This window comes from Medicago truncatula, chromosome 6, assembly GCF_003473485.1.
Source record: "Medicago truncatula cultivar Jemalong A17 chromosome 6, MtrunA17r5.0-ANR, whole genome shotgun sequence".
NCBI lineage: Eukaryota > Viridiplantae > Streptophyta > Magnoliopsida > Fabales > Fabaceae > Medicago > Medicago truncatula.
This window is the reverse complement of record NC_053047.1, coordinates 7,113,931-7,186,019: the sequence shown is the minus strand read 5'-3', so window position 1 is coordinate 7,186,019 and position 72,089 is coordinate 7,113,931. Positions and strand designations below refer to the sequence as shown.

Genomic DNA, 72,089 nt, shown 5'->3' with positions numbered 1-72,089 from the left:
CTTGTATTGAAGAAAATGTATACTCCCTCCCACTCAAGTTTTGAGCTATTAGAGGTGCTGGAGGAGCAAGTTTTGGAGTCATAATTTCATGGAAGATTAAACTTATTAAAGTTCCATAAAGTATGACAGTGTTGAATTTGCCAAAAACATTGGATCAAAATGCAACAAAGCTTGCTAAGGGTAAATTCATGTAAAAATTGATTACGCATACTAGTTGTACAAGAAGTAACAGGAAGTTGCAAATGAAAATACAATTGATTTGAGCAAGACCAATAACTAGTCCTCCTTGAAACACAGTAACACCCCAAACTACTGTCAAGCTATTCGTGTGCTCACAGATAAACATAGAAAAACAAACCAGCTGACTGTATTAGAGTGCCAATACCAAAAGAAAGAATTGAGCTACTCTTGTTTCTGAGGGAAGGTTAAAGAAAGTCGCATTTTTGAGGTGTAACATCGGCAAACCGTGAAGAAAGGAAGACAATCACATTTTTCATCGGAGGTAGAACTGAAACATCCCATGGTGTCGCCGGCCTTGGAAACCAAACTCAGGGAAAGTGGTGAGGGAATTTAGAAAGAAAAAACATGAAATACCTCAATAATTTCTTCACTAAATTCTGTGACTATGAAATTTGTGAGGGATTTCATTTTTTTCTATCACTGATTTCCCTCACTAATTTTGCTTTTACTGATAGTGTATTTTTTTCTCTTCAAATATATATGTGATGTGATACAGAAGAAAGTCAAAGGAAGAAAAAGGAGAGAGCAGTAAGGGGTGAAGAGAAAGGTAGGAGATAAAGAAGATTATAAGGGGTGTGAGTGTTTGGGAGCAAAAATGGAAGTGAGAAGAGCAATTTTATGTGGGAGATTGAGTCGAAATTGAAATTTTGGGCCCAACACTATTCTCTTATTAAGCCTAAATAGTTTAGAAAATCGCTCTTTTAGGATCCACTATTTGCTCTCACGCATCCTAAATTGATGGAAAAATCTTCAACGATAGTTAACTACCACTCACTGATCCATTGTAGTTAACTGGTATTCGCTGAGCCCCAATGGCAGTTAACTGACTTTTCTCATAGTTGCTTGAATTTAAAGAAATTTGATGAAGGTTGATTTGTTGAAGTTTGGAAGGAGAATGGTTTGTGTTTATGTGTTTTTCATCAAAGGGGAATTGTTATTTCTGGTCTGGAATGTTGGAGTTTAGTAACCGAAGTTAACTACCATAGACCAGTAAACGGTAGTTAATTGTCCATGGAGATATTTTTGTGAGTTTAAGGTACCTACAAGCAAACAATAGGTGGATAAAGAGCAATTTTCAACAGTTTATGCAGCGGTAGTCTTTTGTTGCAATCTCCATAACCTTGTTTTTGAAACAATCTTCATAAGCTTAATCACCAAAGAGAAAGAGTTTTTTTATATAGGAAGCTTAATCACCAATAGTATTTCCACGTGAAGAGTGAACTTCATGAATATATGTTGCAATAGACTTTCCTACCAATGAATCATAAACTTACAAGTCTTAGTTCATATTAGGTTTAGAATTTAGATTATTTTTCCGTGTGAAGAATAATAATATTAAAAAAAATCAATAGCAACATCAACAATATAATAATATGTTATTGTGTATAAGTGTGAGTTATATGTCCTACATCGGATAAAAAAGTAAAAGTTGAACACCTTATATGTAAGAGGATCCATAAACTCACTGCCTTAAGGTTTTGGATAAGAGTGTGGCGTCTCTCTTGCTAATGTGGTTGTTCTAGTCTCGATGTGGACGGTCTCCTTGACTTTCCAAATGACCTAACATAATAATATATTAATTACAATAAAATTGAGTAAATCCATATGAGTTAGCTTAGTGTTGTGGTGATAGAGCATGCAATTAGGATTTAACAAATAATTAGATACTTAGAAGTAAAATTATACGGTTAGTTTGTCTTTTTCTTTGAATTGTTTATAGTTTCGTCTTTAGTTTTTAGGCCCCTTAGATTATTATCCATTATCACCGTTAATATGGATTGTCTTTGAGACACTTTGCAAAGGAATCAAAATTAAACTAAAACATATTTTATTTTCTTTTGTTAGTTTGTTTTTCTCTTTCCTTTATAGCTTACAATTCCAAGTTCATATAGTTTTCAAGTTACTCTTAATGTAATTATTTAAATTGTAATTAGGGCAGACAATAAATCGAAGCAACTCGACAATAGTTTGAGACTCGATTCGATAATTAATTCGTTGAACTTGGTTAATGAACTAAATGAGCTGAACTTGAGCTGAAAATTAAGTTTGTTAAACAAATGAACTGAACTTGAACTTTATATAGTTCGACTCGGTTGGTTCATGAGTTGGCTCGATAATATTATATATATATATATATATTTATAAAGAACAGACATTAATATTAAAATACAACACATGTAATTTATTACAAACTTTCTATGATATTTTTGTATTTGTTTTTAGAGGAATTATTTTTTTATCAAAGAGAGGAGGAAGAATTATTTCTAATTTAATTAACAATTTAATAAAAGAGAGAAAGAATATCACCCAAAAAAAAGAACGAAAGAAACAATAAAAAGCAAATAACACACTTGTGCTAAACTTTGTCCCACATCGAGGAGTTTAGTAACAACATAGCAGCAGAAGAGTAGTTATAAAAGAGAATTGCATTTGAGAATCTATATGGATTGCACTATAGTAGTTACTACTACTTTTTTACTTAGTAGTCTTGAGACAAACATGGTCTATAGTTTTTTGTTTTAGTTCATTTTTGTATACTTTTTTAAATAAATTAAGAGATTAAAATATAAATTTTTGACAAAAACAAAAAAAAACTTTTGAATTATATTACTCGAGCAACGAATTGAACCTAACGAGCCGAACCGAACTGTTCGTGAACTTTAAACGAGTCGAACTCGAGTCGAGTTTCGAGCCGAGCAAATTCTTATCGAGTCGAGCCGAGCTCAGACAGGTTCGGTTCGACTCGACTCATTTCCAGTCCTAATTGTAATTATTTGAGCCTATATATCATGTAGACTTGACACCTTAAAGTGTGATCTTTTAAGGGATTTCAAGTTTGAATCTTCATGGTATCAATTTATGTTGGTTAGCTCACATAGAGCTTTACTCTGACTTTAAATGGATCTCCTTTAATCAACGATGATATTTATTCACCTGAATTAGTCGATCTTTGAGTTGTATATCGAGTTTTGAAGAGGAAGAAAAGGATATGATCTAGTACTACTTAAGAAAATGTTTTTAAAAAAGAGTCTAGTAATACTAGTATTCAATGCTATATTTGTTTCTCAATGATCTTTATAAGTAAAAACAAGTGGGACATAGATTATTGAAAAACTACAACCCTATTTTTCTAAAAGTATCATTTGACTAAAGCTTTCATGAGCTAACCTCCTTAAAGAAATAGAAATCCATAATAAGATAGAGAGAAAAATGAAGGAGAGTATCTAATTTGAAGCAAAAGACGATAAATGAAGAGTAAATAGAAAAAGAAGAGATGGTTAACAATTTGACAAGTATACTAGTTGTTCTACTTTATTTTACTCATATACTCCCGTTGTTCCTTTTTAAATGTTGTTTGAATATAGATTTAGAGTTTTTATTTAACTGTCGTTTTTATAGTTTAAGAGTACAATCTATTAATTATACCATTTCTCAATTAATCTTACTTTGTTTGATATGTATGTACGTTTGAATACGTTGGAAGATCAAGAGTAGCAAAGACTCTTAAAACATAATTTAAAAAGGAGAACACTTGACCACAAATTTCATGAATAGAATGCTTGATATTTTCAAAAATAATGGGATCAATTGGACCAAAACTAGAACTGAAGTCTTTCAACAAAGTGTGTAAGGGGTGAGCGACTGATGGAGGCAGAAGGACCAAATATCATCGCTCTCTATCTTACAAATAGGACATAAGTTAGATATTAAAAGATTGAGAAATGATATTTGTACAACCATTTTTGTATAATTTTTGTACTACTTCCTCTCTCATACTCACATTATCTTTTTATTATCTCTCTTCCTTTTTCTCTCTCCATCGTTTTTGACCAATGAAAAGAGAGCACAACAAGGTTGTCCCAAAAGTTGTAGCAAAAAAATTGTTCAAATATCATTACTCTAAAAGATTTCGAGACCTTATAACTGTTTTTGTGTGACAATTATTGTAAAAAAAATTGGACACGGGAAGAAACTTAGACTTGCCAAATCTAATTCTATCTGACTTCGCATAACAAAGAAGTTTGGGCACCCATCAATCGCAGGTAACCATCATTTTAATATATTTAGTTAAAAATTTATATCAACTAACCATATTCAACTATTCTAGAATCATATTGGTTGAAGTATATACCGACAGCTAGCGCCCACAGTTTTTGATTAGGGAGAAATTGAAACACAAACTATTTTCCTAAAAGCATGGAGGCTCGAACAAGTTCCTAGTAAGTAGTGGAGATATACTATGTCCTAATTGAGGGTCACAACAATTGTCTTACTTTACCCATTTTCTTTTCATCCTTATCTTATCCATCATTACTCTATTAACTAGTGGTTAATCTGATTATTTTATTCTCATCCATGTAATCTGTCCAAACATATATATGTACCCAATTAATCTATTACAACAACAACAACAACAAAAGGAAGAATTAGATTCGATTTGATAATTAAGATGGATACATGAATCTTTTTTAAATCATTTTCAGAAGATGATGTATGTATCATTGGGAGTTCATCAAATGATGGAGTTTAATTTTCCTTTATTAGAAAAATAATTTTTGAGGTTGAGAACGAATTAAAGAGGTTTGTGTGTGTCTGTCTATATATATCATCGTTATCAACCAACGATCACAATAATAAACGTTTACGACACATATTCACTTAAAATATTAAGATAATGTTTAATATTATATGAGTTATATTTATACTTATTATATATCAAATTTTTAATTCATTTCTAATCAATGTAAGACTAACCAACTCAAACTTGAATTCCAACAACATAAACGCTATACCTTAAGCTTTTTAGTGATATAATGTCTAATCACTTCATTGTTATTTTTTTAAGCTCAAATAAATTTCCCAAGGAGAGTTCCCTAATTCCATGATTCTTAATAATAAATTTATTAAAGACCTATATCTCATCATTGTTGTTTTTTTAGTCTCGGATAAATTTTCTTTCACCAAGAAAAATAATGATGCAACCTATATTTATACACAATTGACAATTACAGTAATTAATATTGTAAACAATATTGTTATTATTATCTCGATATCACAATTATAAGATTTATTTATTTAGTAGTATGAGTTTTTTTTTTTTTTTTTGAAGAATTTAGTAGTTTGAGTTAAAAATGTATATATTTAGATACATCAAGTACCATATTTTTTATTTAAAAAATGAATGTATTTTTTCTCTTTCATATGATCATATCATTTCATTTTCACATCAAAGTTGTCAACATCTTTTGTTAAAAGAGAAAAAACAAACCAGCATATTGTATTCATCATCTGATTAAATTAAACTTAAAGCTATATATATAATACGAAAGTTTGAGTAGTTACATTTTTCTTCCTTAAAATTCCCGGAGTTCTGGTGTGTATATGCAGTCTGCATGCAATGAAATTAATTAAACCAATTGGTACATATGCAATGCAATTAAATTAATTGATTCAATTGTACATTTTGTCTTTTCTCTTATTAAACAAAAAGTTAGCAGTTGGTTTCTGCAATACTAAATTACATTGAAGCAACAAACACACTACTAGAAAAATTATATAAGTTTGCTCTTAGATTCTCAGTCTATTATTTAAACATGTCAATGCGCCGTATAGTGACTAAATTCATGCACCCTTTAGTTCAATCAATAATTTAATGCATATAGCTAATTAAATATAACAAATGATATTTTTTTTTTAACAATCAAAAATAAAACTTATATTAACAAACTACGGACACCTCTAAGTATAAGATGTACTAAATAGGCCCCAAGTATTTACAAATATACAGAGTCAATAAAAAATTAGCGAAGTCCCAAACAAGCCAAATGACTTGACCACCACAAATGGAAACCAAAAACAAAAACAACATTATTAGCTTTTAGCCACCAAAGGGAGTACCGTTTTACTTTATCCAACAATTGATCAATGGAGCTACCTGTATTGTTAAACAACATTTGATTACGGTCAATCCAAATGATCCACACACTAAGCAACCAAACAAGCAGCAAAAAGGAGCACCTTGCTCGAACTCAACCTGCTGAATGAGAGAACTGAAGGAAATGATCTGATACAGTAATGGGGTCTGGGTCTGAGACACCAAGCCAATACCGCATCTTAAACCACAAAGTGCCACAAAAATCACAAGAAATAAATAAATGCTGAGAAGTCTCGATTGGGCCGCACCCTAACAAACAACCTGCAGCCGAATCTAAGAGGATACCGCGATGCATCAGGTTTGACCTTGTAGGCAACCTATCTTTTACCAACCTCTAAGCAAAAATTGAGACCTTAAGTGGAACATGTTTATGCCAAACTAGAGCATCTGCACCTTCCACTTGAGGAATGTCCTGAGTAGTCAGTAGATGATAAGCGCTACGAACTGTATAACCTGCATAATGATCCAGGTGTCATCTCCAAATGTCTTTCACATTAAACTGCAAAGAAACATTACGAAGTAAAATAATACACTTCCCTAGCATTTCCTCCTCTCACACCCACAGCCCCCCTTCTCCAACTCCAACCCGCTCCCCCAACCTCCCACCCAGCAGAAAACATGTATGCAACCGTACAAGATTTATCAACCGCAAGATCAAAAAGGTACCTAAAGCGCACACAAAACGGCACACATATAAAAAATGATATTAATAAAGTGATTTAACTCAAGTAGTTGTGAAAGGTTAATCTCAAACATGATTGAAGAAGAAAGCTTACAACAAAAAGAATTCATACGGAAGAAGAAGCTCATGAATAGACACTTCATTATTCACCAATCTAGTTTTAGAAATGAGATAGGACTGACACATATATACTATATCCATATACAATTGTTACTAGAGTTAGTTATTGATCTAGAAGTATAACTACTTAAACTTCATATAACATAAAGGTAGTTAGTTAGTTAGTTAGTTATATATCCAGTCAATTAGTGATGGAGTTAGAAAAAATATCTCGGATGAACCAACAGAATAAATTATAATATATTTTTTAGAATACGGAGAAACTGAAGAGGGAAGGAAACCTATGTGAGGGTGGATGTGTTTATATTTTTTCTTAAATACAAGTGGTATTTTAGTAACTTTCCTATTTATATTTTTACTTTTTTTTTAGGGGTGGGTCGTGGCCCACCTAAACCCACACAGTGCTCCGCCATTGCAGTCAATAACTTGTGGCATAAGCAACTCTCTAAACTTTCTTATTTCCATGAGTAATGGTAGTAGTAAACTTTAGTTAATAACAAATTGTTCAAAAGAATCTGAATTTGACTACTAGTTTAAACCTCAATGGTGCATTAGTTTTTTTGTATTATATTCTTGTCAATATATAGCTGATATCTCTCGAGGGACCAACAAGTAAAAACATCACAAGTGTGCTCCGCAAATCCTCTATTTATTGACTATCATTTATTTCTCTCAATCTTCCATGATTCCCGCAAAACATTGATTTCTCATTGGATTATTTGGCTTTGTATAACATGTACAAACAAAATGATCTGTAATATGCACTGCACAAGTACCTCTTTCATTATCGATTAATATGTCATATCATATCTCATTTGATTTAATGGTAAGGTTTATTAATCAAACGATAAAAATTGATTTATGTATGATGTAAGACTCGTCACACTTGTTTACGATATAATTGACCTGATTTATTTTTCATTCACCATCGGTTCGTGAATTTGATGTGTATAACAGTTCTCTTAGTTGAATATTTATTTTCAACAACTCTTAACCGTCTTGATCCTTGCATGTTTAGATTATTATTATTAGATTCCAATGTGGACCCCTAGTTGGATGAGCAAGCATAGGCTACTGGTCAAAACTAGGTAACTGCATACTCTAACCAAAATAGAGGAGATGTTCAATGTTACCAAAGGATGCTTAATTAGAATCTATACATCTAGAAAGAAAAGAATATCAAAATTTCTTCTTTCAAAAAAAGAATATCAAAATTTCTAGAGTCAATTTCATGGACCGTCCTACATGAAACTCATGTTTTTGCAGCAAATATTATTTTTGATAAGAAATTTCGGGGCAAAACTTTGGCAGCAACTCTTTTTTTGACTTGCAAGCAAAAGTAATTTTTTTTGCCCCGTAACTTTGCCTTAATCCAGACTTAGGATTCTGAATTTGAGGAACCTAATAAATAGTTCAGGAATAATTGATTTTACTTATAATGGTGATGAAAATTTAAAGACCTTGTCTTGCTTATAATACTAACCTAAGGGAGTAAAGGGAGTAATGTTCTTTATCTTAGCAATCTCCCCCTTTGGGCCAGTCCTGATGCTTGTGTGTCAATGACCAATTCTTGTGGAAAAAAGTTATTTAAATAACAATATTTAGCTCTAACATTTTGCAATTCAGAATGTGGGATCAACGTCGCATAGACGAGTAATTAAACCTCACACACTCACTATTATAGGGTCTCGAGGAGAACATTATATTCTTGGACTAGAAAGGTAATTTTATAGGTTCCTAAAAAAAATGTAATTTTATACGTAGGTGAGATGCGTATGATTATCCTATCTTGGGATTATTCTATTTTTGGCGACTATATCTTAGGATTTGATTTAAGAAGAAGAAAAGCAACAATGAATTGGAAACACGTGTATATTACAACATTAACTATACTAGCTAGTATTAGTATTTCGATGCATTCAATAAGACCCGATCAGTCAACACTTTCTTCGCCCAAACAAAAATAAATATTTAAAATGAGTGGTGCTTTAGTCAATTGCACACAGATTAAGAAATGAAATAAAATAGTCAAACATCATAGTAATTTTACTAAAATAACCTTACTTTATAAGAAAAAGACAAACTTAAAGTTGCTTTCATTTTGAAACAATTTTTTTTTGCTAAAGCAACACTTATTTTAAAACGGAAGAAGTAAATAAGAGAAATGCTAGCAACACTCTCTTTTGAGCACTCACTCATTTATTTGATGGGATCAGTTTATGTCTCACCACTTTATGTGAGTTTCATTTCCAAAGTGTAGGTCCTACATTGATTTTACTCAATAAAAGAATGAGTGCTTAAAAGAGAGTGTTGCTAGCATTTTTTAATAAATAAATACTCCGTAGTTGGGCACCAAACTATCAATTCCTTTCTTCTAGTGAAAAACTATCCACAACCATTTTGTGTCCGGCTCAAAATCGATAACATCCAAATTAAGCTCATGAATTCAATTAAGCGCCGAAAGAAATTCGAGAGTTTCACCAATATGCACCTCACACTTTTGTGCAAGACATTCAATTCTTGCAAGAATAAAAGCATTGTTCTCATCTCTAATACAAACTTCAATAATTACATGATTGTCACTAGATGGTAAAGCAACGCCAATTTACATTTCACTTGTTCATAAGTTGATTTTTTCCGAGTAAAAATAGTAGGTCGAGTCATCGCGCCTACATGTTATGGGAGGGTGCACAACCCATACACCTACAGAAAGTTGATGCTTCACTTAAAGTTGTCGTGGTACCGAATTATTGTTTCAAAGCTTTTCATTATGTTGATTCCAAATACAAATATTTAATCAAATATCTCAACAATATTTTCCTTGGGCAATACATCTTAATAATTATATAAAAGAAATAAAGCATACATTTGAATGTTATTTATCTTTAAATTTTTCCATTACAATCTGGTCCACCTCACTACAAGAAAAGTGTTATTTTCATAGGGATCATTCTCATGGGCAGAAACCCCTGATAAATTTTCCAGGAGCAAGACCCCGTCATTCCCCCTGGTTTGCATTTGCCAAGAGCAATTTGTCAAAACCCTAGCCAAATGAAAGGGCTCATTTACTTTTTGGTCTTTGTTATTAACCTCACTCATATATCTTTTTTTTTTTGTCTGATATCTCTCCAGAGGAAAACGAAAGAGAACTTGTGCCCTCCTTTTGTGTTCCTCAAAACCTTCACCACTCTCCTCCGTTCGACGCTTTTTTCGGCCTCCATGAACATCGATCGGAAAAACAAAGACCAATTTTGAACTCCTTATTACCTAAGCTTTCAACTTATCCGAATGATTTCGTGACTTTAACAATATCATCTTCACCCATTTTTCTCCTCCATCACGGTATGTACACCCGACCCTTTCTCTTCTTCCTTTCTTTAATTTTTGTGTTTCTTTTTCATTATAGACTGAGCGACATCTTTGATTTTTTTTAATCTGAAGCAACAACGTTCTACTTGTAGCCACCGCATACGAACGTGATTCTTCTTCAACTATAAATCGGAAAGGCGAGTGGAAGATGAACTTACTGAAGAATCGGTGACTAAAGCGCTTTTCTGGTAACATGTATTTATGGATTCCAATTTTTAATATTTCTAGGTATTCATAATATCTTGATTTTGATTTTATGTTTATGATTTGTGATTTTCACCTGCTATGGATTTGATTTTTCAAATTTCATTTTCATGTTACATTTCAAGGATTTGATATTTATTTAATTTTGATGTTACATTTTAAGAAAATGGAGGCAGATTCGTGGACTATTCTGATTCAACCGATTGTGGTGGTCGAATTGATGGATCAAGTGGAGAAATCTGATGTTGATAGCTCTATGCCGGAGAATGTTGATATGCAGTCGATGAGAGGGAAGATGGTGTTGGAGCTGTTGAAAATTTTGTTGGAGAATGTTGGAGCTGTTTTCAGAACTAGTGAAAGGTAGAGTATGCCTTCTGTATTGATATACTCTTTTTTTTTTTTCTTCTCATTTTGCTGTATTTTTCTTTAGGGGATTCAGTTCAAACTTTAAACAAGTTAACATCTTATATTAATTAGGGTGGCGAGATATGTATTGGTTTAGTGGTGTAAATGAATAGTTGTTACAGTTATAAGTTAAATATGGTCTTGAAGCTCATAAACATAACTATGCAGATAATGAAACTTTCATAACTATTGACAGGTTGAATTTCCAAGTTTGGAGGCATTGCAACTTTCCTGAATCAAAGTCCAGAGGATACATGATGACCAACTTTCAGCACATTCTTGCTTTCAAAATTTGACCAAGTTGACTTTAGATGGTTGTGAAAGGGTAAGCATTTCAAATTGCTACATGTTTTTCTGTCTATAATTTTTCTAGTTTTTCTTTGTTAATTGTTAGACTTAAGGTCAGTTGGATTGATTTATTTGAGCTTATGTAACAGTTGTATAACCCCTGACAAATAATTTGCGATGACATGTTAAACATTCGTTTCCCAGAGCTTTGTGCGCTTTTGCTAGGGTTTTCTACCCCTGTAAAATTGACAGATTTCTTGTAGTGTCTCATAAATCAATAATGAAATAACAACAAAAGTAGTCACTAGCGTGTAAAATAACTAAATGTTGACGACCGCCACAACAGAGCACTTAATGACATGAATTGATATGAAGGAGTGACATATAAATTTCCTTCAATAAGATCTCTAAATCATGCATATTTTCAACATGTCCAATTGAAGTCTTTAGGTTTAATCTCAAAGATATAACTTGATTGTATCAAGTTTAACCATCCGCCATGAAGGAAATCTTTAGCTCATCTACTTGATTCATCAAAATCTTGTTGTATTATGAATAGGTGTCTATGAAGATAAGAGTTTTACCCCCCCCAACAAAAAAAAAACAAAAAAAAAAGATTCACCAAAATCTTGTTGTATCATGAATAGGCATCTATGGATCATCATTAATCTCTTTTAAAAAAAGGTATATGTGTCACATCGTACTTTGATCTCTTCCTCCTGAGTGCTTCCCGTGATGATACTTAACTTATGAATTTTGGCGGAAGGTGGATCTTCTTAGTGTCTTCAATTCTCTATATCAATCATCATTACTTTTGTTTTTTAGTCTTTTAATTCGTGCATATATCTCGTCAATAGTGTTTTCTGACTTTGTGGTGGCAAATCATGAAGTTGTGATTTTGGTGACTCCAATCGTCCTGAAATGTCTCCAATGGAGCCAGACTTCTGGTGACTGCCATCTTGACGAGATATTTCAGGACGATTTCAGGACGATTGGAGACATTTCAGGACGATTGGAGTCACCAAAATCACAACTTCATGATTTGCCACCACAAAGTCAGAAAACACTATTGACGAGATATATGCACGAATTAAAAGACTAAAAAACAAAAGTAATGATGGGATCTTTAGGCCTAGATATGTTTTATCAGGTCCCATAATGGGCGTGAAAATTCTTATAGAACACAAGAGGGTGATTACCTGAGTTGGTTATGCGGATTCAAAGTTTGGTTTTTCGATCTCCACATTTTTTTCTCGTATGCTCTTCCCCCAATTGAAGGGTATCTATAAAGACACTTTTATGCAAAGTTAGGCATAGTATAAGTATGTGTTAGGCAAAATGAGTCGAGTAATCATGTATTGGAGTGGAAGTCCTATTTATGTTGATCTGATTTTCCATACATTCATGATTGTTACTATATTTATTGAGGTGATTGTTGAGATCATATCGAAATAAAAGTTATGCACTTGCATAATTAAAACTTAAGATACGTGGAAGCCTCTTTGGATCAAACAGGTTTCCTAATATGCGAAAATTGCAAAGCAACATCGGTCATTAAGAATTCCTATTTCTTGATGCACAATTCAAATATCTTTTAATAGAGAAAAATATAATTTACTTGAACGCATTTTTATAAGAATAAATTTAAAACGAGAGGATGATGATACCAATAAGATTTCAGACCTTTAAAAACACCATAAATAATTATATATTTTTTTAGAGTCAAAAAAATTATATTTATCTATACAAAGAAATTAGCTCAACTCGAATCTAAATAACTTGATCCAAGATTTGTATTTTTACCACTAACTATTGAGTTTCAAATTTATTTTTGTTTAGTTAAATAAAATTTAGAATGAGGGGATGATTTTCCATTCCAAAATAGAAAAAACCTTGCATATCAATTTACATACATATATTCATTTTTGGGTACTTAATCAAAAGTGAAACTCATTCTAAAAGCATCCATAGTGAATATATTCATTTTTAGGTACTTAAAACAGTATCGCAGATACACATTACTTGTTTATAATTTTATAATAGTGGTACCTAATAAAAACTTAATCACTTTAATCTAGTATCTCATACAATTTTTTAAATGAAACCTACTAAACAACTATCAATAATTTTATATCATCACATTTTAATTTTTTAATATTAAAAGAGTGTGTGTCCCGCCTAAAATTGAATATCTTAAATGAGATCACAAATCTTATAAAAATCCAAAAAAAAAAATCTCCTCAATAAAGATACTTAATATATATCGAATCTTAAATGTCTAATACTCTTCCATTATAAATGGTCTAACTTGTTTTTTTAGTATAAATAATTTACTCTAACTTGGTCAAAATAAATAAATTTACTCTAACTTTATTAATGGCTTAATTAGGATAAGTTTAAACAAAACCAAAACCATTGGCTTACTAATAATAGTACAATTTTCACCTGCGCCCACAGTCCCAACCCTAAACCCACAAACCAGCCTTTAGTTTTCTCCAAAACCATTTTTCACTCCCAAAAACCAGGAGCTTCTTTTTTTATGTTCTTGTCATTTTCTCTTTCAAAAAACAACAACTCCTACTGGGACCCACCTTTACTCCTCAATATGTGGCGATTCGACCGCACTCTGACATATATGCGTGGTTCCCACGCGCCTGTTTCTTTTTCCTTGAATTTTGTACCCTTTTGCATGTTTCTTACATGGTTCATTTTACCGATTTTAACCTTCTAGATATTTTGTTTTTGTTGTGTGAGTTACGTAATTTATGGATCTGCTTGAGGGTAATTTAGGGTAATGGAAAAGATACGGTACGATGATGAAAGATTCGTGTGTCTTGTAGTAATAATATTGTTACGTCACTCCACCTAGAAATATTCTTTCTTGGGAGAAAGTGATGCACTATTCTTCTTCACAACGTTTCTATTTTTTTCAAAAATTAATTTTAGTTTTTTCTTTTGAGAGGAAAAATTAGTAGCAGTTGTTGTAGTAAAAATTAATTTTACTTCTTGAAAATTCCACAAATTCTAACATGATTAAATTTACTTCTTGAAAATTTCACAATGTTATCGTCAATAAAATTTAACATTGTTGTATTTATAAAATTGGATTGAATCCATAACCTCTAATTAAAGTTAAAAGAGACTTTTTATCATATTATTTAAATGATCTTAGTTGATTTCAATTAGATCTCTTAAAAGTGAATAAGTAAAACATTCAAAATTCGAACCGCAACTTATACATATATAATACAATATCTATACTACTAATTGAGTTTGGCTCACAAGACACGATTTTATTGGCATATTTTTAGTCTTAAGATTTTGATTTTGATTAAACTTTGTTTACCAAATTAAAATAAATTTTTCATAATATTTTGTTATGAGAAAAATGTGAAGTTGGCATGATGGCTTTGTTCCACGCTATAGACGAGAGTTGCCACAAATAGCGAGTATAAAGCACGCGCATAAACGAGAGTGGGTTTGGTTGTCCCCACACAAATGGAAAAAAAACTTATAAAGCTTCTTCACTTGAATCTAGGAAATTGTTCGAACTTCCTACCTTCTTGAAGGTCCAAAAGCAAAAACTTTAATCAAATAAGAAAAAAAGTTTTGGTAAAGCCTAAAGCTATCTTAAAAAAATGGTTAGAAAGTAAATGAAAAGTAAATTTACAAAATAGTTTTGGCTAAATCATTTGGTTAACAAGTGGTTAAAGACACCCTCTTAATAAAAAATAGTTTAACCATACTTGTTAAGGAATAAAAAAAAATTAAATTAGTATATTTAATTTTTGTATTATTTTTTTTCTCAAGAACAGCTTTCATACTCATTCGTCTAAATGTCGATATAGAATTCCGTGATATTCAAGTAACAAAATTTGATTGACTGCAATGCAATCAATAATTTGAAGCGTTTGAAAAATATACACATTGATGGTTGTTAGATTTTAATCTAGGTCGCCTTATTTCAAATAAAATATGCAATGTGAATCAATATTATTTGATCATAAATTAACAATTACATATACATTGATCAACATGTATGCTTATTCGGTAAATGCATTAAATTATCGACTACATGAAACCCATATTCTTAAATAACTTATAAAAGAAGCACATTTTCAAATCTCAAATCAATACCACTCTACCAACTCAAGTGAACTACCTTTTTAATTTATTAATCAAAGTCATAAAAAATTATTACGTCTACTTTTTTTTGACTAAATACTTACTACTTTTTTGAAGAAACTTCTTGTTAACTTTAAATAAACAAAAGATTAAAACCATTGTTTTACAATATTCCCTAGTAATAAAACAACTATTAAGAAACAGCTGCGTCTCCTTAAACATGTGAAAAAACCCAACAACACCGCAAAATCCAACAACTATATATAATTGCCTCCTCACTTTCACAATCACAAACCAAAATAAAAAACTCTTATATTCTTTCTCTCCTATTTTACATAAAGTTTTAATCAAATTGAACCAAAATGAGAATGAGTTGTAATGGGTGTAGAGTTTTAAGAAAAGGGTGTAGTGAAGATTGTAGCATAAGACCATGTTTGGAATGGATCAAGTGTCCTCAATCACAAGCTAATGCTACTCTTTTTCTTGCTAAGTTTTATGGTCGTGCTGGTCTCATCAACCTCATCAATTCTGGTTCTGAAAATCTTCGTCCTGGTAAATTTTTACAACTTGTACTTTTATGTTTTTTACCTTTTATAGATTATGTCCCTATGATCTATGTGGGGACATCAAACTTTTTTTTTTATGTGCCTCTGATATGTTTTGGTATCACGGTGAATTTGTCAGAATTTCAATAAACAAATGTAATTTGAGCAAATCTACCGTGATACACATTGAGACTTTGTCACTACTCAAATCTAAAACATTGGAATTTTTTTTTTCTTTCTAATTTTCTTTTAAATTTATCATTTTATCACTTGAGAGAAGTATAAAATTTAGATCAAACCCAAATTCTCTGGTTTAATTAGTTTTGTAAATGATTTTTATATGAATCTCTTGGTAATTGAGGGTTTGGTAAGATCCATGTGGTGGGTGTTTGTTAATTGTTTTTTTATTTTTGGTACATAGGTGTATTTGTTAGTTGTTATTGTTGAAAGTTATGATTTTTTTCATACAATGTTGAAAACTTTTAGAAGAAATATGGACCATGAAAAATTAAGGTTTTTTTTTTGGTAACCCTTTTGATTCTCCCGGTAATCCGGAGTTTGGCAGAAAGGTAACTAAATGCTGATAAACCTGAAAAAAATTACTACGATTTATGGGACATTAATCATTATGATAAAAAAAAAAAACCAATTATTTACTCATTTTCCATGTTTTGTACTCGTTATTTTTTGACAAAGTTTTGTACTTGTTATTGTAATATTGACCAGCAATTTCAAACCTTAATTCCATGTCAAATTTCTAAAGAATTTGGGGTTCTTTTGAAAAAATTATATCTATATTCATATTGATTGTGATTTTGGTTTTTTTTTTTTCCAGCAATTTTTCGTTCATTGCTCTATGAGGCTTGTGGGAGGATCGTGAACCCTATTTATGGGTCAGTGGGTCTTTTATGGTCTGGTAGCTGGCACCTCTGTCAAGCCGCTGTGGAAGCCGTTTTGAAGGGCGAGCCGATCACTCCGATAGATTCGGAGGCTGATGAAAATGAGAGGGGCCCACCATTCAAGGCCTATGACATACGCCACGTGTCAAAAGATGAGAACTTGGAGGAGACTAAGCAGGTTAGGACTCGGTCCCGGTTCAGACGAGCCATGAAGCCGAAGCCAAGCAAAGAAGTTGGGTCCGGTTCAGGGTCCAGCTCGGCCAAAGAAGTGGACCGGTCCAAAAGCCAAGAATCTTCGCTGAGCCAGCCGGGTAAAGATAGTGAAAGTGGGGTTTCTGTGGAGACTTCAATACTTTTTCATGATGAGTCGGAGTTTGAACCTGAGTCACAAGCTAAGGTAAAGGGTCGAGCTGAGGGCCGAGCTGAGGAAGGTCTGAGTGATGGGGTTGGCTTGGAGCTTAGGCTTGGTATCGAACCGGTGTCGCGTGAGGAGTTCATGGTTCCCATTAAGAAGAGGAAAATTGTGTTGAAGGATTGTAGTGCTTCCTCCAAGGTGGAGCTTGGGCTTGAACTTTCAGCTTAAATGGCTTGAGCTGTTTGTGACTCAATCGGCTTATATATGAGACTTTTGGAAGAGAAGAGGAGTTTAGATGTAGAAAGAATCTTTATTATTATGCCTTTATTTTAATTTTCTTGGAACTTTTCTCCTCTATTTTTGGGTTAACCTTTGTGAATGAGGGGATGTACAAATTTGGTTGGTATGTAGAGGAAAAAGAAAAATTATAAATAAACTATAAAGTGTTTAATACCTAGCTTCCGTTTGGTTTGGCGTTTAAATCACAATTCTCATATCCCAATCTACTTTAACATGATTTTTACAAAACTGAAAATTCTAGCTTTAGTTTAGACGTGCGTTTAATGACTGTTCACCGCTATTCCAAACACAACACTAGTGTGATTAATTTTTTTTTTTTAGTCATAAAGAAAGTTTGGGAGATAATACATGTGAATGTGAATTTTTTTTAATTCTAAAGATAATGCTAATAGTCTATAAGATTTTTGTCCAATCACGGAAGGTTATTACTACTACTATTAGGTCTATTTTGAGGGAATGGAACTTCTTTTGTTAATTGTTTTTAATGTTCAATCTCAATCTCTCATCAAATCAAACATATTGAATAAGAGAGAATGATAGCGGTTTTCTTTCTTCTTCCAACATGAGGAAAATCTACTCCTCTCTTCTAACCTAAGATTCATGGATCATTAGACATGTCTAAATGTAGTTGGCATAGAGTCTTATTATTGTTTAGGATGTGGCAATTTATTTTAGACCTAAGAGTGTTAGAAACATTCACTTTACACGGTAACTTTTACTTTTTTTATATAAAATTTATATAGATGCATCTTTTTTGCGAACGAGATCTATATAAAGTGATGTAATAGATTGAGTTTGGAAAGAAATATAGTGTCTATTGCTAACGTAACTATTTTGAACATTAACTATAGCTTGGATTAAATACAAGTTAAATTTAAATTAATTTATGTTTGATTCTACTTATCTGCAAGTCGATTGAAGTTTTTTTACAAAGAAAAAAACACACATTTTGAGCTAAAAACTTTAAACTCTAATTTAAAGTTTTTTTCTCTCCAAAGCAATGGAAATTAATTGCAAACCAAGATTAAGACCTAAACATGTTTACACAACATAAAGAATTGAAGCCTAAAGCTATCCTTTAGCAACGAAACAAAGAGGAACCTGCCATGACAAGCAAAGGGTACACATACCTCTAAAGAATTCTAAATAGACTTAGTAGTATTTATGCATAATGTTTGAGTATCGAACCTGCCTAATTCTCTAATCACAAATATTTAAGATTGCTTTTGATTACACCCTTTTTTGAACGAGTTTGTATGTGCTCACTACTTATGCTTTTTTGTAAACCTGAACTCTTGTATGTGAACCTGATATATGGCTCTACAATTTAAAGTTAGAATATGTGTGTTAGAGTAAAAAAAAAAAATTCACTTGAAAACATACAAACTTGTTCAAATCAATTTTGCATTTCTATAATTAGTTTTATCTTGGTGTCACGAAAAACAATCTAAATATGTACTGAAAGGGTGTTATAAGAGTTGGTTATATTTTTTTTACACCTGTTAAACTTTGAAATGGCTCACTAGATGCTTCAAAAATATAATTAGTGCTATGAAGATATTAATTTATGCTAGATTAGTTTACTAGTTTACTTGCATTGCAAACAAGTTAGTTTGAAAGTTATAAAAACAATTAAAAGTGGGAGTAGCACTTGATGTAATGTGTATAAAGTAACCATATATAGTTTTGGTTCAAGAATCGATCCATTTTAGTGTTGCGATGGTTTCAACGTTCAATGGTAATTTTTCAGGAAATCTTCCCATCCTAGATGGAAAGAATTACGATAAATGGTGCAAGCAAATGAAGATGGTGTTCTGGTATCAAGATGCACGAGATTTAGTGAAATTCGGAGTTGATCCCCTTAGAGAGAATCCAACATAAGCACAAAGAGTTGCACACAACGAAGCGAAGAAGAAATACTACAAGACTTTGTTCATCACCCATCAATGCATGAATCATGAAAATTTCGAAAGAGTTGGTGATGTTGTATCTTCCAAGGAAGCATGGATATCTTGAAAAAACCATATGCAAATGCGAACAATGTGAAGAAGATGAGGTTGCGCACTCACAAGAGACGGTATGAGTTACTTTAAAGGAAAAGGAAAACTAACTCGAAATAGAGGAAAAAACCACTATCATGATTCTTATGGTAGAGGCTGTAACGCCCACTTTCGTTTAATCGTTTATTTAATTGAGTTTAAGCAATTATATTATAATTATATAGTATATGCATGATTTTGGTATGTTTTGATGATTTATGATGATTTGATTGATGACGTGATAAGTTATGAGTTTTGGAGGATTTGATTATGATATGAGATTTATTTTATTGTTAAATAAAATAAAGATTTGAAAATAATATAAAATATTTAGTTGAGGGCTGTTTTGATATTTTAGATAGTTTTGGGGGTGAAAGTGAGATAAGATAAGTAATTAGGAAGAGATATAAATAGGAGAAGACCTAATATTTTAGAAACTCATTGTACGTGAAAACTTTTGAAAAAGGGAGAAAAAGCTTAGAAGGGAGAAGAGCATAGAGAGGGCTGCGATTTCTTCATAACCAGGTAAGGGTGAGACTAATAATTCAATAATGTTAATTACTGTAATTCTGATGATTAGTTGACAAAGTTAGGATTGATTTAGAGAAGTTTGGAATTAGGTCAAAACCCTAAAAATTGATGATCAAACGGTAAAACTTGTTAGATTGATGAAAGAACCGTCCTTTAACCTTAGAATATGTTTAGGATGAATTCTGGAATCAAAATTAGGCTTTGAACCATGTTGTGTGATGGATTTTTGAGAAAAACCCTAGTCTGCCCGTGCTTCTGTTCATCGCTCGCCACGGCGAGTGATGATCCTCGCCTCGCGAGTGATGAACTTCATCGCTCGCCACGCGAGCCCCTTTCCTTCGCCTCGCGAGTTGTTTGGTGCAACTCGCCATGGCGAGCAACCTTTCCTCGCCTCGCGAGCTTAGGCAGAGTGTATGTCATATTTCGTGTTTCGACCTTTTTAGTTGAATCTTGTATGCCTTTGAGTACCTGAACATACCTAGTATTGATTAGGAATGAATGTAGGATCAGAGGGAACCCAGAACAACCTTAGTTTGGGAGTTGAGTGGTACTCGCCATGGCGAGTAAGTACTCTCGCCTCGCGAGTACAACCAGGATGAACTTGTTTATGTGTTTATGCGATCTGTGTCGCACTTGTTGATCGAGAGTGAACCCCTAACTGGTAATGAGACCTAGTGATGTTGTTTAATGCAGACTGTAGAGTTGTTTAAGTTATATTAATATTAATTGAATATGAACTATTGTATTGTATATTCATGCAAGATAAGAAGATGTGATAATGATACAAATTATGTGCTTTGATATAATGATATCATCTTGTTATGTGACCTATTTATGCTGCTTCCGTTATTTAACTAAGTGCATAATTATATGATGAAGTTTAGCTCCAAATTATTGGATGCATGTTGATAAGTGATTACGATGTTTTGTTCATATGTGTCCATGCATAGCATATCATTGAGCTTAGTCCTCACCACGAATATTAGGAGCTTTGTCCTCCGCACGTTTTATAGGAGCTTTGTCCTCCGCACGATTAAAGTATATTAATACTTATGATGACGATTGGTACCACATGCATATGAGGAGTCTAGGAGCATTGTCACATTGTCATGATTAAGATGCCTCGTTGATGATGAATGAATATGTGATTACGTGATAAGTGTTCATTGATTATGTTATGTTGTTTATAATGATTGGATATATGATTACGTGATAACTGTTTAGCATTTATGCAAAGTTAATAATGGAATGATTATGATGTTAATTTATGATTCGCAATTACATTGATTAATGTTATTTTATTATGAAATCTCACCCCTTCTGCTTGAAAATGTTGCCCTTCGTATGGGTAACTTGCAGGTGATCGTGCTTAGTGTGCAGTTGCTTCTGTGAGTGGCCTTGCCTCACTGTGTCGTCTAGGTCGCTCTGATACGTAACGGGATGGGGTTAATGCTATAACATGCTTCATTCTTTTACGTGAATTGTCATGATAATTTATGCTTTGATAAACTCTTTTGAGATACTTGTTGGGCCTGCGTGCCAAAACGTTTATGATTTATGTTTATGATTTTCCGCTGCAAATGTTTGAGATATTGGTTAAATTATTATTTAACTGTTGGATTACGTTATATGTGATAACCCGTTGCTTGATGCTTACTCTGATAAATGTTATGTTTTTAAAGAAATTTTGATATTGGGAAAACGGGGTGTTACAGAGGCAATTAAGTTAGTTGATTCATATTAGTTTAGTTTACTAGTTTACTTGCATCGCAGGCAAGTTAGAAAAAATGGTTGAAATTCTGTTTTATTAGTTAGTATAGCAATTAGAAGTTGGTTGGTAGAAGATTTGGACTAACACTTGAAGTATGCACATTTACAAATTTCCAACTAAGTTGAAGTATAACTCAACTTAGAGATTCTAAACCATGTTCCAAAGGTTAGAACTCTAAAAACACAAGTAAAAAGGTTTTGGGGTGTTTGAAAATTAAATTTCTTGAACTATTCTTCATTTCGTAAAATTATTAAACAAGAAAAAAAAAAAACTAAGCATAAAGCTTAAACATCGAAAGAGACTTTTCCTAAAAAAAAATAAAAATGCTCCTTCACTGGGCTTGATTACTCACCAATTCACGTAAAGGTTTCAAATCAAAAGAAAAGACTTTCATAGTTAGACCCCCACATCTAAATATTATACCCCCCATACCTATAAAAAAAAATCCAATACAAATAAGGAGCGGCTTTAATATATATGAAAAAAAAAAGTATAACTACACCAATAGGAGAAACTCGTAACTAAATGTCACATCAAGCTTTATTATTCATTCAATGTGAAATTCATAATATTATCGCCTCATTTAAGGATAGATGTTTACAACGATTTTCACTTTATTGGCACTAGTCCAATGATAGCCATTTTTATTTTTTAGGGGCTCCACTCATTTTTGTAAGACAATTGCTTTTCTGACTTTTAATACTTTCTAAAAACACAAGTAAAATACTAAAATATCTCCAGCGGTAGTTAATTACGGATGACTTATAACTAAAAACTCGGCAACAGTTGACTGCCGCTGGATTTTTAATCATTTACTTGTGTTTCTAAGACACATTGAATGTCAGAACAACAATTGTCTTTTTATAACACACACATATAACCCTTTCCACATCCAAGCAGTCAATACATGATCCGACCAATTATTTTTTAGTGCTAATAAGTACCTTAATCCTCCTTGTTATGCATACAATAGTTAGGTTTATAATGGAAAGTAGAAATAAAACACAATTCCACTCTTCTTGAGCAACCACTCAACTGTTCTGTAAGCTAAAATTGAATACAATTCTAGCTTATTTTGAGAGAAATATAAGATCATAATTTGGAAATAAAGAAAGATAAGTCTTCTTATTGGGCCTATTATAATCATTTAACCAAGAGAGTTTTTTACGTTATTACTTTTTCCATCCTATGAGTTTCTCGTGCGTCCTATTTGGATTCTAAAATCTAAAATATTTCAACGTAATTTTTGGAGGTTTTATGGAGTTTTTATGCAGTTTGGATTCTAAAATCCGAACTTTATAAGACGCGTGAGAAGCTCATAGGATGGGTAATGAAACAGTCAGTTTCTTAATACACTATTAGGAAAAGCAAAATTAGCGAGGGAAATTAGTTACGGAAAAAATGAAATTCCTCACAAATTCCTTGGTCGCAAAATTTAGTGACGGAATTAGAGAGGAATTTCATGTTTTCTCACTAAATATCCCTCACTAATTTTTGTTTTTTTAGTAGTGATAATTGTTCTTTCAAGCCTCTTTGATTTCAGCTCCAATGATCCAACTTGTGTATATTATCTTGGCTAAACTGCAGTTTTAACCCCCTAACTTTCACAATGGTGCGATTTTGGCTCCCTATTAAAAAAAAATTAAATTTTAAACCCTTATGTTTTAGCCCCTTTGCAAAACAGACCTTTTGGTCAATTTTGACCAGGTCAACGCGGAGGTGTCATGCCGCATGTGTATTTTTCCATTTATTTTTATTCAAAAAGCCAATTGTGTAATGCTTGGAAAAAAAAAAATATACATATATATATAAGGTGTTGGCACGTGAGAGCTTCCAACGGCTAAAAACTCCAACCTTAAAAACCCCAAATTCTTCAACCCTTCTTCTTCATCTGTTCTTCTTAAATGTATACAAACAATTTTGAAATCAAACTAATCAGATTAGGAAAAGGGAAGCAAAATGAAGAGATAAAAAAAATTAAAACAGAGAGTGGGAGAAGGAAGGAAGAAGGACAATAGAGAAGCAGGGAAGGACGTTCACCACTCGTCACTACTCCAACGCCGCACTCCCCCACCCGGCATTTCAATTGCTTCCACAACCCAGATAGAGGTTGCCGCTACTTCAACCACAACTTCCCACAAACATGCTAACCACCGCTAGAAAGGGTTGCCACCACCGTTCTGGAGATTAGAGTCATGGAGAGTAAATCGCAGGATAACTCAAATATTAGTAATGATGATACATTATTATAGAACTTAAGGAAGTAGTAAGGTAGTGGTGATGCATTCTATTGGCTACTGTCCAACACATACACTTTCATATTTTGCAATTCATAGTTTTTCGTTTGACTAACCAGATGAAGAATCAATAGCTCATTTTTTAATCATTTCAGAATATGGAACGGTGGGTGTAATTTTGTTAACAGATGAAGAAGAAGGGTTGAAGAATTTGGGGTTTTTAAGGTTGGAGTTTTTAGCCGTTGGAAGCTCTCACGTGCCAACACCTTCTATATATATATATATATATTTTTTTTTCCAAGCATTACACAATTGGCTTTTTGAATAAAAATAAATGAAAAAATACATATGTGGTATGACACCTCCGCGTTGACCTGGTCAAAATTGACCAAAAGGTCTGTTTTGCAAAGGGGCTAAAACATAAGGGTTTAAAATTTAATTTTTTTTAATAGGGGGCCAAAATTGCACCATTGTGAAAGTTAGGGGGTTAAAACTGCAGTTTAGCCTATTATCTTATGGATTGTCTTAGGTGAGTATCATAAACTTGTGTAAATATCTTCTTGTTTTTTTTTTTAATAAACTTGTGCAAATATTTATTTTATTTTATTTTATATAAAACATGTACCATATTTATTTGCATTAAATTTAGAGCATATTATTGGAGAGGGACGAAGAACATTAAGTTGTGATCTAAGCACTCGAGCAGAGATTAGTCTTATAGTTGATTCAAATGAACGATACTTGTGAAGATATACTATGTGGAGCCACTAGAGTGTCAAAGACTCTAATTAAGTGGTTTCTTAAAAAAAAAAAAAAATCAAGTCATGTAAAAATTAAATGATAGTTCAAATAAAAGATTGAGAAAACAAGATAGTGGGAGTAGTATCTTAAGCCGGTGGAAGCATTTGATAAGGTGGCTGAGAAAAAAAAAAAAAAACCTTTATAAGCTCCACAAAGTAGCAATGACCCTACAACCATTACTCATTTTACATACAAGTTGCCATATTTCATCTTTGAAAGGATGCCAATTTTTTTGAATCACCTTAATACAGAGACATAAGATCAAATGATAATCATTAATAGAATCAAATCATTGTTCTGTAGTGTTGTAGTGCAATTTGGGCTATTTATGCGCCCTTTTTATAATTAATTAAGTAATTATCCTATGGTGTATTAATTAGTGTGATGAAATAGATCATTTAACCTAAGTAATGGTATATAGGCTCTTTATGGGGCCATAAAAGCTTATCTAGATATCGCGTGTAATTACAAAAGTTATATAATCATGCACAACTAATGGGACACAATATTTTTTATCGTAATTGTCATCATCTTCTTTTATGTTACGTATTATCTAATGATTGGATTTAAGTGATTGATTAATAAACTTTAACTTCAGTTAATGATCAATTGTTTGAAAAAATCTGAGTTCGAATGATTAAGACAAAATATATTTATTTTTGATAGAGACAAACAAAATATGTATAAACTTAATTCTAAAAAATAGACCATCAACTTTATTTTTGCTAATTTAGAATATATTTTGAATGTGCATATATCCTAATCCTTACAATCATTGCTTTGCTTCATCTATTTTTTTACTACAAAATTTGAGAAACCAAAAGTAGTAAAAAGATCATAAAATGCTAAGCAAATTAACATCCCCACAAAAAAACTCTATAATCCAAAAATGAACTGTATATCTTATGGATCTAAAGGCTTCAAACAAATTTGAACACCATATTTAGGCTTAATTGTGAGGACAGTGATTGGTGCATGCTTATAATTCTCTGAAATTGTGAAGCTAAACTTAGAGATCAACATGGCCAATATAATCTTAGCTTCCATCATAGCAAATGATTGTCCAACACAATTTCTTGGGCCAGAAGCAAATGGTATAAAACGACCAGGCATGAAAGATTTTGAAGCAAATCTTTGTGGATTGAATTCATTTGCATCCTTACCCCATAGTTCTTCACTATGATGAATAGCCAACACTGGAATCCAAACTGATAAGCCTTTAGGAATATAAAGGTCACCTAGTACAATGTCTTGAAAAGCCATTCTAGGGAGCAAGGTTGCTGGAGGATAGAGTCTCATTGATTCATTGATTACCATATGCAACTGCAACACCAAACCCTAAATCAGAATTTATAATCAAAATATAAAGGCAAAACATGAAAACATTCTATAGCTATCAAATCAAGTGGTTCGAATCGATGGAGAATCTAAGTTTGATCTCTTGCTGGATTAATTTAGTCATACTTTACTCACGTCATTTCGGTCAAATCCTAAATTACTAGAGCCTATTTTCTCAATGCATCATAGGGTTAAGACCAAAAAAATTATATTACATTAAAACACATAATGTATTAATACACACACACATATATATATATATAAAATAAACGTGTCTACTACAATATGGAAAATTCTATGGTACACCCAAAAATTTGAGTGTGCCGGTATACCAAATTGTTAAATTAATAATTAAATGAGTTGTTTTTTTGAAGATAAATAATTATTTTCTATCATTTATAATTATAATAATTAAATTTTATTTATCAAAAGTTTCGACGAAATAAATTTTACTTTTTTTGAATTTTTATAACTCATAATAAAGAATATTGCTTATATTTTATGAGAAAATGTTGAAAATTTAATATGATTATTATAAACAATGAAATGATGTTTCTAAAATATAAATATTGATAAATAGTAGCTTTTTATTTCATAAAATGATTGTTAATTTTTAAATTTATGAAGTAAGAGTACCGGTACACCTACATAGTTGCTATTATATAATTGATGTGCAAAATATGCCTCATTTTTCGGTGGTTGTGATTCTATAAGGTAATGCTGATTCCATGACAATGTTTTGAAAAATCTCTAGCCTACTAAAAATAATCATTATAGCACTTCACTCTTTGATTAACGCTAATTTTCTATTATGCCTTCTCAACTCTATGAGTTGAAGAAATAAAATACAAATATATGTATGAAGTGGGTAGCCATAAAACCATATCATGAGTAGAATATGACCCATTCTATATTTTTTATTATGGTTTTCTTTCTCCTAAAAATATAAAAAAAATAAAATGCCAAGAGCCACAAAGAGGTGGTCTAAGAATTCTTTATACACTTGAGTTTTACATTAGTCCATTTAAAATTATTGATATAATTAAATTAAATTTTTCATGAAGGGAAATATAATCTAAACAATACAAGATATGTGTAAGTGTCAATTTTAATTTCTTCTTCTAGAAGTATGGCTGTAACCTTACTGTAAAATTCATTCAAGCATGAATTAATAATCTTAAACATATGAGCATTTGGTTACTCTAAAAGTATGATAACCCTTTCAATTTCAAATATTATTGAAACTACATGCAGTCATGAATGCAAATATGGAATATTTAAATCAACTGTTTACTTTGTACCTAAAAAAATTCAACTGTTTACTTTGTTTGCTTCTAGAGTCATATCCTAGTTAAACTATAATATTTCTTGATTGTCTCTTCTAAAATTAGAGCAATAACTTCGTGCTTAAGATCTTATGGTAAACTAGTACTTCTTAAAATATATAAAAGAAATTAACAACAATACACTGATAAAATGTGATTAGGTATCTCAACTGGTTTGAGTCAAGGGATAAAGAGTTGGAGGTTCTGATTCAAACCTGAACGAAAGAAAATATAATTTTTTCTTAAAGGGAAAAAATAAATAAATTTAACAACTAACCACTAACATTTGTAATTAAAAAAAAAATACACCCATAAAACAAATAAGCTTTTACTAAAAAATCCAATGGTATTTTATCATGTTATCAAATTATCACATTACTCGTTGAATTGTCTATCTATTACCGTATAACATGATTGAATATCTATGTGAATTATACTATGTGTAAAAAGGAAGAAAAGTTTTTTTTTTTTCTTTTCAAGTAGTTTAGTGGCTAAAACTTCACCTCTAAGATGAATAAGTGAGACGTATGAGGTACGAACTCCAACCATTACATATATACACAATATCATTATCAACCAAGGTATACTCACGAGAACATAAGAAAAATTCTTTATACTCTTGATATTTAAAATATTATATTAAAAATAATATGTTTCCAAGTAAATTTGTAAGAATATCATTTGTGTGCAACTATAGACATAGAGAGAACTAACCACATTGAGCTTGGAGAATTGATCAATAGAAGGTGTTCCTTGATTGAAAATCTCTTTGACCTCAATTCTGACCTTTTCTTGCCAACTTGGATTGCTAGCCAGCAACATAGCAGTCCATGTGAGTAAGAGTGCAGTTGTTTCATGTCCAGCAAAGAAGAATGTTTTGCATTCATCCATAACTAATTGTAGGTTTAAGCTTCCACTCTTTTGTATCTCATCTAACAACATTCCCAATAAATCATTCCCATAAGATTTGCTTCTACCTATTTCCACACAATCCTTTCTACTTTGTATTATCTCCATCAAGAGTCTCTCCACTTCCATCTTCAATGACTTAATCTCTTTATTATAAGTACTAGGAAAATACCTACATGCATAATCAAATTTAAATAAATACATAGACTTAATTCATATACACTACACTATATCAAACAATCGTAATCGTTATATGAAGAATAACTTTTTTAATAATCTGTAACAAACGAGCCCTATATCCGAAACAATCTTGATATTTAGGTTTAACAATTTACTTATCAAAAGATGAAGAAACAATGTTACAATGTGATAAATTTTTAACAAATGAGCCCTATATCCGTAACAAATGAGCCCTATATCCGAAACAATTTTGATATTTTAGGTTTAACAATGTACTTATCAAAAGATGAAGAAACAATGTTACAATGTGATCAATTTTCAACAAATGAGCCCTATATCCGTAACAAACGGGCCCTATATCCGAAACAATATGATCGATGTTACAATGTCACAACATATGTTGAATCGCACACAAATATTATATACATACCTGCTTCCAGGAAGGGAATGTTGGCGAGTTGCTTGAGCACAAAGACCTTGGAGTTGTGTGAGGAGGTGAAATATTTGCTTTCCCTTTTTGTAGCTTGTACTAAACTCAGTTTTAGAGATAATATCTGCAGTGAGTTTAGTGAAGTATTCTCCAATTTCCACTTCATATTTGTCACCCTCCAATATTGCATTTTGTAGTGATTCAAGCATCTCCTTGGTGCATTCCACCATGTGACCAGCATAGCTCTATATATATATAGTTATTATATACATTAAGTATCAAATAGAGAGCAAAGGAATTCAAAAGAAAATTAATTAGTGGCGTAATATAAAGGTTTTAGAGGTCTTTGCAACAGCATCACAGTTGTAATAGTAGTTGTATCCAACCGTATTTTGCCTTAATATCAAGGTTTGTGGCGTAATCACAATGGCAATTTAGAAACACAACTTTAACTAGTGTAAACTTTATTAGCGTGTCACTAATTAATTAGTCTCAATTTTTGTATCATGATTCCTTGTGGTTGGGATATCCTGAATTCACACAGTCACCCTGTATCAATGAATGTTAGATCAATATGTAACAATTTTAATTTTAAACTTGGTATATCAAATTTTCGAAAATAAAATAAAATCTACGTATTTTTGAAATGTTTGATGTAAATCTAACAATCGGCAATACATGACTGTGTGAGTGTAGGGATACCCCAATTGCACCGAATACGTTTTCCTCGATTTTTCAATACCTTAAGTTTTTCTCCCATGAATGCAGGGGAAACAATGTGACGTTGGTGATTCCAATCTTCACCATTTGCCATTAACAAGCCTTTTCCAATAAAATGCTTGGAACCTTGTTGTTGTTGCAATGATTTCCCAGATACTGTACTATACTTTGAAAGAAACTCCTTGATCAATGCAGCCTCTGTGAGGCACATCCTTGGCTCTATTCCATTCCAATATATGAATCTCTTTCCTGCAAAATCCCATTAATAATAATATAATTTGAAATCATTATTTAATACATGCACACAATCTCTCTCCCTCTCTATGGGGCCATATTTATAAGCACTAATATAAAAAATATCATTCTAATATAAAGTTTAGGTGAGTTGGATTTTCAGGACTCATCAAAATCAGAGCTGACCTCAAGATTTAAAGACTGTTTATAGAGGTTTTTACTAATCACCCACCAAATATTAATATATAATTGTATCTATAGGGCGTTAGTAAATAAATTTATCCTCCACACAACTCTCTCTACAAGTCTCCCTTGATTCTTCTCTCTTCCTTGCCTCTCCATTTTATTTTATGGGAGCAGCGCCAACAAATGTTCCAATTTGTTTCAAGAGTGATGTGACAGCAATTGTGATCCAGATTACATTCTCTCAAGAAAAAATAAGGGTTAGAGGAGATAGAAAATTGAGAAAAATAGTGATATGAAGAGAAGGGGTTTGAATTGGGTACATGGTCAAAGCACGGAGCAAAGTCAATGTAGATAGAAAATAATGGTCGTTAGATCGGATCAAACAATATGCATCTTGAGTTTTATTTAATATAATATATAATTTAGTATAATCATAATACATATTGCTTGATCTTTGATCAAACAACTATGATCTACTATATACATTGACAATACAGTGATTTCGTTGTACCAAATCCAGATTCGAGGAAGAAAAGACAAAAGAAATAAATAGATGGTCGTAATAAATGGGATAGTAGAAATAAAGAATACTGACTTATTCCAATCACATCAAGTGCATTTAACCTTAATTTTTGCTAATTTCAAGAATTGTGAACCCCAATTTAAAACCATCATCTAAACAAAAACAAAAGATTATATACACACACATAAAATCATGATTGTTGTATTTTTATTTTTTTGTCATACCATATTGGCTGGACCAAGCAACAAAATGAGGCAAAAGACGACCAACAATGTCATGATTGATTGCTTCCATGTCTTGTGAAGTAGCTTTGGAAACAAAGGTGGAGATGTCATTAAGGTTGCCTGTTAGAAAACGTGATTTAGGGCCACACACTCCTTGCTCCTCCATGATCTTCTTGATACGTATTGGAGTGAGCACATAAGATGAGATTGTTCCATAAGCAACTTTAAACAATAGAGTCACAAGAATAGCCAAAAGGGTTATGAGAATCATCCTATATTGAATTAGTGATGATTCAAAGATGTTGGATTACAAATGAGTATATGAATTTGCTAGAGTTTATAGATGAATGAATATTTGATTTGATGTTCAGTGTCGTTAACATATATAGTGCAAATTCAAACACAATCTCTTCACTAATAATATAATAATAACATTATAATATATGATGATGTTGTATATTTGTTAAAATCCTAGGGGGGTTTGGTAGAGATTAGAATAATACTTTCACTTATGTTGCCATTTAGTAATCAGATACGGTTGCGGTATTAATAAAAATTCCAAACTAATATTAGTATATTAGAATATCTTTTATGTATTAATATGTGTTACGGATACTCTATTTCTAGCATTCTCTTTTATTGAATGAAATCATTCTGGTCATATAATTTGAAAGTTTGTATCACATAAAATGGTTTCACATATTAAAAATAATTATGAATAATCGTCATGATTTTTTTTTTTTTGACAAATGATTAGTCATGATTGTATATAGGAGAGAAATATATTATCAGCATTCCCTTTGAAAAAAAGTATAATATTAGCATTAATAGAGAAAAAATATTCTAATATTCTTTTTTTTTATGAAAGAATTATTTTTTGGGTCAAGTAAGGTTAGTTGTAGAAATTCATCTTTTTAACCTTAATAAGTGGAGAGTCTTAAGTTCGAATATTGGCTCAAGTATATACTATGCAATATCCCTATCAATTGAGATATGTTCACGGAAACTTCAGAAAAGATATTCTAATAACTAGAAAAAAGAGTATATAAGCAAGTATAATTAATTTTGTCAAAACAAAAAAAACAAGGATACTGTAAAATGCATATTTCTATAAAAAATATAGAAAATTAAAATGTATTCAATAAAAATATACTTATTAAGAAATGTTTTAAAAAATATATATATAATTAGAAATAAAATTATTTATGATGGTAAATACACAAAAGTAATTGAATACATTGACCACATTTATTATACCTCTGATTTTCCTATACCTCTGATCTATATACTAATATAAAAGTTAATGTCCCTTGAATTTACCATTTTGCCCCTATAAGGGGCAATTTGGTAAATTACAAAATTGTTGAGTTTTTTTTTTAAGGTTGGCCTATGAATTTCCATTTTTGCCCTAACCAATTTTTTTATTTATTTTCTAATTTTTATATTTTTAATAAATTTTTATATTTTTAACTATTTTTAAATTTTTTTCTCCCAAATTCAGTTGCTTCTACATTGCCGTTGTGGGAGATTAAGGTATCGTTTGACTAGACTTTTTTCAAACTTCTCTACATTTTTAAGGAGAAGTTAGGCCAAACACAATATCACTTAAGTACTTACTAAAAAAAGAACATTTTTTGAACGCATAAAATTGAATGGAATGAGCTTTGACCAGAAGCTGTTGAATGTTACTTTAAAAAACTACTTCTTGACAATTTATTTCACACACCTCTTTTCAAGTAACGCTGGGAACCTTTTCTTTATTTTTTAATATTATATTTCAATATGTTTTTTTTCTTCCATTTAACTTTATTTTTTCAACCGTTCCATTTCATTTATTAAAGAGGTTCCATTTAATTTTATCTTTTTTTCAAAAAAATTGTATTATCTTTTTAACGCACATATATTTAATTTCAATATCGTTTAATCATCACAACCTCACAAATCTCCAAACCAATTTTTTTTTAATTATTTTTAAATTTTTAATAACTTTTAATTATTTTCCAATTTTATATTTTTAACTATTTTTCAATTTTTTCTCTCAAATTCAGTTGCTTCTACATTGCCGTTGTGGGAGATTAAGGTATCATTTGATCCGACTTTTTTCAAACTTCTCTACATTTTTAAGGAGAAGTTAGACCAAACACAATATCAATTAAGTACTTACTAAAAAAAGAACATTTTTTAAACGCATAAAATTTAATGAAATGAGCTTTGACCAGAAGCTGTTGAATGTTACTTTAAAAAACTACTTCTCGACAGTTTATTTCACAAACACCTCTTTTCAACTCACGCTAGGAATCTTTTCTTTATTTTTTTTTTCATTTAACTTTATTTTTTTCAACCGTTCCATTTAATTTTTTAAGGAGGTTCAATTTAATTTTATCTTTTTTTCAAAGAAATTTTATTATCTTTTTATCACTTATATATTTAATTTCAATATCGTTTAATCATCACAATCTCACAAATATTTTTATTCATGCTGGCATTTAATGATTCTAAATATTTTTATTTCCTTTCTTCAACCTTGCGAATACACACACACGCATTAACGTTTAGAGTAATATTTTATGTTCGTCCGTCCGTCCATCTGTTTGTTTTTTTTTTGTTACGCTAATGCATATAATTTTTTTAGTGTTGCTTGGTTGCGTGCTACCTCACCAATTATTTTTTTTTTAACTATTTTCCAATTTTTATATTTTTAAAAACTTTTAACTATTTTACAATTTTTTATTTTTAACTATTTTTCAATTTTTTCTCCCAAATTCAGTTGCTTCTACACTATCATTGTGGGCGGATAAGATACCATTTGACCCGGTATTTTTTTCAACTTCTCTACATTTTTAAGGAGAAAATAGGCCAAATACAATATCAATTAAGTACTTACTAAAAAATGTACTTTTTTTAATGCATAAAATTGAATGGAATGAGCTTTGGCCAAAAGTTGTTGAATGCTACTTCAAAAAAATATTTCTCGACAATTTATTCCACAAGTATCTCCTTCAATTCACGTTGGGAACCTTTTCTTTTATTTTTTAATATTATATTTCAATATGTTTTTTTCTTCCATTTAATTTTTTTTTAACTGTTGCATTTAATTTTTTTAAAGGAGGTCACGTTTAATTTTATTACCTTTATTTCAAAGGAATTTTATTATCTTTTTATCATTTATATATTTAATTTTAATATCGTTTAATCATCACAACCTCGCAAATATTTTTATTCACGCTGTCATTTAATGATATCAAATATTTTTATTTTCTTTCTTCAACCTCACAAATACACACACACACACATTAGTGTTTAGAGTAATACTTTATGTGTGTCTGGTTTTTTGTTACACTACTGCGTATAATTTTTTTGGCGTTGCATAATGCGTATGGTTATGTTTATAACATTTTCATTTTAATAAAAGTAAACATAATAAGAAAACATAATAAGATTTTGTCAAAGAAAACAAAGATTATGATAGCTTTGGGAGAGAAATTCCAATTAGTTAGAGTAATTTCGTAGAAGACTAACAAATAATCACAAGCTGATTTGGTTAAGAGTGAAATTATAGTTTAGTTCTACTATTGTTCAAATCCAACTTAAATTAAGCCTTCATTTGATTCCAAAAAAAACAGCATATAATTGGGAACATCATTTTATTTTACTTTAGATAAACATTAAAGGCAAAATTGTGGAGGGAAAAATTAGGTTAAAATTAGAGATAACATTTTTGCATAAATTAAATCTAGGGTTAATATAGTAAAGTCACACGAAAAAATAGGTTAAATCTAGGGTTAATATTGCGTCACGGATTAACATTTAGAAATAAGAGATGACATTTTGCATAAATTAAATCTAGGGTTAATATAGTAAAGTCACACGAAAAAATTAGGTTAAATTTAGGGTTAATATTGCGTCACGGGTTAACATTTAAAAATAAGATATGACATTTTGCATAAATTAAATCTAGGGTTAATATAGTAAAGTCACACGAAAAAATTAGGTTAAATCTAGAGTTAATATTGCGTCACGGGTTAACGTTTATAAATATAATAGATAAGAGATGACATTTTGCATAAATTAAACCTAGGGTTAATATAATTTGTTTAGTAAAATTAAGGAGAAAAATTAGAAGCGATTTGTTTATTTTGATTTCCCTAACAATTAACTTTAACATTTTGATTAAATTAAATGGGGTTAATACAGTACAATTAAGCAAAAAAGTTAGGTTAAATCTAGGGCAAAATTTTGCGTTCAAGTTAACTTTAAGGAATAAGAGATTACAATAGTTGTTATGTTATTTTTTATGTAGTGTTTTAGGCTCTGTGTTGCAAAATTTTGGTTTACGCAGCTTTGATTTTCACATTTATAAAGAACAACAATTTTTCGTAATTTATAAAAAAAATTCTTCGGAGTTAAATTTTTTAAATAATACGTTATTCAACCCGTGCGAAGCACGGGTTTGTAACTAGTTTTCCTATACATTTTATCAACAAAATAAGTAAACTCAAAGAAAAGGAAAAGTAACAGACCATACTCTAAAAAATACATTTATTAATATTGGCATCAATATAAAATGTTCAATAAAATGTTCAAATAAGTATCAATTCTTTTGACTAAGAATAAGTATCGATTTGTTAATTTAAATTTAAAAATAGTTATAATTTCATATAATTTAATCAAATCTATAATAGTTATTATTTTAATTAGTCTGAGAAATCTGTCCTCCCTTTCTCTCCTTTTATCTCTTTCAAAAATACATGTCACTCCTCATGTGCAAATTACATGTGGGATGATCCATTTCCTTAATTTACATGCCTGTTAAAATATATGCTCACATAGAGATTAATTAAATTCTTTTATATAAATTATATATATCGACATGCTTTTTTAAGGTAATACTCACATGTCATATCTCTGTTGTTTGCTTTCAATAGATTTTTTTTTAGTTCAAAGACCATCTACAATGGGGATTCTTCCCCTATTTAGCACCAAACTAAATAAGCACCTCCATTGTAACATCAATTAATTGAGTGTTTATATATTAATTAGAAAACTAATATTGTTAGGCCATAAATAAAAGAACGATTACCCAACATAGCGTGGTACGAGTGATAGATACTTGATCCACTTAACCAATTTGTTCATGGTTTGATTCCTAACAAGTGTATACGGAAAAGTTTTTGTTTGGAGAGGTCAATCCTTTAAATAGATCTCACTATCTCGAAAGGATAAATCTTTGGAGTTCCGCATGGAGGATACCTTTAGTTTACCCAACTCATTATGAGTTCTATATTAAATTTCAATTACTTGCATAGTTAATAGGTAATTTCTCAATTCATTGTGATAAGACGTGTGATTTCTCAACTCGCTTGAGGTTAAATATTTTTTCAGTAACAACGTTATTAGTGCGAAGTATCAATTACTTTCTTGATGACTAGTGTCAGAGAATCTGACTGAACACATTTAGTAAGGTCTCTCCCCCCAAACCACATTGTCTCATCACAAACTCAAACCGAAAGTCTTACTTAAAAGATCTAAGTTTAGTTCCACTTAGACCAATATAATGTTGGTACCCGCACTTAAATACATATTCTTATTGACTTTTTTTTCCCTTTGCTGATTTTGGCAAATAAAGGAGAAAAGGAATAATTTCAAGTAACATTTCAAAAATGAAAAGAATTGTAAATCAGCAGGAATTTAAAGAATTTCAAGTAAATTTATATTTTATCCACCCTGTCTGCTCTGAAGGGTACATTAGAGCAAATATTCCAGCTTTGCTTGTACATACTTATCAATAGATCCTGGTTGATATATATATATATATATATATATATATATATATATATATATATATATATATATAGTTTTTGTGTTTACAATTAAAATGTAAATAAATATAGACATGGCAAGAGAACAAAAGACTAAATATTATAATCATTACAATATAGGTCAATGCAGGCCAATCTCCTAATTCAATTGATATAAACCATAGTTGAAATGCATCAAACAAGTCACACCTCATAATCCAACTATCTAACAAAAAACAACTCATCTAACTTCAAAAGTGAAACCAAAATGTCAAATGAGCTTCTTTTCTATTTCATCCAATTTGACAGGTTTGTTTAACATCCACTGCTTTACATTGCAGCCAAGAGTTACAATGACAAATTGAGAGAAGCACAGATTCATAATTATTGCTTCAAAAATAAAAGGATACTTCTTAGGAGGTTGCATTGTCAAATATACTATGTGAAGAATTAAAGAAAAAAATAAAATAAGGTGAATCGTTGTTGCGCCTAAATAATTATGAAAGTAGTTATTCTCTTTAACTCTGTGTTGACCAGGTGCATTGAGGACCAAGATAAAGAGGGCGAATAAAGCGAAATATGGAACAATCAAGCCGTCACGACACATTAGAGGGAACATGGAGAACATTGCGAATTTCATGAACCACTTGAAAATAAAGGGCTCTTCCAAAGCTAGCATGGTTGCTGGAAGAAGTGGCAACAAAATGGACTTCTCATGCACTGTAAAGTCATAACCGAAGCAAAGACAATTTCAAATAAGAATTTTTCTTAACAAATTGTCAGATTTAAGCAAGATGAAAGTATTTGAAGAGTAAATCAGTATTTTGGTCCTTAAATTGGAAGGTTCGGGCAATTTGGTCCCTCAAATTTTCGAAATAGCAAATCAATCCCTTACCTTAAAAAATACGAATCAATTTAGTCACTCTATCAAAATATTTCTTTAGTAAACATCTATTAAAACCAATGAAGTACTAACACGGACATTGACACATGTCAGACACTAGATACGCCTTTGACGTGAAGTGTCTGTGCTACATAGATCAAAACGACTAAGACCTCAATACTGACATGAGTAGTCTTTTGGTGCATCAAGGAAACCACAAATTTTAAAATTTTGCTGTTAAATTAGAGAAAATGACTAAATTGACCGACATTGTTCAATTTAAAGAATTAAATTGCTTTTTAATAAATTGACTGACACTTACAATTTCAAGGACTAAGAAGCTGATTTACTCGGAAGAAAATAGTACCAACCTTGAAAAGAAAACAAGTAAAATGCCAGAGAACAGTTAAGCAGCGCATAAAGGAACCCTTTATTACTTGGAGACTTTATTTGTTGAACCATTGAAGGAAAACAAGATATAATTGTTGCAGAGAAACTGAGAAGTTTTAGTGGCCCTGTTGCAAACAATCTCTTCCACTTGATGATAATTGAAGTGGCGCACCAAAAATTGGCCACGTAATCCTCAAATATTCCTCTTTCAAACGGAGCAAGACGAGAGAGGATCTGTTAAAAGTTCCATGCAAATAACAAGGGTAAAGATCAATATGGCAAAAAATAAGGCATTAACTTTTCTAATTTGATGTATCATTCAACAGCCTAGGTTTGAACTAACTTATATTACTTCTATATCTATTCTTGAATCCCTCCGTTAGACTTAGGCCTTGTTTGGATAAACAACTAAATTAAGCACTTATAGTATGGATGCTTATCATATATTTGCTTATGTATAAGCTATTTCTATCACAATATAAAATAACTATACATAAGCTATACATTTTTTTTCATAATAACTTATGAAATTAAGATGAAAACAGCTTATGGACATGTAATAAGTTGTGTCTATAAGCTGGATCAAACAGTTTCACAAGTGTGTATGCCAGTAAATAAGCTTAAATAATTAAGTTAACCAAACATACCCTTAGGCTTATTACTTTCATCTCAAATAACCGCTTCTAAAACTGCATTCATTGCTCCAGATTCGTAAATTTAGTTGCAAACTTTCAATTTGAAGAAATAATTATCTATGAATAATTTTTAATTACGATTTTCAATAGACGGTGGTCTACATAAGCAGAACTTCCACAAAATATTGAAGCAACATGAGAATTCTAACTTTGGAAGAAAGGCAACTCAAACAAATCAGCAAGCATACCTCACAATAGAGAATGATACTTGGCTAATATAAATGTTTTGTTGAAACGAAATCAAAATTCTTAATTATGTAGTATGTAGTTATGAGTTTCCCATGTAAGAATAGTACACCCAGGAGTAGATAACATATATGCATTTTTAATAGCCAATTATAACACTGTTACCTCCAAAAAAGACTGCGTTGAATACAGATAAGGCCACCACACTGCTGCAAAGGTTCCTAACACCACCAATCCTAGTTTTGTCACCTCAAGGAGTGGATGTTTACGTCTCAGGCATTTGCCGAATAGATGACTGAAAAAAGCGGGCGCAAAATATGCACTCATCTGGAAAAGAACACATAAAACAGTTACCATACCATAAACGAAAATAAAGGGGAAAAATGAGAGGGTGTGTTATTTTGATTTCAGATACAATTCTTGATGTCCTTAGCTTATCAATTGACACCGGCTACCAATTTCTTTTTCTGGTAACTATATGGCTCTGTCAGCTAAAGACCACATTAAACTTAAAAACCACAAAATTTATTGTCATTTGTAATACATGTTATGATAATAGCAATGTCACGAAGTCGGTCATCAAATTGATCTGGTGAAGTGTTTAAATTTTTTATTTGATTCAAACAACTGTATATGCTCAGAATCATATCATCAGACGTTTTGGGACATACAAACAAAACAACAACAACAAAGCCTTTTCCCATTACGTGGGTTCAGCTACATAAATCAATCAATATGATAAATCTCGTCATGTGATAGAACTCAGAACCAAGAACAAGGAAATAGTATTTTGTTGATGGAAGGAGCGAGCAATGCTCTACAATGGTGCTCCTAAACCAGATATTTCTCCTAACAAACTCTAAACAAGATTTCTGAAAGAATCCCCCACTTCTTCCTTCACCCTCTTATAACTGAATTGTTCCCATGAAATCAGGGGCAATAGTAACTACCCTTTTAATTCTAGAAGGTGATATCATGTGTGCGTGGGTTGGGCCCAATCATTGAGCCATCAACCCTATTGATTTCTAGTGTTCTATCATCATGCTCATGGTTTAAAGATAGATTATTCTTATGAATTGATAGAAATGAACGAAAGTGATTTTTCATTAATTGGAAAAGAGAAAACAATGTCTAGTTATACAAGGAGTGTTCTACAAGACTAACTACAATAAAGATAACTTGCTACACAAGAAACTATCTAATATATCAAAGGCAATGTGAATCTCTATATATTGTAAGAACTATTTACCTCTAAACCACTCTTAATAATTTGGTGGCCTTTAGTTTTTCTTGGTCTCCCTTTACCTCTAACGATTGGACTTTTCTCCAGTAGGTCTACTCTCCTTATGAATGCTTCTACAGGTTTTCTCCATACACGGCCAAACCACAAGATAAGGTTCTACCATCTTTCTCTACTATAGAGGATACCCCAATTTTGTCTCTAAAAATTTTGTTTCTATTTGTGGCTTTTGTTTTGTAGCCACTCATCCAACGTAACATTATTATCTCTGTAAGTTTACTTTCTTGTTGGCTTTTTACTATCAAACATTCAGTTCATACAATATTACAGGTCATATAATTGTGGAATAAAACTTTACTTTAACCTTTAGAGAGGTATTTATCTATCAGAAATCAAACCCGAAACATTCCACTTTACCACCATTTCATCCACCCTACTTGAGACATGCAAATTACTTAAGTAAATTATAACTAACCAGTTAAGAAGAAAAATAATCTACAGAGTTCGACTAATTGGTATCACAACTTCACTGCCGATAATAACCCAACGAAGCACCAGGTTGAATAAAAAATGAAAAGGAGTAGTGTAGGATCATAAGCACTTAACAAAAAATTTAAAAATATTCCATAATAGGTAAGGTATTTTTTCTATCATTAGGAGTAAAACTCGGTATCCGCAGTTTACAACACTCACAAACCATGCGCACCAACCACTTGCACTGGACCTCGGTATCTTAGGTAGGGTATAGTGCACGTGATTTACAAAGACAACATAGAATGGGTCGAGAAATAAAATAAATGAACAATAGACCAATACAATGAAAGAAGCAATTAACCTGTTTATGATTTAGAGCTAGACAATAGAAAACAGAGCCAACAAGATCTTTCTCCGAGAGGATAGCAGCAACAGCTGCAACAGTAAAGCCCAAGCTGATACAGTTGTACTGAAATCCAACAAATTACAGCATTGAAAAATCAAGGCACTGCCAAATGTAATGACAGGAAAAGAAGTAAAGAGCCAAAGAAATGAAACGACATATAAGCTTTGGTTATAAAGAAACCTGAAAGTGGCCGTGATCGATTAAGATCAGACACGGGTTTAGCAAAAGCATGGTAATGTGCAATGCCAAATCAGTTTTACGGCTCCGTGAAGTTTGATTATAATGAACAATAATAAAGTACAATACAGCTGGAAAGAATATTAGGGCATCAGATGATATCACTGTCCACCGCATTAGTTGTTTTCTGCAGAAGTAGGTCACATTTTAAATAAAATGATAAAAATAGCAGTGAAGTCGCTACTTACCAACAAAATTAAAAGTGAAGAAATTGTAGCAATTTATAGGTTCCTAAAGAAATACAACCTATCATTTTGATCCCTAAAAATGTAACCTACTCGTAATTTTCTAAAGCAAATCTAACTCTGGAGGGTAAAATTAGACATATCAATCAATGAGAAAAATCAACACCTAACACACAAACATATCTATGATTTTCTCATCCCGCTGATATTAACACAACCATAATTTATATTATATATGCACATAATCTCAAATGCGAATCAACACATAAACAGCTTAAATTACTTACTTTATTACTGATAGTGATTTGTTCAGTTTACAGAAGTTAAATCCGTTGGACTTAAACTTTATTATTTCAAAATTCTAATCATCATATTTTCTCTCCATCTTTCAAAGAAAAAAATGGGTCTAGTAATGATGAGAAGGTAAGTAAAGTTTAGTGTTATTCCAACCAGCAATCAAACTTAACTATTCATGTGATTCCATCTTAACTAAAACAGATTAACTACTTAGGCCTAATCACTTTATTAAATTCTAGCTCTCACTATGAATTGTTCCCACCAAAGATCAAACTCAGGTGCTATCTGAATGATTCAAACTTAAGTAAAGTAAAATAACCACTTACTTATAACCACTTTATTAAACTCTAATATCAGTTAAGGATTGTTTCATCATGAGATCAAACTTGGGTACTATCCAAATAATTCAATCTTAACTAAATCATATTACTCACTTACGCCTAATCACTTGAATAAATTCTAGCTCTCTTTAAGGACTGTTTCAGCTACAAACCAAACTCGAGTACTATATATGATTTGATCTTAACTAAAGCGAATTAACCACTTCATTAATTAATTTCAAATTCTCGCTGAGAATTGTTTCCACCGTATATCAAACACGGCCTCAGGTACTATAGAAAGAAAGAAAAAAATGATCTTGCCTCGGGTACTAAAATTCTTTCAGGCAGATATCTAACTCACATACTATGCAAATGCAAATTATTAAATCTTAACCAAAGTGAGTTAACCACTTACTTCTACGCACTTGATTAATTTCTAATTCTAACTAAGAATTGTTTCCGCGGCAGATCAAACTCATATACTATTAAAAAAATTCAATCATCTTTTTGAATGGCAAATGTCAGTAATGTTAAATTAGTTTTTTTCTCCTTCGTCTAGGTTTGAATCTATGACCTCCATCTCCTTATCCTTTAGCTCAAACCAGCTGAGCTACCCAAACCCCTCAAATAAAATTCAATCTTAACTAAACCAGATTAGCCATTTAGTTCTAACCACATGATTAAGTGCTAGTTTTAACAAAGAATTGTTTCAACAGATCAAACTCCGGTACTTTATGAATGATTCAATCTTAACCAAAACGAATTAACCACTTACGTCTAACTACTTGATTAAAGACCCGTTTGGATTGTCTTATTTTTTAGTTTATGAAAATAGCTTATGCACATAAATAAGCTTTTATACTAATTTATAACTTCTCACTAAAGAAAATTGTATCTTCACAAGCTGCTTTTTCACAAACTACCTTGAGAAGCTTATGAATGATACATAAGCTCAAAAATAAGTCAATTCAAACTGGACCTAAATTCTAACTCTCACAAGATCTATTAAACAAAACCCAATTCAAAAAAATGATAAAAATCCAAACTTACCCAAGATATGATTCATGCCCTCTAGAATCAAACAACTCAACAGATTCAGGATGAAAAAATCTCAGAAAAACACCATGAACCCAACTCTGATAAGCAGTAAGAGGAGGATAATCAAGACCCCAATAACTCAAATCATTAAAGGTTCCATTTTTATACCAATCACGAACAGGAAGATTGATTGTTATCTCCATCCAATGCCGTTGCGCTTCGAAATCACCGAATTTTGGTGGGGTGTTGAAACCTGAATATGGGTATAGTGATACGAGGAAACGGATCAAGAATACGAATAATGCTATTGTTGTGAATGTTGTTAAGGTTGTTCCTTTGTTGATTAAGGTTGACCATGGATTGTTGGAGTTTGCATTGTCGTAGGTAGTTGTTGTTGTTGTGTTTTTCTTTGTTTTGTTTTTCATTGTTTTTTTTTTTTTTTTTGTGTGATGAGATTGGGATAGTGATGATGGAAGTGTTGAAGAAGAAGAAGAACTGTTTTTAGTTTTGTGTTTAGAAAATGATATTGAAGAACTTTGCGATCAATTGATAAAAATATCGAAATTATTTGACTCAGAGTCGAACTTTGGTTATCTACCCATGTATGTTGGAGTTTTCGATCAACATTAAATAAAGTTCAAATAAAATTTGTTTTCATTAGGAATCGAATTTGGTTATTTCGAAAATAAATAAAGTTTTTTCATGATTGGATGTCGAACATTTGATTCATCCACTTTCATAGTGAGTTTTTAATGGTTGTCTATCTACACACAGAAAAATGATAGACAACTCTTTTTTTTTTTTTTGTTAATCCTCTCATTCATTGAAGAATGAGCTAATAATTTGGAGTTCTAAATCGTGGATAAATAAAGTCCGACTAAAAATTATTTTCATCAAAAATCGAATATGATTTTTTTGAACAATTCGTCGGAGTTCGTTAACCACTTGAGTTTCTCATGATCTCTTTTGTCTTTTTTGTATAGATTTTTTTTCATTTTTTTCCACTTGAATAGATATTTTTAAATAGAGTCAACTTTATTATTTTAAAATTTATTTTACTATTTTTAATTAATTAATTAATCTTTACTGATATAAGGTTTTTTTGACAAAAACAAAAACAATAATATGTTTAATATATTATTGATAGAGTACATCAAATACAATAATATGTTCAACATCGCTAAAAACGTAAAGGGTGAATCTGTGAACAAACTCACAACACCCACATACAACGGCAAAATGCCTACAAATCATGTGATAAAATATAAGTCATTGGAATATCCATATTTTCGAATCTACAACGTTGATGCCTAAATCATTGATTGAATCTGTTATTGACTGAAGTCGATCTATCAATGGAAATCAAATGAACACTGCAACAAGACGTGAAATGAAACACCACATAAAACGACGAACAACACAACACCACAATCAGACGACGAAACCACGGAAAAACACATAAGAAAAAACTTAATATATGTAAAAACCACTTATTAGATTGAAAAAAGAAGATAAAAAAAATCAGAACGATAACTCTATGTCAAAGAGACATAAAACAATCATTCCTCGATGAGTGACCGAGAAAAAGAACATATATAAACTGTAGAGTTTTTCAAACTAAAAAAAACTAGGGTCGAATTTATTGATATAAGTTATTTACTTATCATTTTATTAATTTAACACTAATTTTATATTAGTTCAACATATATTATTTTAATCCGTAGAAAAAAAATGTAGTTTATTTGAGTCTTCATATTTAAATGATCTTAAATCATAACATATTCATTCAAGTATTACCTCCTGATATTACTTGAACAAATGTGTAATTAATTGAAATTGATTGTTATTTGGTCAAATTAGTTTAATATGTAATTAATTGTAGTTATTGTGATGAGCTAGTCTGTATTGTTACTAACGGCTCTATATTATATAAAGAGAAGGTGTTCTCCCTCTCTATGTACAGAAAGCAAACTTCTCATATATCATATTAATACAATTTTCATATATTTCTATTCATTAACTTTTCTCTTTTGGTTTGGTAACATCAATATGGTATCAGAGTTACCCTAGTTTATTTTTCCTAGTGGCGGATCTTGGAACATTTTATGGGGGGTGCCAGAATTGTATGAAATATATATTAAACTGTGAGAGAGAAATATCATAACTGTTAATTGGTCTAGTAGTTTATTTTGCTTGATTGCAGAGTAGGGGATGCCGGTTTGATTCCACATAGGAGCTTTTTTCTGAACAAAATAGTAAAAATATAACAAAAATATAAAAGAAAGAGGATGGGAGGGTCAAACCCGCGACCTACACAAGAAAAACTAACGTCATTTCTACTGCGCCAACTGCACAGCTGTGATACAAGTATGCCTAATCTAATATATAGAAAAGTTGGGGGTACCATGGCACCTGCAGGTCCTATCCACTGATTTTTCCTTCCCTTTTTCTTGCCATTTATTTCTTCTGTTTTTCAGAAAAAACTATGGTTCTCGATATCTATGCAGATTTTGCCACCAACCCTTCAAATCCTTATTACCTTCATCCTAATGAAAATCCCTCTTTAATTCTTGTTACACCTTTACTTGATAGCAAGAATTACTCCTCTTGGTCTCAGTCAATGAAGGTAGCCCTAATTTCTAAGAACAAGCTTCGATTTATCGACGGCAGTTTTCAATGTCCTTCATCTACGAATGTCTTGCACGAGCCATGGATCCGCTGCAACAACATGGTTCTCTCATGGCTTCAACGCTCAATTTCTGAAAGTATTTCTAAATCCATTTTATGGATCGACAAAGTCTCTTCTGTTTGGCCAAATCTTGAACTTCGTTTTTCACAAGGGGATATTTTTTGAATTGCTGATATTCAAGATGACCTAACTCGATTTCAACAAGGTACCCTCGATATCTCTAATTACTATACTCAATTAACTGCGAAGTGGGAAGATATTGACAATTTTCGCCTACCAAAGATTGCACTTGTGGCGCTGCTTCGGATTTTAAAAAATACAAGGAACAAGACAAGGTAATCAAATTTCTGAAAGGATTAAATGAACAATACTCTCATGTTAGATCCCAAATCATGTTAATTGATGTAACGCCCTAGTTATTTATTTAATTAATTTTATACTATGTGGAGTATATATATATATTTATATATGTTGATTGGTGATTTATGTGGAGTATATGCATATATTCGTGTATATGTGATTTTTGAATGTTTTATGTGGTGTATTATTTTAGTATATGGTTTATTTAATAATAATTAAAATAAGTATGAAATATTAGTTATTTTGGAGTTAGGGGGTTATTTAATATTTATTAAAATTAATGGGGAGTTAATGGAAATATTAGGGAGTTAAGTTAGAGGGAAGTTGGGAAATAGATGTCAGAAGCAGTTTACGTGAAACCAAGCCAAGGGAGAGAAAACCAGGAACAAGAGAGGAGAACCAAGAGTTGATCATTGCTGTGCATTTCTTCTTCAATTTCTAAGGTAAGGGTGAGGTTTACTTCAGTAGTGTAGATTTTAAATTCTGATTTTGTGTTTAACAGAGTTCTGGTAAAAATTGGGAAATTATGGGTTTTGTGAGAATTGATGATTTTGGGGTAGAGAATGTAGTTCTGGTGTTAGAAATAATCTCTGAAATGTATACAACAAGTCAATTTACATCTGTAAACTAATTTGGGGAGTGAATTGAAGAAAAATGGGATTTTGGGGAAAAACATGTTTTCTGCCCGTACAGAAGTTCATCGCTCGCCTCGCGAGCAACTGTGCTCGCCATGGCGAGTGAGCAACTTCATCGCTCGCCTCGCGAGCAATCCAACTCGCCATGGCGAGTAGCCCAGATTAAAACTTAATTTTTGAAAAGTTGTTATAAGATGTTTTGGGGATGGTTTAAGGTACCTAGATGATTTTAATGATGAATGGTGGAAGTTTTAGGTTAGAAAGATGAATAGGGAGCTTAGAATTGGAGTTTGAGTGAGAAAATAGCATTTTTCCCGAGAGCACCTAATTTTCACTCGCCTCGAGTTCGCCTTGAACTCGCCATGGCGAGCTAGTGTTTTGTGAACTCGCCATGGCGAGCAGATGTGCTCGCGAGGCGAGCTACTCAGTTCCTGTATGTTGAATTTCGTGCTTGAATGGTAGTACCTTAATGTTGTTGTATTGAGCATAGTTTCATGTAATTATGCATTATTGTGGTTGTTTTGATTTCTGGATTGATGATTGCTGATGATGAATGAAATGTATGCAAAGTAATGAATCATACATGTTGTTTAAGTTGAGTCACATGGAGTTGCATTGCATGGTCAGTTGTATGTAGATATACACAAGTAGGTCCATTGCATATGCATAAAACAGCGGTGAGGGCTTCGGTCCTGGAGTACTAGTTGCTCAACAGCGGTGAGGGCTTCGGTCCTGATGAATGCTTTAACCATTCAAAAGCGGTGAGGGCCTCGGTCCTGATTGGTACCACATGCATTACTGCATTTCATTTAAGAAGTCTAAGATGGTGTCTTAGCAGTGGTCATGTCATTTGCATGAGTCTTAGTGGTTATTCAGTTGTTATCTGATAAGATGAATTTGGTGTTGAATAGGTGATATATACATATATATGATACTCAAGGTGATTATGGTGTGTTGTTGATGTTGTTGATGCTTGTGACTTATACCTTTATATGTTTACAAGATAATGTGTTGTTGATTAGGGTGTTAGATTCAATGGTTGATTTTAATATCTATATTTATTGTTGTGAATCTCACCCCTTCTGCTTGAAAACGTTGCCCTTCCTATGGGTAACTTGCAGGTGACCCTGAGTAGCTGGTGGTGGCTCAAAGTCGTGTCTAGGGCTCTGATACGTGGGATGGGATTTATATTTATTGTTATTGTTGCTTTTCCTTTCCATGTATCAAATTTTGGAACTTGTGGTGTGGAGCCTTTTATTGTCTTTGAACAATGTTGATGAATTATGCTAAGGCCTTTAATGCCGTAGGATGTTGTTGGATTGAAAACTATTCCGCTGCTATGTTTTAATATTTTATCAGGTGGTTTGATTAAATAGTTTTATTTTCTATTTAAGAATTTTGAAATTGCAATGTAGCATACCCGTTTGGTGAAATACTCTGATGATTATTGTTATTTATTTACTTTTGGGTAACGGGGTGTTACAATTTGGTATCAGAGCAGGTTGGTCCGTCCGGCCAAGTAGTAGAGTCGTGTTGAGCCACCTAGGATAGAGTGTCAACTTTAATGTTGCTTTTTGTTGTTGTTCTGAGTTGTTGTTTGTCGTGTAGAATCTCGAGATGACTGGAAGTAGTGATGCTGCTCTTGTTGCTGCGCTTGAGGCTGTAGCTCAAGCTGTTCAACAGCAACCTAAGGTTGAGACTGGTGGTGATGGAACCAGGATGCTAGAGGCTTTCCTGAGGAATCATCCACCAACTTTCAAGGGTAGGTATGATCCTGACGGTGCTCAGAAATGGCTGAAGGAGATTGAAAGGATATTCAGGGTCATGCAGTGTTCTGAGGTTCAAAAGGTGCGGTTTGGGACGCACATGCTAGCTGAAGAGGCTGATGATTGGTGGATTAGCCTGTTACCTGTGTTGGAACAGAATGATGCGGTGGTAACCTGGGCCATGTTCAGGAAGGAGTTTCTGGGCAGATATTTTCCAGAGGATGTCAGAGGTAAGAAAGAGATTGAATTTCTGGAATTGAAACAGGGTGACATGTCTGTCACAGAGTATGCTGCAAAGTTTGTGGAGCTTGCCACATTCTACCCTCATTATAGTGCGGAGACCGCTGAGTTCTCCAAGTGTATCAAGTTTGAGAATGGGTTGAGGGCTGACATCAAAAGAGCTATTGGGTATCAGCAGATCAGAGTCTTCTCTGAGTTGGTTAATAGGTGCAGAATCTATGAAGAAGACACCAAAGCTCATTATAAGATTATGAGTGAGAGGAGGGGTAAGGGACAACAGAATCGTCCTAAGCCTTACAGTGCTCCTGCTGACAAAGGAAAGCAGAGGATGGGTGATGATAGGAGGCCCAAGAGGAGAGATGCTCCTGTTGAGATTGTTTGCTACAAGTGTGGTGAGAAAGGCCACAAGAGTAATGTTTGTGGAAGAGATGATAGGAAGTGCTTCAGGTGTGGTCAGAAGGGTCACAGTTTAGCTGAATGCAAGCGTGGGGACATTGTCTGTTACAACTGCAATGGGGAAGGTCATATCAGTTCACAGTGTCCTGAGCCGAAGAAGACTAGAATTGGTGGAAAGGTGTTTGCCTTGACTGGTACGCAGACTCCTAATGAGGACCGACTTATCAGAGGTACTTGTTTCTTTAATAGTACTCCTTTAATTGCTATTATTGATACTGGTGCTACTCATTGTTTTATTGCTATTGAATGTGCTTATAAGTTGGGTTTGGATATATCTGATATGAAAGGGGAAATGGTTGTTGAAACTCCAGCTAAGGGTTCGGTAACCACTTCTCTTGTTTGTCTGCGGTGTCCTATATCTATGTTTGGTAGAGATTTTGTGATTGATTTAGTTTGTCTGCCGTTGACGGGTATGGATGTTATCTTTGGTATGAATTGGTTAGAATATAATCGAGTTCATATCAACTGCTTTAGTAAGACGGTACATTTCTCTTCTGCTGAAGAAGAAGGTGAGGTTGAGCTTCTGTCTACAAAACAGATGAAACAGTTTGAACGTGATGGTATCCTGATGTATTCTCTAATGGCACAGTTGTCGTTAGAAAATCAAGCTGTGATTGATGGGTTACCGGTAGTGAATGAATTTCCAGAAGTATTCCCTGATGAGATTCCTGATGTGCCACCAGAGAGGGAGGTTGAATTTTCAATTGATCTTGTTCCAGGAACTAAGCCGGTGTCGATGGCACCGTACCGTATGTCAGCTTCTGAGTTAGCTGAGTTGAAGAAACAGTTGGAGGACCTGTTGAATAAAAAGTTTGTAAGACCCAGTGTTTCACCTTGGGGAGCACCGGTGTTGTTGGTAAAGAAGAAGGATGGTAGTATGAGACTGTGTATAGATTACCGTCAGTTGAACAAAGTTACGATCAAGAACAGATATCCGCTTCCTAGAATTGACGACTTGATGGATCAGTTGGTTGGTGCTAAGATATTTAGTAAGATTGATTTGAGGTCTGGTTATCATCAGATAAAAGTGAAGGATGAGGATATGCAGAAGACGGCCTTTAGGACACGTTATGGTCATTACGAGTACAAAGTGATGCCTTTCGGTGTCACTAATGCGCCTGGTGTTTTTATGGAGTACATGAACCGAATTTTTCATGCTTTTCTGGATAAGTTTGTTGTGGTATTTATTGATGATATTTTAATCTATTCCAAGGATGAAGAGGAGCATGCAGAGCATCTGAGAATTGTATTGCAAGTGTTGAAGGAAAAGAGGTTGTATGCTAAGTTATCAAAATGTGAGTTCTGGTTAAATGAAGTAAGTTTTCTGGGTCACATTATTTCTGGTAGTGGTATTGCAGTGGATCCTTCAAAGGTTGATGCGGTATCACAATGGGAGACTCCGAAGTCGGTAACTGAGATCAGAAGTTTTCTGGGTTTGGCTGGTTATTACCGCAGGTTCATAGAAGGGTTTTCGAAGTTGGCTCTTCCGTTGACACAGTTGACCTGTAAGGGTAAATCTTTTGTGTGGGATGCTCAGTGTGAGAGTAGTTTCAATGAGTTGAAACGAAGATTGACAACTGCTCCTGTTTTGATTTTGCCTAAACCAGAAGAACCGTTTGTTGTGTACTGTGATGCATCTAAGCTGGGCTTAGGTGGTGTTTTGATGCAAGATGGTAAGGTGGTAGCGTATGCTTCTAGGCAGTTACGTATTCATGAGAAGAATTATCCTACACATGACCTGGAGTTAGCTGCGGTGGTTTTTGTTTTAAAAATTTGGAGGCATTATTTGTACGGTTCCAGATTTGAGGTGTTCAGTGATCATAAAAGTTTGAAGTATTTATTTGACCAGAAGGAACTGAACATGAGGCAGAGGAGGTGGTTAGAGTTACTGAAGGATTTTGATTTTGGCTTGAATTACCATCCTGGTAAGGCCAATGTGGTTGCTGATGCTTTGAGTAGGAAAACGTTGCACATGTCTGCTTTGATGGTGAAAGAGTTTGAGTTGTTAGAACAGTTCAGAGATATGAGTCTTGTCTGTGAATTGTCACCCCAGAGTATACAGTTGGGAATGTTGAAAATTGATAGTGATTTCTTGAACAGTATCCGAGAAGCTCAGAAAGAAGATTTGAAGTTTGTTGATTTGATGACTTCTGGTAATGACACTGAGGTTAGTGATTTCAAAGTTGATGATCAGGGTGTGCTGAGGTTCAGAGGTAGAGTTTGTATTCCTGACAATGAAGAGTTGAAGAAGTTGATTCTTGAGGAGAGTCACAAGAGTAGGTTGAGTATTCACCCAGGGGCTACAAAAATGTACCATGATTTGAAGAAGCTGTTTTGGTGGTCCGGTTTGAAAAGGGATGTTGCTCAGTTTGTTTATGCCTGTTTGGTTTGTCAGAAGTCCAAGGTTGAGCATCAGAAGCCTGCAGGGTTGTTGACACCGTTAGATGTACCGGAGTGGAAGTGGGACAGTATCTCCATGGATTTTGTAACGAGTTTACCGAACACTTCGAAAGGACATGATGCCATTTGGGTAGTTGTCGACCGGTTGACGAAGTCGGCACACTTCATTCCTATTAATATCAGTTATCCGGTAGCGCAGTTAGCAGAGATTTACATTCACAGTGTGGTGAAGCTTCATGGTGTTCCGTCTAGCATTGTGTCGGATAGAGATCCGAGGTTCACTTCTAGGTTCTGGAAAAGTTTACAGGACGCCTTGGGTTCGAAATTGAAGTTGAGTTCGGCTTATCATCCTCAGACAGATGGTCAGTCGGAGAGGACAATTCAATCATTGGAAGATTTGTTGAGAGTGTGTGTGCTTGAGCAAGGTGGAGCTTGGGACAGTCACTTGCCTTTGATTGAGTTTACTTATAACAACAGCTATCACTCGAGTATTGGTATGGCACCGTTCGAAGCTTTGTATGGTCGGAGGTGTAGGACTCCTTTATGCTGGTTTGAGTCGGGTGAGAGTGTTGTGTTGGGACCAGATTTGGTACATGAGACTACTGAGAAAGTCAGATTGATAAGAGAAAAGATGAAAGCTTCGCAGAGTAGACAGAAGAGTTACCATGACAAGCGAAGGAAGGATCTTGAGTTTCAGGAGGGTGATCATGTTTTTCTGAGGGTCACTCCTTTGACGGGTGTTGGACGTGCTTTGAAATCGAGGAAGTTGACTCCTAAGTTTATTGGTCCGTATCAGATTTCAGAGAGAATTGGTACAGTGGCATACAGAGTTGGTTTGCCACCACATCTTTCGAACTTGCATGATGTGTTTCATGTTTCTCAGCTTCGGAAGTATGTTGCGGATCCTTCTCATGTGATTCCGAGGGATGATGATGTGCAGGTTAGAGACAACCTGACAGTTGAGACTATGCCATTGAGGATTGATGACAGAAAGGTGAAGTCTTTGAGGGGTAAAGAGATTCCTCTTGGTAGAGTCGTTTGGGGTGGAGCGACTGGTGAAAGTTTGACTTGGGAGCTGGAGAGTACGATGCGGGAGTCGTATCCGGAGTTGTTTGCTTGAGGTAAGATTTCGAGGACGAAATTCTGTAATTTGGGGAGAGTTGTAACGCCCTAGTTATTTATTTAATTAATTTTATACTATGTGGAGTATATATATATATTTATATATGTTGATTGGTGATTTATGTGGAGTATATGCATATATTCGTGTATATGTGATTTTTGAATGTTTTATGTGGTGTATTATTTTAGTATATGGTTTATTTAATAATAATTAAAATAAGTATGAAATATTAGTTATTTTGGAGTTAGGGGGTTATTTAATATTTATTAAAATTAATGGGGAGTTAATGGAAATATTAGGGAGTTAAGTTAGAGGGAAGTTGGGAAATAGATGTCAGAAGCAGTTTACGTGAAACCAAGCCAAGGGAGAGAAAACCAGGAACAAGAGAGGAGAACCAAGAGTTGATCATTGCTGTGCATTTCTTCTTCAATTTCTAAGGTAAGGGTGAGGTTTACTTCAGTAGTGTAGATTTTAAATTCTGATTTTGTGTTTAACAGAGTTCTGGTAAAAATTGGGAAATTATGGGTTTTGTGAGAATTGATGATTTTGGGGTAGAGAATGTAGTTCTGGTGTTAGAAATAATCTCTGAAATGTATACAACAAGTCAATTTACATCTGTAAACTAATTTGGGGAGTGAATTGAAGAAAAATGGGATTTTGGGGAAAAACATGTTTTCTGCCCGTACAGAAGTTCATCGCTCGCCTCGCGAGCAACTGTGCTCGCCATGGCGAGTGAGCAACTTCATCGCTCGCCTCGCGAGCAATCCAACTCGCCATGGCGAGTAGCCCAGATTAAAACTTAATTTTTGAAAAGTTGTTATAAGATGTTTTGGGGATGGTTTAAGGTACCTAGATGATTTTAATGATGAATGGTGGAAGTTTTAGGTTAGAAAGATGAATAGGGAGCTTAGAATTGGAGTTTGAGTGAGAAAATAGCATTTTTCCCGAGAGCACCTAATTTTCACTCGCCTCGAGTTCGCCTTGAACTCGCCATGGCGAGCTAGTGTTTTGTGAACTCGCCATGGCGAGCAGATGTGCTCGCGAGGCGAGCTACTCAGTTCCTGTATGTTGAATTTCGTGCTTGAATGGTAGTACCTTAATGTTGTTGTATTGAGCATAGTTTCATGTAATTATGCATTATTGTGGTTGTTTTGATTTCTGGATTGATGATTGCTGATGATGAATGAAATGTATGCAAAGTAATGAATCATACATGTTGTTTAAGTTGAGTCACATGGAGTTGCATTGCATGGTCAGTTGTATGTAGATATACACAAGTAGGTCCATTGCATATGCATAAAACAGCGGTGAGGGCTTCGGTCCTGGAGTACTAGTTGCTCAACAGCGGTGAGGGCTTCGGTCCTGATGAATGCTTTAACCATTCAAAAGCGGTGAGGGCCTCGGTCCTGATTGGTACCACATGCATTACTGCATTTCATTTAAGAAGTCTAAGATGGTGTCTTAGCAGTGGTCATGTCATTTGCATGAGTCTTAGTGGTTATTCAGTTGTTATCTGATAAGATGAATTTGGTGTTGAATAGGTGATATATACATATATATGATACTCAAGGTGATTATGGTGTGTTGTTGATGTTGTTGATGCTTGTGACTTATACCTTTATATGTTTACAAGATAATGTGTTGTTGATTAGGGTGTTAGATTCAATGGTTGATTTTAATATCTATATTTATTGTTGTGAATCTCACCCCTTCTGCTTGAAAACGTTGCCCTTCCTATGGGTAACTTGCAGGTGACCCTGAGTAGCTGGTGGTGGCTCAAAGTCGTGTCTAGGGCTCTGATACGTGGGATGGGATTTATATTTATTGTTATTGTTGCTTTTCCTTTCCATGTATCAAATTTTGGAACTTGTGGTGTGGAGCCTTTTATTGTCTTTGAACAATGTTGATGAATTATGCTAAGGCCTTTAATGCCGTAGGATGTTGTTGGATTGAAAACTATTCCGCTGCTATGTTTTAATATTTTATCAGGTGGTTTGATTAAATAGTTTTATTTTCTATTTAAGAATTTTGAAATTGCAATGTAGCATACCCGTTTGGTGAAATACTCTGATGATTATTGTTATTTATTTACTTTTGGGTAACGGGGTGTTACAATTGAACCCGTCCCAATTTTGTCCAAGACATTCTCCTTAGTTTTAGGTCAAGAAAGACAATTAAATCTCCCTATCCCTTCTGATCCTACTACTGAAATACAACCTCTTGCTATGCAAATTCAGCCTTTTTTTTAAATGGTGGAGGTCGTGGAAAAGGCCAATTCCAAAATAAAGGAAGGGGTCGTGGTGGTCCTGGCGATCGTGGCGGTACTCGTTTATGTACTTTTTGCTGGCAAAATAACCATACCATTGAGACTTGTTTTCTCAAGCATGGATACCCTCCTGGTTTCCAACAAAAGAGCAATAAGTCATATGTTAATCTTGCTGCCAATTCTGCCTCTGAACAAGCTTCAACTCAAGAAACAACACAAAATAACCCTTCTTTAAATACCATCTAGGAACAATACCAACAAATTATTCATCTCCTTCAAAATAATATGACTTCTTCCACTACTAGTATTGCTCCACAACAAGCTGCTGCCAACTCTGTCCTTTCCCAATCTGCATCCATTCATTCCATTTCATCTCCACAAATGGGTAAGCAATCTGTCCTTTAGATCATGGATACAGGTGCCACCCATCATATTACTCATTCTCTTCAAAATTTTACTAGTTATAAAAGTATACCTCCTTTTACCATGGGGTTACCTAATGACTATAAAACCAATGCTACTATCTTAGGAACAGTAAAACTTTCATCTGATATTACTTTAACAAATGTGTATTCCATACCATCTTTTAATGTTAATTTAATTTCTGTAACTAAGTTACTTACTTCTTTGGATTGTCATGTTACCTTTCAACTTAATAAGTGTTTGATTTTGCAGAATTCCACCAAGAAAATGATTGGTACAGCTGAGAGACATGGAGATTTGTATGCTATACAAGCCCATGCCTCAGTTTCTTTACTTTCTCCCATGCTTTCTTGTAATTCTGTTTCTAATAACATGGATTCTGCCTCTTTATGGCATTGTAGATTAGGTCATATCTCTGACGCTATTCACAAATGTATTGCTTCAACTTATCCTTTTATTTCTTACAAGAATCATAATAAAAATACTCCTTGTGATGTTTGTCATTTTTCCAAACAAAGAGTTCTTCCTTATCCTAATAGTGTTACTCATTCTAATAACATTTTTGATTTGTTACATGCTGATATATGGGGCCCTTATGCTACTCCTTTTGTTTCTGGACATAGATATTTTCTCACTCTTGTTGATGATTATAGTAGATTTACTTGCATTATTCTCATAAAACTTAAAAGTGAAACTAGAAAACACATTATTAACTTTGTTTCTTACATTGAAAACCAATTTAATATCAATCTTAAGTGTTTAAGAAGTGATAATAGATGTGAATTTCTTATGACTGATTTTTTTCTTTCTAAAGGGCAGTGGCGGAGCCAGACAAAAAGGTTTGGGGTGGCCGCAATTAAAATAAACTAAAATATATAAATCATATTGCATATAACACATTTAAGTTGTAATAAACCAAAAAACGATCATTCAAAATTTAAACTACATAATATATAAAATCGATAATTAGATACTTAAAGTGACACTTTACGCTTTCCGAGTAACTTGAAATCATCGATAATTGACTTAGAACTTATACATGCACTAATTTCCCTTTTAATATAAACTAACATGTTATCTGCTATGAGTAACCCAAGTCTCATATTGTTTCTCAACTTAGACTTGATAATTTTCATTGCTGAAAAAGATCTTTCAATTAAGACGGTAGAAATTAGAAGGGTCATAATAAGACGCAACAACCTATCAAAAAAGAAATATTTTTTTTGGTCAAGATAAATAGGAAGTCTCTAAATATGCTATTTTTTTTAAGGGAATTTTATTGCGTTTGTGTATATTAATGTTTTAAATCACATGATTAAATATTAATTATTGAAAGAAAAAAAAAAGCAAGTTGTAAAAGGAGCAAAGAAACGTGTAACAAAAAAACTTCAGCATGCCATTTAACACAAACCCGGCGTGTATGTCTCCTGCCATCTCTCCGCTCCATTTTATGCCGTCAGATTAATCCAGCGATTGAGAGGAAAGAGAAAAAAGTGGCCACTAAAAGAGATAGTTTTCAGTTTCCAACACTTTTTTCTTTACTTCACCGTTGCCACAAACGCCGCGGCTGCTGCTACATGATTTCTTTCTCACTTTCTGCTCTAAAACTTAGAGTATCTCATAGTTTTTCCTTATATTATATTATATTGTATTTGTGAAAAAATATTCTTTCTTTTCTGAAGGAGGGTGACATTTAAAAAGAACAACCGGGAAACCAGATCTTAAAATCAAAAAAAGGGATTCCAGGGTAAAAAAAAAAAATTGAAGATGGGGTGGCGGTGGCTCCCCCCTGGCTCCGCCACTGCTAAAGGGATCCTTCATCAAAGATCTTGTGTTGAATCCCCTCAACAAAATGGAATTGTTGAGAGGAAACATCAACACATTCTTAATGTTGCTAGATCCCTTTCTTTTCAAGCTTCTTTACCTACTAATTTTTGGCATTTTTCTATTTAACATGTTGTTCATCTAATAAATAGGATACCTACTCCTCTTCTTAAAAATACTACTCCTTATAATCTTCTTTTTCAACAACCTCCTATTTTTCTGCATTTAAAATCTTTGCCCCCTGGTATTAAAATCTCTAATTCCGATACTAGAACAACCAAGGTATGTGAGCTTCAAAAATCTATATATGGCCTCAAGCAGGCAAGTAGACAATGGTATTCTAAGTTATCTGAATCTCTCATTTCCTTTGGTTATCTACAATCCTCTTCTGATTTTTCCCTTTTTACAAAATTTAAAGATTCTTCATTTACTACATTGTTAGTATATGTTGATGACATTGTTTTAGCTGGAAATGATATATCTGAAATCCAACATGTTAAATGTTTTCTTATTGATCGTTTTAAAATCAAAGACCTTGGTTCCTTACGATATTTTCTAGGTCTTGAGGTTGCTAGAAGCAAACAAGGCATTTTACTTAATCAAAGAAAATATACTCTTGAACTTTTAGAGGATAGTGGTAATCTTGCTGTAAAATCCACTCTTACTCCTTATGATATTTCTTTAAAACTCCACAATTCTGATTCGCCCCTTTACAATGATGAAACTCAATATAGAAGACTCATAGGCAAACTTATTTATTTAACTACTACTCGTCCTGATATATCCTTTGCTGTTCAACAATTAAGCCAATTTGTTTCGAAACCTCAGCAAGTTCACTATCAGGCTGCTATTAGAGTTTTACAATATCTGAAAACTGCCCCTGCCAAAGGATTATTCTACTCAGCAACTTCTAATTTGAAACTTTCTAGTTTTGCAGATTCTGATTGGGCAACTTGTCCTACAACCAGGAAATCTGTAACGGGTTATTGTGTGTTTCTTGGATCTTCTCTCATTTCATGGAAATCCAAGAAGCAGTCGATCGTCTCCAAATCAAGCTCAGAAGCTGAATATCGCGCATTAGCAAGCCTTACATGTGAACTGCAATGGCTAATGTACCTCTTTAAAGATCTGCACCTCTCTTTCTCTTCTCCTGCTTCTGTTTTCTGCGACAATAAATCAGCCATCTACCTCGCACATAACCCCAGTTTCCATGAACGTACTAAACACATTGAAATAGATTGTCACATCATTAGAGAGAAGATTCAAAATGGTCTGCTGCGACTATTTCCCATACCTTCTGCTGCGCAAACAGCCGACGTACTTACAAAACCTTTACACAGTCCCTCGTTCCTTACTTTCATATCCAAGCTTGGCCTTGATGACATTCACAGTCCAGCTTGTGGGGGAGTATTACCTACTGATATTACTTGACCAAATGTGTAATTAATTGTAATTGATTGTTACTTGGTCAAATTAATTTAATATGTAATTAATTGTAGTTATTGTGATGAGCTAATCTGTATTGTTACTAACGGCTCTATAGTTAGACTATATAAAGAGAAGGTGTTCTCCTTCTCTATATATGTACAGAAAGCAAACTTCTCATATATCATATTAATACAATTTTCATATATTTCTATTCATTAACTTTTCTCTTTTGGCTTGGTAACATCAATATCATTAAAATAAAAGACCAAATTGTTCAAAAAATCAAATGCAATCAAATAAGTTTAGAAATAAACTTCATCAACCACAAAAGATATTCAAAATATTAATAATTGAAATACTTATTATCTAAATGGAACAAATATGATTTTAATTGGTATTTATTAATTAATGAAACAATGATAGGTTCATTGCTTGGTACAATCTTTTGGCTTAAAAGAGATAATGTTGTTCAGGGTATCAAAGCCAACCAAAAAGTTTTGTTGTGCTACATTCCCATATATGACAAAGGGAACGATAGATGAACTAAAAGCAAAGCACATAATCTCGTGATTAATTTCAATAAAGGTGTTAACAGCATTCAACGTGACATTAGCACCACGAAAATGAGCTGTTATTATCGGAACCTTGTCTATTTTCAATGTTGATTTGTAGCAAAGACTCAATTGTTGATTAGGATCCTTAACACGCTTTAACTTAATCATAGATGCCACTGTAGATTCTAACTGAGAATAAACATCTTCTGGCAAAATAGTTAATGTTGATCCAGAATCAATTATTGTATTTCCTTCCTTATCAGGTATTAAGGAGGAGTCATTGAATTTGATAATGTGGTCTCCCACGCTAAATGCTTCTAAATTTGTGAAGTAACCTGTAGTACCAACTAAGGGAGTCGAGACAACTTCAGGACCGGAAACTACTGCCGTGTCTCCAAAATTTAGTCTGCTTGAACTGTTAGCATTTGAAAATAATGGCACGAGACAATAAGAAAATTTTCCATTAATCGAAGAACTCAATTGAGATATTAACGATAAAGGTCCGCGTCCAAAACCTATTATGCCAGAAGTATTCCCTCCCTCCGTTTTTAAACTATTTTTGTGCCCACATCCTATCACTATTCTTGAAAATGAGATAGGAGATCCGTCGTTAGAGTTTAAAGTGAGTGTGTCAATACCCACATCTCCTTGTGACATTGACTTAGATAAATATGAAACTTTATATTCACATTTTCTTTTATGATTGGAAGAGCAATGGCTATTTTCGAAACGTTTACATGTGGGAGAAGAGCAATGAATGTTTTTATAGGTTGAAGATTTTGAAGGGTTAAACATTGGAGATGTTTGGTTTAAACATGGTTTACACGGCTTACATTGAAACCAAATTCCATCACTACCTGTATCCATAGCACCATAAAGCTGGAATGGTGGAGTACCGATTGAATAACTCATGACATAATATGGACCCATATAATCATGTGCTATTATAGTGGGTTTTGGCATGTCATTACGTGAAAAAGAAAGGACATGATTGAGGTAATGGGCACGATTAATGGAATGATTTATGACACTTGAAACTCGTTGTATTTGAGCTTCTTTGCTATTGTAAAATGGTGATCTTGATGAGGTGGGATGGATGAGTTCCATTTTGAAGCCATGATTTTGAGTCTCGGTGAGAGATACTCCACAAAAGCAAAAAAATAAAAGAGATAGAAATAAATAAAATCTCATTGTAACACCTATAACTAAAATCGATATTTGTGGTTAATGACAACAATGAACAATGTCATTGTTTTTATAGGATCATCATTCGACATGTATTTATATAATATTATTTTAAAATATTACATTATCTTTAGTTATATTTTTAATTAAATTTAAAATATTACTAGTTTAAATTTTTAATAATTTTAAAATATTACTAATTTAAAATTTTACAAATTTAAAATATTACTAATTTTAAATTTATTAATGCAATTAAATGATATTTTGACTGAGAATAATATATTAAACACTATAATTTTTTTTTTTGAAGGACTATAAAATTATTATGTTGCAATGCATTTTCTTTCAAATGTTAAAAGTTCAATGTTAAATATATAGTTATCTTAAATTGTTCTATTATTTAATATAAAATTTCACAAATCTTTGTTGCAATAAGTTAAATATAAATTCCAGTCAATAGCTTTAAAAAAGGTTAATATAAAAAGGTTAATATATTTTGTGCTTTACTAAAAGTATAAATTTATCATCACCAAATAAAGTATAAAAATATTTAAAATGATGAGATTAAAACTTTGTTGTGAATAACAGACAGTTGGGTACAATGTATTCCTTTCGGGTAATAAATGAGATGTTAGATCACATCAATGATTCATATTCATAATAGAAACCGGTGGTTAATAAACTCCTATCAAACGACTAATTGTTAAGGAGAATATAAGTTTAATTCTTGGTTAGGGTTTAGTTACCGTAGGGTCGAACTCTAATTTTCTAAATCCTCATTCCCTTGAAAATGTAACCTTCAAAATCACATTATTAGTTTTCAACCTGCTCACAAACTCGACTAACACTATCCACCCTTAGAGGGCCTTTGTTTCAAGGACTTAAAAAATTATTCCTGCTTTCTAGGAATAACGTATCTGGAAATATAAATATAAGGCGGGAGTTTGACTCTCGAGTATTTTTTTTTTTTTTAAAATTGTTTGGCACACTCTTTAATATTCCTAGGAATGTTGGACGCTATTTTCTCTTGAAAAACAAAAGTATACAAAATTTCATAGGAACCCGCTTTCGAATCCTTTAACTTGGGAATAATTTCATGGAAATATTGGTAGTTACAGAAAGTCATTTTATTCCCAGGAACCTTTACAGGCAGACTAATGATTTCTCAATCTCATAACAAACATGGGTATTCCTTATCCATGTTTTCCAGGAATGTAAATCTTAAACTCAGAAACAAACACCCCCTGTAAACAAATGGTACTAATAGGGCACTATTTTAAGATCAAGCAACAAACATCATACAAATTCTTTTCCTTAGTGTTCTGTTATTATTTCTTGGTCCATACAAAATTCACATAAAAGAAAAAAAGTTGCAGTTCATAATGAAGTTCCATTGCATCACAATGAAGAGCTGAAGACCTCATTTCAAACATCTTAAGTTGAATGTCAGATGAATCAGTGTATATTCATAAAACTGTTCCTGACATACATCGTGTCGTTCAAATCAAATAGTCTAGATTCTAACAGTGCCTTCTCAACCTTGTTTTAGATTGTATTCTTTCTTCATCTCCTCCAAGACAGAATCATTGGTGCTGTAAAAGAATTTAGAGAGGAACAAAAAAAGATGTCAATTCCACATTCGTAGTCATACAAGTACACTGACACGAACGCACGACATCAAGACTATATTAGCCTTTTAAAAACAAAGTTATTGTAAAGATAATGACGATCACGAGAAAGAATACTAAGAGGAATCATTTGAAATGCAATCCTTATATAAATAATCCTAAGATAAGAATATGAAAATGAGCCTCATAAAAAATGATAACAAACTTTATTTTCATTTTTTCTATTTGTCTCAAAAAGTAATAGATCTAATAGAGGGTTAGGACTGTCCAAGAAGGGACCGAACAATAACAGTGTTGGCAGTCTCTTGGCACATGTCCAAGACACATCTAACAAGGCATATCTGAGAAGTGCTGATGTTCGTACGAGTCCGATACACCGTCACGGCACTTTGGAAAGGTGTATGCGGTTCATAGTGTATAGGTAATTAAGCATATGATCACCAACACAGAAATATACAACAGGCAAATCAAATTCAAATGATAAAAAAGTATGAAAAACAACCAATACAAATATTTATTCAATTGTTGCACTGACACTTATGAGTGAAGGCATGTCCTGGTGTCCGACACAACACCAACACTTGCGATTACATTGAATTATGTTATTTTCTCAAAATTTTATCGGTGTCGACGTGTCAGTGTCGTGTCTGGTGTCCGTGTGTGCGCTTCATAGTAATCAAGATTTATGAAAGAAATTTACAAGTTTTGCCAAGGTCTTGGACATATGCAATCACCAAAACTGAACTGACAGAAAGTAAACAATAAGAGGGCCTAAATTACAACCAGTTGTACCATCATGCTAACAAGCTTGTTATATGTCAACTTTTTTGTTTTCATGATTTCAAAATTAATAAAGATGAAACGAAGAAAAAGAAGAAAGAGAGCAAGTTTTATTTTTCCAATCCAACACTTTGTGGCATGCACAAATGAAATAATATAAATCATATCAGACAGTCATGCTTTTGCTATTTCATAGTTCTATGAAATTTGACAACACAAGAATCTTCTTAAGCTGTGAAAGAGCCGTAATGATTTCATGCGACTACACCCCAATTTCACACAGAAATAATTTTGTAAGCGAGTTAACTCGATTATGATACCTAGAGTCTTAAACTCGTACAATTCCTAGTTAATTCAAGAGTTTAAGAACCATAATAACTAGGTAAGTATACATGTCTAATGTTAGTGATGGTAAGTTTGATAAATAAAAAGGATAATTTATAACTATCAATATCACTATTTTGTATCACCATGAAACATTCCAAAATACAGTATTTTTGTTTTGTTTTCAAATAGTATAGAAAGATTTAAAACGTGTATATACTCCGTGATGAGCAGTAACTATGCAGTTATGATGGGTTTAATCTTAATATTCGAGGTGAGGTTGTTTAAAACGCCAACGAAAACAACCAAGCCTTATCCCACTAGTTGGCATCGGTTATATGGATCAAACGACACCATAATACTCTATCATGAATAACATCTCTATACCAACCATTGATCTCTAGGTTGTTCTTTATAGTTTCGTCTATATTTCTTTTTGGTCTTTCTCTGCTTCTAGTGATTGAGCTACCCTCCATCCGATCTACTCTCCTAACTTGGAGTCTATAGCCCACGGGTCTCTACCACACTTGCTCAAACCACCTAAGTTGAGATTCAACCATCTTTTCAACAATAGATGTTACCCTAATTCTCTCTGAATGCTATCATTCCTAATCCTATCTCGTCCGGTATTTCCACACAACATTCTCATGTGGTCACAGTTTGAAAATACGGATCATTCATTATCACCAATGTCATTATTTTTTTACCACAATGAAATGGTCCAAAATGCAGTATTTGCATTCTCTTTTCATATAGCTAATCGATAGAAAGACTTAAATGCAGATATTACATGATGCATCCATGCAATGTATGAGTGTATAATACTGTTCTCTGAAACTAAAGTGAATATTACGCTTTTTTGTTACTATTGTTCCAATTGGCAAGAATTGAATCTTTTCCTAGATCATCAACAGGAATACATCTTTACATATCTTGTATGAGCAAGAGAATAAATATGATACAGAAATTTTCATGGTTAAAATCAAGTAAACACAGGTTATATGTAACAGGACATTAATGACTATAGCAGAAACAACTAGCACATGTGTGCGTGTAACTACAAGTTTCTCCTTCTCAGGATCCCCGGTGCTGCAAAATTTTACAGCTAGAACATGCAGAAGGAAGTTTACTAACATGCAGAAGAATATGTAAGGATATATCTTATTAAGTTTTCAGCATTTTTGTAAGTCTCGATTAAGTTGATGAGAAAGCTAATCAATTCACCAAGACATGTCACTGAGCTTAAACTAATATTCGATTATTTCTATTTAAAATTCATAGCAACACCACGAAAAGCACATTCACAGGCATAAAGAAATGAGGATATCCATACAATACAGGGGATAGAAAGCGATTACATTCATTTGACAACAGTAAAAGAAGTCTTTTCACATTAGACAAGATTGTCTACTACATAAATTAAACAATGTTATTATAGCCTATCATCAATCTAGTACTATGATCGACCATTAAATCTACATATCTCTTCATAGTTTGAGCTAAAATCTACCTTGATCATCATGTACTTCTAATTATTTGCCTACAATCTCAGGGTCGGCCAAGGGCAAGGCTAGTGAAGCCTTTGCTTTAGACCCCTAACTCAACCTGCTCCATCCCTTACACAACCTGCTAATTTTATAGTCGCGCCTCCATGTTGATGCCTAACAAAAATTGCACATATAATACCCCTTCCATCAATTGTACACTCTAAGGTCTCTCCTAGCTTTAGGAATGAACTTAACGTGTACTTTGGAACCGCACAAAATTTGTGCTTTTTTTTTTCTTCCAGATATCTAAAGTCATTTGTGGTGGGGAAAGTTTCTCCCTTTGACTTGTCTAGGGACTAAACCGCAATTTACTGAATGTGTGAGATTTGTCGCTATATTCGCTGAATGCATCATCGAAATTACAAAAGCCTCTCTATACGTGTCTTTTGTTAGTAATTTTATAGGTCAAATTGACTAAACGAATCCACATTCAACAAACAAAAGACACATTCGATGACCAAACCGACAAAAGAAAGAAGCATTTAGGTATGTTTCTCCAGTTCTTAACCCAAAATAAAACAAAACAATCGAAGAATAATTCTAGTAATATTTCATAAGACAGCTTACAATTGATGAAGACAACTATTCAACTCTTTAGCTACTTTCCGACATTGCCAAACAACAGAAAGTGTTCTCCCCATAGCACACTCAGCATATTTCTTTGTGTAATAATCACACTCTTTAAGTGCTTTCACCTTCATTTTGCTCCGTAAAGCTGTAAAATTGATCATAGCCCACCATTCCAATATCACCATTAAACAATGTTTTGATCATAAATTTGAACGGCATTTGAATTAAACCCATCTCTTCTTCCAAAAACACAATGAAAAATGAAAACTTTAGAACGAACATTTTATCTATGAAGCACCGACACAGACACCAGACACGACATTGACACAGCAACACCGGCAATAATTTAAAAAATGACATAGCTGAATGTAATCACATGTGTCAGAGTCGGACACTGTCACGCCTTCCATCAAAAGTGTCGGTGCTAAGGAGCATATTATTGAAATGGATAAAGGTATGTTTGGATTGACTTATCTGAGCTTATCTACTGTTTGGAAGAACATGTAAAAACAGCTTTTAACATACTAACATTGTTGATAAACTGTTTTAGTTTATTTTCATAATTTCTCCAATATAGCTTATGAAAACAGCTTATACGAAAACAATTTAACTTTATTTTATCTTTTCCTATAAAAATAGCTTATACATAAGTGCTTATCATGGTAAGTCTTTGTTAGCAGCTATAAGCTACAAAAAAAAGTTTGTCCAAACGGGGACTAAAACCCAATTGAATGAAAATGATGATAACCCACCACATCAATTTCACTATGAAATCATTTGATCATAATTTGAAACCCATTTATGGATTAATGAATATAAAAAATACCATTTGAAATAAACGCATTTTTGTTCGTCAAAATTGAAACTTTTTTATGAAGAAAAAATGGGTTTTGGGTTAGAGTTTAGTATTATTATGGTACCTTCTTCGACTTTCTTCTTCACGTGATTCTCGCGTGCTTCTTGAATGTAACCACCCATTTCAACCTTTGAGGATTCAGAAGAAGAACAGCGGCAGCCTCAGTCGCAGGAGCTGAAAGGAAAAACAACCAAAAACTGAAGAATGAAAAACTTCTTTTTTGTTTTTTTGAGGTAAAATGAAAAGCTTCTTTGTTTTTCGTTTTATTTTTGTCTATAATAATTTTTTATCGGGGTAATAACCATTTTAATCCTTTCCCTGAAAAAAAAAAAAAAAACTCATTTCAAACCATTTGCTTAGTCCAAATGGTAGATGTTAGATATCATCATTATCAGAATGAGATTGAGATGATTCGTCAATGATTGGACGGTGCGACTTTATCATACTTTTCGAGAAGGTAATAGGAGTGGATACGTTCACACTAAACTTGGTGCTAGAGCTACTAGTAACTTGGTGATTCTCAACAATCCTCGATTGAGCCTCAGTTGGTCCTTCTTGTGGATGCCATATGAGTTTCATACTCTCATGCTTAGTCTTTATTTTGAGCTTTCTTTCTCCTTTTTGACTTATTTTTTTCTCATGTAACCAAAAAAAGATACTATGAATTTATTCGTAGACTCATCCTTTTTATTTACATTGAATACACGCATTTTCATAAATATTTACCACCTATGGTCTTTAACTAGTGCCTTAAAACTGCTAGTTAACATTTCCCAATAATAAATCAAAAAAATATGTAAAACATAAAAAACGTGTTGCTTAAGACTATAATATCTATCTATTATCTTAAACCAAAAGTTGTTTTTAGCACCCTTAATTAACTCTTGTCCTACATTTCTTATCGTCCATTTTATGCTCATGTTTCACTAGAATGTTACGTTTTAAAATGGTTTTGTTCATTTTGATACTACTGATTTTTCCCACTCTTTGTAATTCACAGCATAGCTTTTCAATTTTACGATGGATTTGTTAGGTTAAACATGAAAAACTTTTAGAAAAAAAATGGAAACATGAAAAACTTTAATAATTATAATATTTAGAAAAAAAAAACCAGAACAAATACTCTTTGCGTGCAAATTCAAATACTAATCCCTGGGGTCATATATGACTGCAATAGATGACAAAACTCTTCATCAACATATTTAACACGCTTTCATTATTAAGACTGAATTTGAACGCAACATCTGTGATTAAGCTTGAAAGAGACTCGCATCTTAGGTTTATTTAAAAATTCCTATAAAAATTAGCAATTAGTTTTAAAATTCCATTCCATAAATCAAGGTATAGATTATATATTTTTGTAAATAAAATTAAGAAAATTAGTGTACCAAAAAAAAAACATAAGAAAATTACACTGATAGTAATAGGTTTTGGAGAGTGTCCTGTTGTTTTCAAACAACATCCGTTAATCCAAACTCAACTCTCAACCTGATTGACTGACTGACCTCTTTCAATTCAATCTTTGTCTGTCATTCTCATGGCTTCCAACATCATTGCCTGGTTGGTAACTCTCTCTCTCTCTCTTGTTCTCTATCTCTCTCCTTCAATACTAATCTCCTTCCTTTTTTGCAGGGGTTCAGGTGAAGATGGTCAATTAGGAATTGGTACAAACGAAGATAAGGAATGGGTTTGTTCTGTTAAAGCTCTTCCTTCTCAACATGTTCGTTCTGTTGTTGCTGGTAGTAGAAATTCACTCGCCATTTTGAATGATGGCAAGGTCAGTGTTTGTGTGTGCACTTTTCACTCCATTACATATTGAAAAATTTAACCTTTTTAAGTTTAATATGTTTTTATTCGCTAAAAATTATCTATTTTTATCGTTCTGGAGAACTTAAATTCGATTGCTGGGTGGAACAATTCTTGATCATATGTTAAAAGTGAGTTGAATGTAAAGCGGTTTATGTTAGGATGCATTTAAGTAAAAGTGAGTTGAATGATAAATTTTAGTCTAAAAATCACGTCTAGATTCAAAAGCTACAAATCCTAGCTTCAGTTAGAATTATTTATGGAGACAAAATCAATTCCATTCGAGGGCAACCAAACATGTCAAAATAAACTTTACACCTCCATAATCAATTCTGGCTGCTTGAAGCGTGGAACCAAACATAGGGTACAACTTATGTGAATGCCCTGTTTGGATAAACAACTTAATTAAACACTTATCATAAAAGCGCTTACATATAAGCTATTTCTATAACAAAAGATGAAATAAACTCTAAACTATTTTTGATATAAGATATAAGTGATTTTCATAAGCTATCTTGTAGAGCTTATGGATATACTCATATACGCTGAAAACAACTTATAGACATAAGACATGTCATAAGATGTTTACATAAGACTTCTCAAAGACTCTTACAAGTGCTTATGCTAGCAGAGAAGCTGAAATAAACCAATCCAAATATCCAATCAGACTCGATAACAATTTAACTTTGTTTTATCGTTTGTTATAAAAAACAACTTATACATGAATACTTATATAATAAGCATTTATACTGTTAGAGCTTACTTCAACTGTTCATTCAAACATGTCCTTAGTCCTATATTGGGCGCTCTTAGTCTTACATAGCACTAAAAACACTGTTTTTGTAAAAGGTGAAGACTAAAATTGTTTAAATCTTTTGTTGGGCTAAAGTTAAAAAAGATTTGTAATTTTATAGGGACTAAAATCATATTTGACTTTTTTATTCTCTCTCTCATTGTTATTTGTTCTGAGTAGTTGTTTACATGGGGTTGGAATCAAAGGGGAACTCTTGGACACCCAGCTGAGACCAAGACTGAAAACATTCCCAGCCAAGTCAAAGCACTTTCCCATGCTCACATTGTTCAGGTATTTTTATATTACTATCTTGCTTATGTTGTTGTTTTCTTTGGTGTTATACGAGGATTTGATTACTGTAAAGAAAAATTCCATTTTTAGAAACATTTTATAGCTTTTTAATTTAGAAAAGAAAAATAAACCCTCCCCTCCTCTCCAAAATCTTCCATCCAAACATACCCTACAACACTGTTGTTAAATACCGGCCATGGTGGAATCGTGTGGTGGATTTTGTGGTAGATGCCATAGGCTATTTGTGAAGTGCCACCTCCTATGGAGGTGCCATTGTTTGCATTAACAAGTTCATATGGTGGAGTTTTGGCCATCCACTATAACCTGAATTTTTCATTTTAGAGGAGTTGAATCCGTTATTTGAATTGATTATATTTATTGACTTGTGGTTCTGATTGTGTTTTTTTGTTTTTTTTAAATGATGTTAAGGCGGCTATTGGTGGTTGGCACTGTTTGGCTGTTGATGATCACGGAAAAGCTTATGCTTGGGGTATTCATTTCAAACCACACCAACATCTGTGTTTGTTATATATTTTGCTTCTCTCATTCTCTGTGACTATAGAGGGAAGTATTTTTCTTTTATTCTTAGAAGTGAAATAACCCTTCAAAGTGGCAATGTCATTAAACACGATGTGGAGTGTCTTCTGATTTTCTGCTTCAACTAGGACATACCATTTTTTTCATTTGGCTTCTCATTATGTTGAATGACATTGAAGACAAAATTGATTGCATTGCACATTTTGAAGAATGAGATAAGTGTCATATATACATAGGTAATAGGTGTGTTATAGATATTTTACTTTTGAAAAATCGGAATGAGTGTCGGCGGGTGAACTTCTATTGATCTATATCGACAAAAATATTTGAAGATTGTGGGAGTGAGTACTCTTCAAAAATCAAAAAGTGGGTATTCATGCATTAGTTTGTTAATTGAGATCGCCAAAAATAGCGGTTTGTTCAAGTTTCGCTCTGCCACAGCGCTATAGTTCCACAGTAGTTTCTATTTAACAAGAATTTGTTTATATAGCATATCGTATAAGAGCAGCGGTTTATTCAAATTCTTCTATGCAATAGACATTTCACAACACTGTTATGAATATATTATGAGAATGATAAGAGCAGATATACTTGATGTCAGGTGGAAATGAATATGGTCAGTGTGGTGAAGAACCTGAGCGCAAGGATGACAATGGTAGACCTTTGAGGAGAGATATTGTGATCCCTCAGCCTTGTGCTCCTAAGCTTTCTGTTCGACAGGTAACTTGTTTATGCCAATGCAAATGCAATGATGGAACCAAATATGATTTACCTTTGTTTTGTTTCTGAGAAAAATATTTAGTTGCGTTCATTTCTTAATTTCATCAGATTGTTTAGTGAAATACAAGTAGAATTCCTATGCAATTCTTCATCTAGCTTTAATTACTGAGATATTATTATCCTTTTGTTGAGTGAAGTACAAGTCTTTATAACAAGAATATCATTTCCACGATCAATCTCCTGACATTAAGCCGAATATTTTTTCTGTGATGTGAGTCTTTTGTTTTAATCTCCACTTAACTACTCTCTAAAGCTTCATAGAATGCACACGAGTTAATCCCTCTATAGTTTGTGCAATTTTATATGCCACATTTGTTCGATAAGAGTACTTCTCCATCCATTCAACTTGTTTTAATCCTTAATCATCACATTAAACAACTCTATGAGCTATCTTATGCATAAGCGTCGAAATTTGAATTTGATTCTTATTGTTTAGCCATTATGCAATAAATATAGTCCTACAGTGTTTAGGTTTGTAATGGAGCTTCTGCATCTCTTTTACAATAACATACCATAGATTGCTATTTGATATTGTTCTAATTACATCTGGTGCAGGTTGCTGCTGGAGGAACTCACTCAGTGGTACTTACACGTGAAGGGCATGTTTGGACATGGGGTCAGCCATGGCCTCCTGGTGACATGTAATTTTTCTCTTTTTTGAATAAAAGTAATAAGTTATTAATGAGATGAAGAGAATGGCATACAAGGAGAGAGTAGGATAAAATCCTTCTAAACAAAGAACAATACAGAAAGCATCCAAGGAAATAAAAGGAAATCAACATAGGGTTCATTTTCTGTGTTTTCAAGAAGAAAAAAAATGCTTTTTTAAATAAATAAACATGCTTACAAAATTATGATAATCAGATATGTTTTATGAAAAAGCGAAGATAAAAGCAGTTTTAGCACTTTTATCAATGACTAAGTAGCTTCTATATGTAGAAAAGCTTCCCAATCCCTACACATATTGTTACTGAAACCCTGCGCAGAAGGCCGTGTACTTCAGCCAACAAGATCCAAATGGTCAATCTTATTGCAAATCAAGTTACTTGCCAAATAAACGTTCTCAAAAGTACTGAGAATTCCGTGCCAACTAAATGCACCAAATTTGTTGTATAGATTGCACATTGCCATACAACTTTGTTTCTTTACTTCTACCAACAATTATTTTAGCCACTCGAGTACTTTATGTTTTTACTTGACATAACTATATCCCTATTATCTATGAATTTATTTTACATATTTGGATGGTTATCTGATCTTGACTAAACAGCTTCTGCTTTATGTTAATTCTAATATCTTTGCTTCATATCTTGCAGTAAACAGATTTCAGTCCCGGTTCGGGTGCAAGGTCTTGATAATATAAAGCTTATAGCAGTAGGTGCATTTCATAATTTGGCACTCCAAGAAGATGGAACTCTGTGGGCTTGGGGTAATAATGAATATGGACAACTTGGAACTGGAGATACGCAACCAAGGTCACAACCTGTTCCTGTGCAAGGACTCTCTGGACTTACCGTGGTTTGTATCTCATTTTCCAAAGTCGACTTGTTTATTTGTAGATCATTTTGGCAAAATGCATAGTAATATACTTTGTTGTGTACAATAACCACCAATGCCTTTTCCAACTAAAACCCTGTTTGGATAAACAACTTAAATAAACGCTTATAGCATAAGCTCTTATCATGTAAGTGCTTATGTATAAGTTATTTCTATAACAGAAGATAAAATAAAGTCAAATTGTTTTCATATAAACTATAAGTTGTT

The 72,089-nt window shown here is 32.8% G+C and overlaps 6 protein-coding genes across 7 annotated transcripts in view; 2 read left to right on the top strand and 4 right to left on the bottom strand.

Annotated features, from left to right (window-relative positions):
• The first annotated feature begins 15,566 nt into the window (after positions 1-15,566).
• On the top strand, positions 15,567-17,624 carry LOC11407695 (LOB domain-containing protein 40). The gene is made up of 2 exons (XM_003618684.4): positions 15,567-15,920; positions 16,749-17,624. Exons 1-2 carry the CDS (start codon positions 15,731-15,733, stop codon positions 17,393-17,395), a joined length of 837 nt encoding a protein of 278 aa, XP_003618732.1. The 5' UTR covers positions 15,567-15,730; the 3' UTR covers positions 17,396-17,624.
• A 7,932-nt stretch (positions 17,625-25,556) lies between these two features.
• On the bottom strand, positions 25,557-31,252 carry LOC25495619 (cytokinin hydroxylase). Its single transcript, XM_013595845.3, has 5 exons — positions 30,916-31,252; positions 29,771-29,997; positions 29,029-29,273; positions 28,224-28,590; positions 25,557-26,169 (listed from the first exon to the last, which is right to left on the bottom strand). The coding sequence occupies exons 1-5, from the start codon at positions 31,184-31,186 to the stop codon at positions 25,750-25,752; spliced, it is 1,530 nt and encodes a 509-aa protein (XP_013451299.1). The 5' UTR covers positions 31,187-31,252; the 3' UTR covers positions 25,557-25,749.
• A 5,564-nt stretch (positions 31,253-36,816) lies between these two features.
• On the bottom strand, positions 36,817-43,608 carry LOC25495617 (probable dolichyl pyrophosphate Man9GlcNAc2 alpha-1,3-glucosyltransferase). Its single transcript, XM_013595843.3, has 6 exons — positions 43,077-43,608; positions 41,168-41,351; positions 40,943-41,050; positions 39,033-39,194; positions 37,968-38,220; positions 36,817-37,433 (listed from the first exon to the last, which is right to left on the bottom strand). Exons 1-6 carry the CDS (start codon positions 43,487-43,489, stop codon positions 36,985-36,987), a joined length of 1,569 nt encoding a protein of 522 aa, XP_013451297.2. The 5' UTR covers positions 43,490-43,608; the 3' UTR covers positions 36,817-36,984.
• Positions 43,609-59,099: 15,491 nt separating this feature from the next.
• LOC25479728 (aspartic proteinase CDR1) lies at positions 59,100-59,885 on the bottom strand. Its single transcript, XM_013587819.2, has one exon. It carries the CDS (start codon positions 59,883-59,885, stop codon positions 59,100-59,102), a length of 786 nt encoding a protein of 261 aa, XP_013443273.2.
• A 1,773-nt stretch (positions 59,886-61,658) lies between these two features.
• On the bottom strand, positions 61,659-66,366 carry LOC25479729 (uncharacterized protein DDB_G0275933). 2 transcript variants are annotated; one of them, XR_005642260.1, is made up of 4 exons: positions 66,183-66,366; positions 65,260-65,407; positions 61,856-62,005; positions 61,659-61,793 (listed from the first exon to the last, which is right to left on the bottom strand). XR_005642260.1 is itself a non-coding variant. In XM_024774744.2 (3 exons), exons 1-3 carry the CDS (start codon positions 66,238-66,240, stop codon positions 61,948-61,950), a joined length of 264 nt encoding a protein of 87 aa, XP_024630512.1. In that variant the 5' UTR covers positions 66,241-66,366; the 3' UTR covers positions 61,659-61,947. The 2 variants fall into 2 exon arrangements, 1 of the variants encoding a protein (XP_024630512.1); XM_024774744.2 differs by having other exon boundaries at positions 61,659-62,005.
• Positions 66,367-67,624: 1,258 nt separating this feature from the next.
• LOC25479730 (ultraviolet-B receptor UVR8) overlaps positions 67,625-72,089 on the top strand; it is an 8,384-nt gene continuing 3,919 nt past the window's right edge. Inside the window, exons 1-7 of the mRNA XM_013587821.3 lie at positions 67,625-67,678; positions 67,751-67,895; positions 68,898-69,008; positions 69,438-69,498; positions 70,147-70,265; positions 70,881-70,966; positions 71,642-71,843. Coding sequence (XP_013443275.1) covers positions 67,656-67,678; positions 67,751-67,895; positions 68,898-69,008; positions 69,438-69,498; positions 70,147-70,265; positions 70,881-70,966; positions 71,642-71,843 — 747 coding nt within the window. The 5' untranslated portion in view covers positions 67,625-67,655. The remainder of the gene's footprint in view (positions 67,679-67,750; positions 67,896-68,897; positions 69,009-69,437; positions 69,499-70,146; positions 70,266-70,880; positions 70,967-71,641; positions 71,844-72,089) is intronic.

Bases quoted from the DNA above. Each gene is read 5' to 3' on its own strand.
- LOC25495617 (XM_013595843.3), bottom strand. From the start codon at position 43,489: ATGAAAAACAAAACAAAGAAAAACACAACAACAACAACTACCTACGAC. The intron at 41,352-43,076 runs GTAAGTTTGGAT...CTACTTCTGCAG, and splicing joins GGGCATGAATCATATCTTGG to AAAACAACTAATGCGGTGGA. The intron at 41,051-41,167 runs GTTTCTTTATAA...GTTGGATTTCAG, and splicing joins TCGATCACGGCCACTTTCAG to TACAACTGTATCAGCTTGGG.
- LOC11407695 (XM_003618684.4), top strand. From the start codon at position 15,731: ATGAGAATGAGTTGTAATGGGTGTAGAGTTTTAAGAAAAGGGTGTAGT. The intron at 15,921-16,748 runs GTAAATTTTTAC...TTTTTTTTCCAG, and splicing joins TTCTGAAAATCTTCGTCCTG to CAATTTTTCGTTCATTGCTC.
- LOC25479728 (XM_013587819.2), bottom strand. From the start codon at position 59,885: ATGTCACAAGGAGATGTGGGTATTGACACACTCACTTTAAACTCTAAC.
- LOC25479729 (XM_024774744.2), bottom strand. From the start codon at position 66,240: ATGGGTGGTTACATTCAAGAAGCACGCGAGAATCACGTGAAGAAGAAA. The intron at 65,408-66,182 runs GTACCATAATAA...TCAATTTTACAG, and splicing joins GAAGAAGAAAGTCGAAGAAG to CTTTACGGAGCAAAATGAAG. The intron at 62,006-65,259 runs GTAAGCTGTCTT...ATTCTTTTACAG, and splicing joins AATAGTTGTCTTCATCAATT to CACCAATGATTCTGTCTTGG.
- LOC25495619 (XM_013595845.3), bottom strand. From the start codon at position 31,186: ATGATTCTCATAACCCTTTTGGCTATTCTTGTGACTCTATTGTTTAAA. The intron at 29,274-29,770 runs GTATTGAAAAAT...ATATATATATAG, and splicing joins TCATGGGAGAAAAACTTAAG to AGCTATGCTGGTCACATGGT. The intron at 28,591-29,028 runs GTATGTATATAA...TTATGCATGTAG, and splicing joins CATTCCCTTCCTGGAAGCAG to GTATTTTCCTAGTACTTATA.